This window comes from Ylistrum balloti, unplaced genomic scaffold (genome assembly GCF_031769215.1).
Source record: "Ylistrum balloti isolate Yb309-2 unplaced genomic scaffold, AGI_CSIRO_Ybal_v1 Utg369954, whole genome shotgun sequence".
Lineage (NCBI taxonomy): Eukaryota > Metazoa > Mollusca > Bivalvia > Pectinida > Pectinidae > Ylistrum > Ylistrum balloti.
The window spans coordinates 876,586-934,772 of NW_026782055.1; the positions used below are offsets into that span (position 1 = coordinate 876,586).

General features: G+C 36.3%; 3 protein-coding genes across 3 annotated transcripts; 1 reads left to right on the plus strand and 2 right to left on the minus strand.

Moving 5' to 3' along the window:
* Positions 1-318: 318 nt before the first annotated feature.
* Positions 319-24,486, minus strand: LOC132547443 (uncharacterized). Its single transcript, XM_060211198.1, has 9 exons — positions 24,450-24,486; positions 20,336-20,473; positions 19,753-19,801; positions 18,538-18,807; positions 12,520-12,747; positions 10,789-11,350; positions 3,941-4,070; positions 1,272-1,437; positions 319-581 (listed from the first exon to the last, which is right to left on the minus strand). The coding sequence occupies exons 2-9, from the start codon at positions 20,420-20,422 to the stop codon at positions 328-330; spliced, it is 1,746 nt and encodes a 581-aa protein (XP_060067181.1). The 5' UTR covers positions 20,423-20,473; positions 24,450-24,486; the 3' UTR covers positions 319-327.
* Positions 24,487-24,780: 294 nt separating this feature from the next.
* On the plus strand, positions 24,781-39,940 carry LOC132547398 (retinoid-inducible serine carboxypeptidase-like). The gene is made up of 12 exons (XM_060211157.1): positions 24,781-24,853; positions 29,800-29,927; positions 30,246-30,335; positions 31,224-31,388; positions 32,397-32,471; positions 33,170-33,280; positions 33,693-33,909; positions 34,238-34,351; positions 35,810-35,872; positions 36,236-36,313; positions 37,957-38,111; positions 39,511-39,940. Exons 1-12 carry the CDS (start codon positions 24,787-24,789, stop codon positions 39,646-39,648), a joined length of 1,401 nt encoding a protein of 466 aa, XP_060067140.1. The 5' UTR covers positions 24,781-24,786; the 3' UTR covers positions 39,649-39,940.
* Positions 39,941-45,787: 5,847 nt separating this feature from the next.
* LOC132547385 (BUB3-interacting and GLEBS motif-containing protein ZNF207-like) lies at positions 45,788-54,499 on the minus strand. The gene is made up of 9 exons (XM_060211143.1): positions 54,434-54,499; positions 53,316-53,442; positions 52,795-52,921; positions 51,886-52,116; positions 51,542-51,560; positions 50,909-51,035; positions 50,309-50,521; positions 49,673-49,724; positions 45,788-49,122 (listed from the first exon to the last, which is right to left on the minus strand). The coding sequence occupies exons 1-9, from the start codon at positions 54,472-54,474 to the stop codon at positions 49,031-49,033; spliced, it is 1,029 nt and encodes a 342-aa protein (XP_060067126.1). The 5' UTR covers positions 54,475-54,499; the 3' UTR covers positions 45,788-49,030.
* Between the last annotated feature and the right edge of the window lie 3,688 nt (positions 54,500-58,187).

Here is a 58,187-nt window from a genome sequence, read left to right on the forward strand (position 1 = left end):
CAAAGTGATCCCTAAGTGTCCGCCAGCTCTGCAGGCCACACAAAAACAATGGTCTATTTCCAGTTCATTTACATGGTACCTGCTGCTTGGATCCAACATTGCGCTTTTACTTTCGACATCATTAGGTAATGATTGTGCTATATTTAGATTGGTCTAATTTCAATTGGCCTGGGGTATTTCCTTCCAATTTGTTTATGCAAACTGACTACTGGAAAATATTGTGATGTTGATATTACATTAAAATGCCATTAAGTTCATAATGGGGATAGAACAGTCAGAAATATACCACTTTGTCTACAATGTCCTGTAAACGATAAGTATCACATCCTACAGGTGTGTGCTTTCCTGTTCCTGTGCCACTTGAATGTGTTCGTTCACATTTCTGGTGGTAAGGATTTTCAATAAATCATGTCGACCAAGTCTTTGTAATATCTTTTTGAGCTCGATGTGACGACATGATGGCAATGTCTCGCGGCGCTTTCTTGACAGCATCATCCAATAGGACAAAATAATGAACATGGGCCACTCATGGTATGTGTAACAGAAATGCTGGATGATTTCTATATCTCGTATTGGCAGCCCTGAGAATAAAAAAAGAGTAGAAAATAGAGACAACAGAACAGTTTTGTTTTTCTTCATCGTGGCCCTCATGCCTTTGTAGCAAGGCTACCATCCGATAAAGATTCCAATAAATCATTTTCAGGAAAAAAAAAAAAAAAAAAACACCCCAAAAATACAATGATGTGTGATTGTCTTCAATGATTTAATGATAATAAATTTCACTCAATCTTAATTCGGAAATAGAATTCTGGAGTGATTTTCAAAATTTTGATTTTGAAAAAGTCAGCTAAGGTGAGCTTTACAAGAGTTACAATTTAAGCACTGATACTTTAAACTTTTTATCTATTAACAGTAGAAGGATGAAAATGTCACAGGAACAAAATGAAATGAAACAATATTTAAAGAAGCAGCTTTAATTAATTTTATCACATCAATAACAAATTTTTCTGGCAATTATGTGGAACTTAATATACACTCAGTGACATTTGATTTGTCAATTTTGAAATAAAATGATAATGGTTGTTACGAGATGTACACTGATTTGGCCTCTGATGAACCCAAAAACTTTACAGCATTCTGTATGAAGTCATATGAGATTAAATATCGTAAAAATATTAAGCAGAAAGTGAAATTTTAGACAGCTGTACACCCAGTATACCATGATACAATATGTCTAGAGAGAACATCAAAATGGAATCACATAAAGTTACCTAGGATATCTGCAAAGTCCTTCCAGTCCTTGGCTTTAACATGGAGTGTCCTGACATCAAGGTGAATAAAGAGAGCCACTAGTTGTTCCCATGTCACATCCAAGGCTTCCATAAGTTCGGACTTCCTAAGCTTAGACTCGAACACTTGCTGAATACATAGACATAACTGAAAATACAATGTATCTTTTGAGTATTTTTAAACATGGCTGCAGAAAACTTGCCACCAATACTGTTACTTTACTGTTTTGAACATGTAACACTTATTCAGTATAATACACATGTGCAGTACCTCTGTGAAGTAGGTGACACCTGATAAGTATAGAACACATGTGTAGTACTTTACCTCTGTAAAGTAGGTGACACCTGTTCAGTATAGGACACATGTGCAGTACTTTACCTCTGTAAAGTAGGTGACACCTGTTCAGTATAATACATATGTGCAGTACTTTACCTCTGTAAAGTAGGTGACACCTGTTCAGTATAGGACACATGTGCAGTACTTTACCTCTGTAAAGTAGGTGACACCTGATAAGTATAGAACACATGTGTAGTACTTTACCTCTGTAAAGTAGGTGACACCTGTTCAGTATAGGACACATGTGCAGTACTTTACCTCTGTAAAGTAGGTGACACCTGTTCAGTATAATACATATGTGCAGTACTTTACCTCTGTAAAGTAGGTGACACCTGTTCAGTATAATACACATGTGTAGTACTTTACCTCTGTAAAGTAGGTGACACCTGTTCAGTATAGGACACATGTGCAGTACTTTACCTCTGTAAAGTAGGTGACACCTGTTCAGTATAATACATATGTGCAGTACTTTACCTCTGTAAAGTAGGTGACACCTGTTCAGTATAGGACACATGTGTAGTACTTTACCTCTGTAAAGTAGGTGACACCTGTTCAGTATAGGACACATGTGCAGTACTTTACCTCTGTAAAGTAGGTGACACCTGTTCAGTATAATACACATGTGTAGTACTTTACCTCTGTAAAGTAGGTGACACCTGTTCAGTATAGGACACATGTGTAGTACTTTACCTCTGTAAAGTAGGCGACACCTGTTCAGTATAGGACACATGTGCAGTACTTTACCTCTGTAAAGTAGGTGACACCTGTTCAGTATAATACATATGTGCAGTACTTTACCTCTATAAAGTAGGTGACACCTGTTCAGTATAGGACACATGTGTAGTACTTTACCTCTGTAAAGTAGGTGACACTTGTTCAGTATAATACATATGTGCAGTACTTTACCTCTGTAAAGTAGGTGACACCTGTTCAGTATAGGACACATGTGTAGTACTTTACCTCTGTAAAGTAGGTGACACCTTCACATGAATATTGTATTCACAAAGTTCCATGGTCCTAGTTTTAATGCAAGCAAAGTTATGTTCTGGATGTGATATTTTAACAAAGGGCAATAACTCTGTATTGAGGAGTCATGGGTCCTGGCTTTGCTACAGTGCACATTGCTTTTGTATGACTGATGTATACATCGCATTTCAATAGTTTAGTTTAATGCAAGTAAAGTGATGCTCCATACAAGACAGCAACAGTATGCTCCAGGTAGCATAAAAACAAATTACCCACAAAAATTAACGACATAGCAGCATGCAGTATGAGACATCTGAACACACCTGTGCAGTATGTGACACCTGAACACACCTGTACAGTATGTGACACCTGAACACACCTGTGCAGTATGTGACACCTGAACACACCTGTGCAGTATGTGACACCTGAACACACCTGTGCAGTATGTGACACCTGAACACACCTGTGCAGTATGAGACATCTGAACACACCTGTACAGTATGTGACACCTGAACACACCTGTACAGTATGTGACACCTGAACACACCTGTGCAGTATGTGACACCTGAACACACCTGTGCAGTATGTGACACCTGAACACACCTGTACAGTATGTGACACCTGAACACACCTGTGCAGTATGTGACACCTGAACACACCTGTACAGCATGTGACACCTGAACACACCTGTGCAGTATGTGACACCTGAACACACCTGTGCAGTATGTGACACCTGAACACACCTGTACAGTATGTGACACCTGAACACACCTGTACAGTATGTGACACCTGAACACACCTAGGTAGTATGTGACACCTGAACACACCTGTACAGCATGTGACACCTGAACACACCTGTACAGTATGTGACACCTGAACACACCTGTGCAGTATGTGACACCTGAACACACCTGTACAGTATGTGACACCTGAACACACCTGTACAGCATGTGACACCTGAACACACCTGTACAGTATGTGACACCTGAACACACCTGTGCAGTATGTGACACCTGAACACACCTGTGCAGTATGTGACACCTGAACACACCTGTGCAGTATGTGACACCTGAACACACCTGTACAGTATGTGACACCTGAACACACCTGTACAGCATGTGACACCTGAACACACCTGTGCAGCATGTGACACCTGAACACACCTGTGCAGTATGTGACACCTGAACACACCTGTACAGTATGTGACACCTGAACACACCTGTACAGTATGTGACACCTGTTCAGTATTTAACATCTGTAGAGTTTGTGACACCTATAGAGTATGTGACACTTTTGCTTTACTTTACACCTGTACAGTATGTTACAATTGTATAAGACATTGACTTACATCAGTGTTCCAGTATACATCATCTTCCATTCCACAGGCAGTTGGATTGACAGCAGGTATTGGGATATTTAGAGAACAGTCAGTATTAGGGTTCCAGACTTCTTTTAGATTTGTTGAATTCTCATCCAGTCTAGTTATAAGTAAGAGATCATTGTAAACAAAGAAGATATATATCACTGTCAACATGGTTATTATATTAAACTATAATGATATAGGTTTACTGGCTCCGTCTGATGATACAATGATATGTACCTATCATTATACAGGTTTACTGGCCCCGTTGATACAATGATATGTACCTATTATACAGGTTTACTGGCCCCATCTGATGATACAATGATGTGTACCTATTATTATACAAGTTTACTGGCCCCGTTTGATGATACAATGATATGTACCTATTATTATACAGGTTTACTGGCCCCGTTTGATGATACAATGATATGTACCTATTATTATACAGGTTTACTGGCCCCATTTGATGATACAATGATATGTACCTATTATCATACAAGTTTACTGGCCCCGTCTGATGATACAATGATATGTACCTATTATACAGGTTTACTGGCCCCGTTTGATGATACAATGATATGTACCTATTATTATACAGGTTTACTGGCCCCATTTGATGATACAATGATATGTACCTATTATTATACAGGTTTACTGGCCCCATTTGATGATACAATGATATGTACCTATTATTATACCGGTTTACTGGCCCCGTTTGATGATACAATGATATGTACCTATTATTATACAGGTTTACTGGCCCCATTTGATGATACAATGATATGTACCTATTATTATACCGGTTTACTGGCCCCGTTTGATGATACAATGATATGTACCTATTATTATACAGGTTTACTGGCCCCGTTTGATGATACAATGATATGTACCTATTATTATACCGGTTTACTGGCCCCGTTTGATGATACAATGATATGTACCTATTATTATACAGGTTTACTGGCCCCATTTGATGATACAATGATATATACCTATTATTATACAGGTTTACTGGCCCCGTCTGATGATACAATGATATGTACTTATTATTATACAGGTTTACTGGCCCCGTCTGATGATACAATGATATGTACCTATTATTATACAGGTTTACTGGCCCCGTCTGATGATACAATGATATGTACCTATTATTATACAGGTTTACTGGCCCCGTCTGATGATACAATGATATGTACCTATTATTATACAGGTTTACTGGCCCCGTCTGATGATACAATGATATGTACCTATTATTATACAGGTTTACTGGCCCCGTTTGATGATACAATGATATGTACCTATTATTATACAGGTTTACTGGCCCCATTTGATGATACAATGATATATACCTATTATTATACAGGTTTACTGGCCCCGTTTGATGATACAATGATATGTACCCATTATTATACAGGTTTACTGGCCCCGTTTGATGATACAATGATATGTACCTATTATTATACAGGTTTACTGGCCCCGTTTGATGATACAATGATATGTACCCATTATTATACAGGTTTACTGGCCCCGTTTGATGATACAATGATATGTACCTATTATTATACAGGTTTACTGGCCCCGTTTGATGATACAATGATATGTACCTATTATACTGGTTTACTGGCCCCGTTTGATGATACAATGATATGTACCTATTATTATACAGGTTTACTGGCCCCGTTTGATGATACAATGATATGTACCTATTATACCGGTTTACTGGCCCCGTTTGATGATACAATGATATGTACCTATCATTATACTGGTTTACTGGCCCCGTTTGATGATACAATGATATGTACCTATTATTATACAGGTTTACTGGCCCCGTTTGATGATACAATGATATGTACCTATTATACCGGTTTACTGGCCCCGTTTGATGATACAATGATATGTACCTATTATTATACAGGTTTACTGGCCCCGTTTGATGATACAATGATATGTACCTATTATACCGGTTTACTGGCCCCGTTTGATGATACAATGATATGTACCTATCATTATACTGGTTTACTGGCCCCGTTTGATGATACAATGATATGTACCTATTATTATATAGGTTTACTGGCCCCGTTTGATGATACAATGATATGTACCTATTATTATACAGGTTTACTGGCCCCGTTTGATGATACAATGATATGTACCTATTATACTGGTTTACTGGCCCTGTTTGATGATACAATGATATGTACCTATTATACAAGTTTACTGGCCCCGTCTGATGATACAATGATATGTACCTATTATACTGGTTTACTGGCCCTGTTTGATGATACAATGATATGTACTTATTATTATACAGGTTTACTGGCCCCGTCTGATGATACAATGATATATACCTATTATTATACAGGTTTACTGGCTCCGTTTGATGATACAATGATATGTACTTATTATTATACAGGTTTACTGGCCCCGTCTGATGATACAATGATATATACCTATTATTATACAGGTTTACTGGCTCCGTTTGATGATACAATGATATATACCTATTATTATACAGGTTTACTGGCCCCGTATGATGATACAATGATATGTACCTATTATTATACAGGTTTACTGGCCCCGTTTGATGATACAATGATATGTACCTATTATACAGGTTTACTGGCCCCGTCTGATGATACAATGATATGTACCTATTATTATACAGGTTTACTGGCCCCGTCTGATGATACAATGATATGTACCTATTATACAGGTTTACTGGCCCCGTTTGATGATACAATGATATGTACCTATTATTATACAGGTTTACTGGCCCCGTTTGATGATACAATGATATGTACCTATTATACCGGTTTACTGGCCCCGTTTGATGATACAATGATATGTACCTATCATTATACTGGTTTACTGGCCCCCTTTGATGATACAATGATATGTACCTATTATTATACAGGTTTACTGGCCCCCTTTGATGATACAATGATATGTACCTATTATACAGGTTTACTGGCCCCATTTGATGATACAATGATATGTACCTATTATTATACAGGTTTACTGGCCCCATTTGATGATACAATGATATGTACCTATTATTATACCGGTTTACTGGCCCCGTTTGATGATACAATGATATGTACCTATTATTATACAGGTTTACTGGCCCCATTTGATGATACAATGATATGTACCTATTATTATACCGGTTTACTGGCCCCGTTTGATGATACAATGATATGTACCTATTATTATACAGGTTTACTGGCCCCGTTTGATGATACAATGATATGTACCTATTATTATACCGGTTTACTGGCCCCGTTTGATGATACAATGATATGTACCTATTATTATACAGGTTTACTGGCCCCATTTGATGATACAATGATATATACCTATTATTATACAGGTTTACTGGCCCCGTCTGATGATACAATGATATGTACTTATTATTATACAGGTTTACTGGCCCCGTCTGATGATACAATGATATGTACCTATTATTATACAGGTTTACTGGCCCCGTCTGATGATACAATGATATGTACCTATTATTATACAGGTTTACTGGCCCCGTCTGATGATACAATGATATGTACCTATTATTATACCGGTTTACTGGCCCCGTTTGATGATACAATGATATGTACCTATTATTATACAGGTTTACTGGCCCCATTTGATGATACAATGATATATACCTATTATTATACAGGTTTACTGGCCCCGTTTGATGATACAATGATATGTACCCATTATTATACAGGTTTACTGGCCCCGTTTGATGATACAATGATATGTACCTATTATTATACAGGTTTACTGGCCCCGTTTGATGATACAATGATATGTACCCATTATTATACAGGTTTACTGGCCCCGTTTGATGATACAATGATATGTACCTATTATTATACAGGTTTACTGGCCCCGTTTGATGATACAATGATATGTACCTATTATACTGGTTTACTGGCCCCGTTTGATGATACAATGATATGTACCTATTATTATACAGGTTTACTGGCCCCGTTTGATGATACAATGATATGTACCTATTATACCGGTTTACTGGCCCCGTTTGATGATACAATGATATGTACCTATCATTATACTGGTTTACTGGCCCCGTTTGATGATACAATGATATGTACCTATTATTATACAGGTTTACTGGCCCCGTTTGATGATACAATGATATGTACCTATTATACCGGTTTACTGGCCCCGTTTGATGATACAATGATATGTACCTATTATTATACAGGTTTACTGGCCCCGTTTGATGATACAATGATATGTACCTATTATACCGGTTTACTGGCCCCGTTTGATGATACAATGATATGTACCTATCATTATACTGGTTTACTGGCCCCGTTTGATGATACAATGATATGTACCTATTATTATATAGGTTTACTGGCCCCGTTTGATGATACAATGATATGTACCTATTATACTGGTTTACTGGCCCTGTTTGATGATACAATGATATGTACCTATTATACAAGTTTACTGGCCCCGTCTGATGATACAATGATATGTACCTATTATACTGGTTTACTGGCCCTGTTTGATGATACAATGATATGTACTTATTATTATACAGGTTTACTGGCCCCGTCTGATGATACAATGATATATACCTATTATTATACAGGTTTACTGGCCCCGTCTGATGATACAATGATATATACCTATTATTATACAGGTTTACTGGCTCCGTTTGATGATACAATGATATGTACCTATTATACAGGTTTACTGGCCCCGTCTGATGATACAATGATATGTACCTATTATTATACAGGTTTACTGGCCCCGTCTGATGATACAATGATATGTACCTATTATACAGGTTTACTGGCCCCGTTTGATGATACAATGATATGTACCTATTATTATACAGGTTTACTGGCCCCGTTTGATGATACAATGATATGTACCTATTATACCGGTTTACTGGCCCCGTTTGATGATACAATGATATGTACCTATCATTATACTGGTTTACTGGCCCCCTTTGATGATACAATGATATGTACCTATTATTATACAGGTTTACTGGCCCCCTTTGATGATACAATGATATGTTCCTATTATTATACAGGTTTACTGGCCCCGTTTGATGATACAATGATATGTACCTATCATTATACAGGTTTACTGGCCCCATTTGATGATACAATGATATGTACCCATTATTATACAGGTTTACTGGCCCCGTCTGATGATACAATGATATGTACCTATTATTATACTGGTTTACTGGCCCCGTTTGATGATACAATGATATGTACCTATTATACTGGTTTACTGGCCCCGTTTGATGATACAATGATATGTACCCATTATTATACAGGTTTACTGGCCCCGTTTGATGATACAATGATATGTACCTATTATACAGGTTTACTGGCCCCGTCTGATGATACAATGATATGTACCTATTATTATACAGGTTTACTGGCTCCGTCTGATGATACAATGATATGTACCCATTATTATACAGGTTTACTGGCCCCGTTTGATGATACAATGATATGTACCTATTATTATACAGGTTTACTGGCCCCGTTTGATGATACAATGATATGTACCCATTATTATACAGGTTTACTGGCCCCGTTTGATGATACAATGATATGTACCTATTATTATACAGGTTTACTGGCCCCGTCTGATGATACAATGATATGTACCTATTATTATATAGGTTTACTGGCTCCGTCTGATGATACAATGATATGTACCTATTATTATACAGGTTTACTGGCCCCGTTGATACAATGATATATACCTATTATTATACAGGTTTACTGGCCCCCTTTGATGATACAATGATATGTACCTATCATTATACAGGTTTACTGGCCCCGTTTGATGATACAATGATATGTACCTATTATTATACAGGTTTACTGGCCCCGTTTGATGATACAATGATATGTACCTATTATTATACAGGTTTACTGGCCCCATTTGATGATACAATGATATGTACCTATTATACCGGTTTACTGGCCCCGTTTGATGATACAATGATATGTACCTATTATACCGGTTTACTGGCCCCGTTTGATGATACAATGATATGTACCTATTATTATATAGGTTTACTGGCCCTATTTGATGATACAATGATATGTACCTATTATTATACAGGTTTACTGGCACTCTTGGATGATACAATGGTATACAATGACCTTTTTCTGATTGGCTGATTGTAAACAATCCCACATTGCTCAAGCATTCTATCAACCCTTAATCAATCTAACAATACTTGTTCGTACCCAATTATGGAAACGAGGAACATTCTGTGATGTCATATTAGCATTCTGGATGGATAAAAAATACAGCAACAAAGGTATGTACCTCAATATAGTAACAAGGGACTTTCCATGACATCAGAAATGCACAATCCATAGTTGTTTGTTGAAAAGATAACAGACAGCAGAAGATTTGTCAATATAAATGAGGATTAATTTTAAAGACTGTTGGAAGAAAAAGACTCGAATACACCAAAAAGGCAATGGGTATAGTAGTGAAGATTTTTCATTTATTTCATGAAAAAATCAAGCCAGCTGACTGCTAAAACTTTGGTGAATTGGATGAAGCTGTAGATTGTTGGTGAAATTATAATGGAATTGTGTTGCACATCATCATTTACATGTGGTTCCTATCACTGTAGGCGACTAAAGTCGACATGCAGACAGGCCGCCATATATTTTTATAATATTTGGCGCTGAGCTGTACATTGTGAAAGATATTTTGCGCTGACCTGTACATTGTGAGAGATATTTGGCGCCGAAAAGGTTAACATGTAACAATTGTAAATGTACAGTTTGACTGATAAGAATCTGACCAACCTTGAGTAAATTTTGTCGATGCTTCGTCTTTTGAAACTCACATCAAACCAGTATTCATGTTTCCTCATGGCTGTAATGTTGACATCACCAAACTCAGAGCTAAGCCGATTGTGTCGGTCATCCCTGAAAGGACAAGTGTAACTGCCATCCTCGTGTGCACGCCTCGAGTGAGATTTACAGAATTCCTCATTTTGATACACATGATTTACACATTTGCCGTTCATGCTCTGTGTTCGGAATAACCCTGGATTTCTCGGCAGGGGCGAGACCAGTTCAGGAATGAAGTCTGACTGGGCACTGTCATCATTTTCTACAGGTGATTTTTGACCATGCTGACATGGAGGTGGTAGGGTGATATGCATTTGAAAATGTGGTGTTGGGGGAGAAATTTCTTCTACATCTTCAAAGTCTTCAATAACACTACGCACTTCTAAATTGTCAAATCTCCAATTTCGGATATGTCCTGTTGGTGGCAGACTTCCCATCAAAATAGTTTCCACCTTGCTCTTGATTTCCTCCCCAAGTCCTGTCAGCACCCGTATACATTTCATACTCTGGAAATCTGTAAAAAAAAAAAGGGCTTCATTTTTATCTTGATTGGGTACAGGAAATTAAAGATGACAGCTCACTTCCTGGACAATTTTGAGCAGATAAGATATATAGAATTCTCAGTTAAACCTGGTTAGAGGGTACATTTACAATACAGGATTCTCAGTTATACCTGGTTAGAGGGTATATTTACAATACAGAATTGTCAGTAAAACCTGGTTAGAGGGTATATTTACAATATAGAATTCTCAGTAAAACCTCGTTAGAGGGTACATTAACAATACAGAATTCTCAGTTAAACCTGGTTAGAGGGTATATTAACAATACAGAATTTTCAGTTAAACCTGGTTAGAGGGTATATTAACAATTCAGAATTCTCAGTTAAACCTGGTTAGAGGGTATATTTACAATATAGAATTCTCAGTTAAACCTGGTTAGAGGGTATATTTACAATATAGAATTTTCAGTTAAACCTGGTTAGAGGGTATATTGACAATACAGAATTTCAGTTAAACCTGGTTAGAGGGTATATTAACAATTCAGAATTCTCAGTTAAACCTGGTTAGAGGGTATATTTACAATACAGAATTCTCAGTTATACCTGGTTAGAGGGTATATTTACAATATAAAATTCTCAGTAAAACATGGTTAGAGGGTATATTTATAATGTAGAATTGTCAGTAAAACCTGGTTAGAGGGTATATTTATAATATAGAATTCTCAGTTAAACCTGGTTAGAGGGTATATTTACAATATAGAATTCTCAGTTAAACCTGGTTAGAGGGTATATTAACAATACAGAATTTCAGTTAAACATGGTTAGAGGGTATATTAACAATTCAGAATTCTCAGTTAAACCTGGTTAGAGGGTATATTTACAATACAGAATTCTCAGTTATACCTGGTTAGAGGGTATATTTACAATATAAAATTCTCAGTAAAACCTGGTTAGAGGGTATATTTATAATGTAGAATTGTCAGTAAAACCTGGTTAGAGGGTTATATTTATAATACAGAATTGTCAGTAAAACCTGGTTAGAGGGTATATTTATAATACAGAATTGTCAGTAAAACCTGGTTAGAGGGTATATTTACAATATGTATGATGTTAGGTTAGTTATGTATGTAACATAGGAATGAACCACTACAATCTTGTATTCAGTACTGAGTGTTGATACTTACTGGGAGAACATGGGCATATTTCCTTGAAGTTCATTTCTAGCACATTTCTATTGTTGTCGTAACTGATAGTAATATTAGGGTTGTCTTTATCTAGTTGATGGAAGTAGAGAAGCTGCATTTTATGGTCCAATAAACACAGGTTTTGTGATGTGATCAAAAGTCTTAACTTTATTGAAGGTCCATACCCTACATCTTCCACAGTGTCCACAAACCAAGAAAAACATGGTCCTAGAAACAAGAAATATTACAACAATATAACAAAGATGTCTTACAGGATAGCGTGACAGAAATTATCAACAAGAATGCTATCTTCAGCTGATCTCACTTTAAATCAGTGAGATGAATCAAGGATTTAAAATAACACTGTTCCTGGGAGATGTTTACAAAATGGTTAGAACATGTGATTCAGAACAGAACCTTCTTCCTAAATCCACCAAATATCATGTTTTCACCTAAGATAATTGAAATATCAATGTGTACACTAAATTGAGTTGTACTTTACAGATTTAATTAGAGATGTATACAAATGCACTTCATTTGTTGCTGCAGGACTCCTACATTCTGGTTCAATAATCCAAAATGAGACCCATAGGTCCTGTATCGCTCAACTGGTTTTGTTTGGCAGATATTGCTTTGTATAAACTAAATGAAAAGGATGCTTATCAATAAAAGGCAGCCCAATAAGTCTGCATCGCTCACCTGATATTCTTCAATGTTCATAAGAAATACAATTCATCACAAATACATTAAAACATGCACCGCTGGCATTCAAACTGGACACATGTAATTAACTTTAACTAATTTCCATATCAAACATTAGCTTTTAATATTGTTCTAAATAGAGGCAGTTATGACCTAGATTAACGGTTATGTCATTTCTTTTCTCTTCCTTTTTTCCTTGAAATTTGTTGAGCTTTGACCAAGAAACATCTTTTCACCAGATATTTCCTTTCAGTCAGAGTGTGGACTTATTATTTATACACAGCTGTGGGGTTTATAGAGAGTGTGGACTTATTATTTATACACAGCTGTGGGGTTTATAGAGAGTGGACTTATTATTTATACACAGCTGTGGGGTTTATAGAGAGTGGACTTATTATTTATACACAGCTGTGGGGTTTATAGAGAGTGTGGACTTATTATTTATACACAGCTGTGGGGTTTATAGAGAGTGTGGACTTATTTATACACAGCTGTGGGGTTTATAGAGAGTGTGGACTTATTATTTATACACAGCTGTGGGGTTTATAGAGAGTGTGGACTTATTATTTATACACAGCTGTGGGGTTTATAGAGAGTGTGGACTTATTATTTATACACAGCTGTGGGGTTTATAGAGAGTGTGGACTTATTTATACACAGCTGTAGGGTTTATAGAGAGTGTGGACTTATTATTTATACACAGCTGTGGGGTTTATAGAGAGTGTGGACTTATTTATACACAGCTGTGGGGTTTATAGAGAGTGTGGACTTATTTATACACAGCTGTGGGGTTTATAGAGAGAGTGGACTTATTATTTATACACAGCTGTGGGGTTTATAGAGAGTGTGGACTTATTTATACACAGCTGTGGGGTTTATAGAGAGTGTGGACTTATTTATACACAGCTGTGGGGTTTATAGAGAGTGTGGACTTATTTATACACAGCTGTGGGGTTTATAGAGAGTGTGGACTTATTATTTATACACAGCTGTGGGGTTTATAGAGAGTGTGGACTTATTATTTATACATAGCTGTGGGGTTTATAGAGAGTGTGGACTTATTTATACACAGCTGTGGGGTTTATAGAGAGTGTGGACTTATTATTTATACACAGCTGTGGGGTTTATAGAGAGTGTGGACTTATTATTTATACACAGCTGTGGGGTTTATAGAGAGTGTGGACTTATTATTTATACACAGCTGTGGGGTTTATAGAGAGTGTGGACTTATTATTTATACACAGCTGTGGGGTTTATAGAGAGTGTGGACTTATTTATACACAGCTGTGGGGTTTATAGAGAGTGTGGACTTATTATTTATACACAGCTGTGGGGTTTATAGAGAGTGTGGACTTATTTATACATAGCTGTGGGGTTTATAGAGAGTGGACTTATTATTTATACACAGCTGTGGGGTTTATAGAGAGTGTGGACTTATTTATACACAGCTGTGGGGTTTATAGAGAGTGTGGACTTATTATTTATACACAGCTGTGGGGTTTATAGAGAGTGGACTTATTATTTATACACAGCTGTGGGGTTTATAGAGAGTGTGGACTTATTATTTATACACAGCTGTGGGGTTTATAGAGAGTGTGGACTTATTATTTATACACAGCTGTGGGGTTTATAGAGAGTGTGGACTTATTATTTATACACAGCTGTAGGGTTTATAGAGAGTGTGGACTTATTTATACACAGCTGTGGGGTTTATAGAGAGTGTGGACTTATTGATACACAGCTGTAGGGTTTATAGAGAGTGTGGACTTATTATTTATACACAGCTGTGGGGTTTATAGAGAGTGTGGACTTATTATTTATACACAGCTGTGGGGTTTATAGAGAGTGTGGACTTATTATTTATACACAGCTGTGGGGTTTATAGAGAGTGTGGACTTATTATTTATACACAGCTGTGGGGTTTATAGAGAGTGTGGACTTATTATTTATACACAGCTGTGGGGTTTATAGAGAGTGTGGACTTATTTATACACAGCTGTGGGGTTTATAGAGAGTGTGGACTTATTATTTATACACAGCTGTGGGGTTTATAGAGAGTGTGGACTTATTTATACACAGCTGTGGGGTTTATAGAGAGTGTGGACGTATTTATACACAGCTGTGGGGTTTATAGAGAGTGTGGACTATTATACACAGCTGTGGGGTTTATAGAGAGTGTGGACTTATTTATACACAGCTGTGGGGTTTATAGAGAGTGTGGACTTATTTATACACAGCTGTGGGGTTTATAGAGAGTGTGGACTTATTATTTATACACAGCTGTGGGGTTTATAGAGAGTGTGGACTTATTATTTATACACAGCTGTGGGGTTTATAGAGAGTGTGGACTTATTTATACACAGCTGTGGGGTTTATAGAGAGTGTGGACTTATTATTTATACACAGCTGTGGGGTTTATAGAGAGAGTGGACTTATTATTTATACACAGCTGTGGGGTTTATAGAGAGTGTGGACTTATTATTTATACACAGCTGTGGGGTTTATAGAGAGTGTGGACTTATTTATACACAGCTGTGGGGTTTATAGAGAGTGTGGACTTATTTATACACAGCTGTGGGGTTTATAGAGAGTGTGGACTTATTATTTATACACAGCTGTGGGGTTTATAGAGAGTGTGGACTTATTATTTATACATAGCTGTGGGGTTTATAGAGAGTGTGGACTTATTTATACACAGCTGTGGGGTTTATAGAGAGTGTGGACTTATTATTTATACACAGCTGTGGGGTTTATATAGAGAGTGGACTTATTTATACACAGCTGTGGGGTTTATGAGAGTGTGGACTTGGACTTATTTATACACAGCTGTGGGGTTTATATAGAGTGGACTTATTTATACACAGCTGTGTGGTTTATAGAGAGTGTGGACTTATTATTTATACACAGCTGTGGGGTTTATAGAGAGTGTGGACTTATTTATACACAGCTGTGGGGTTTATAGAGAGTGTGGACTTATTATTTATACACAGCTGTGGGGTTTATAGAGAGTGTGGACTTATTATTGACATACAGCTGTGGGGTTTATAGAGAGTGTGGACTTATTTATACACAGCTGTGGGGTTTATAGAGAGTGTGGACTTATTATTTATACACAGCTGTGGGGTTTATAGAGAGTGTGGAGCTGTGGGGTTTATAGAGATTTATACACAGCTGTGGGGTTTATAGAGAGTGTGGACTTATTTATACACAGCTGTGGGGTTTATAGAGAGTGTGGACTTATTATTTATACACAGCTGTGGGGTTTATAGAGAGTGTGGACTTATTATTTATACACAGCTGTGGGGTTTATAGAGAGTGTGGACTTATTATTTATACACAGCTGTGGGGTTTATAGAGAGTGTGGACTTATTTATACACAGCTGTGGGGTTTATAGAGAGTGTGGACTTATTATTTATACATAGCTGTGGGGTTTATAGAGAGTGTGGACTTATTTATACACAGCTGTGGGGTTTATAGAGAGTGTGGACTTATTTATACACAGCTGTGGGGTTTATAGAGAGTGTGGACTTATTTATACACAGCTGTGGGGTTTATAGAGAGTGTGGACTTATTTATACACAGCTGTGGGGTTTATAGAGAGTGTGGACTTATTTATACACAGCTGTGGGGTTTATAGAGAGTGTGGACTTATTTATACACAGCTGTGGGGTTTATAGAGAGTGTGGACTTATTATTTATACACAGCTGTGGGGTTTATAGAGAGTGTGGACTTATTTATACACAGCTGTGGGGTTTATAGAGAGTGTGGACTTATTATTTATACATAGCTGTGGGGTTTATAGAGAGTGTGGACTTATTGATACACAGCTGTGGGGTTTATAGAGAGAGTGGACTTATTATTTATACACAGCTGTAGGGTTTATAGAGAGTGTGGACTTATTATTTATACACAGCTGTGGGGTTTATAGAGAGTGTGGACTTATTTATACACAGCTGTGGGGTTTATAGAGAGTGTGGACTTATTTATACACAGCTGTGGGGTTTATAGAGAGTGTGGACTTATTTATACACAGCTGTGGGGTTTATAGAGAGTGTGGACTTATTTATACACAGCTGTGGGGTTTATAGAGAGTGTGGACTTATTTATACACAGCTGTGGGGTTTATAGAGAGTGTGGACTTATTATTTATACACAGCTGTGGGGTTTATAGAGAGTGTGGACTTATTATTTATACACAGCTGTGGGGTTTATAGAGAGTGTGGACTTATTATTTATACACAGCTGTGGGGTTTATAGAGAGTGTGGACTTATTTATACACAGCTGTGGGGTTTATAGAGAGTGTGGACTTATTTATACACAGCTGTGGGGTTTATAGAGAGTGTGGACTTATTATTTATACACAGCTGTGGGGTTTATAGAGAGTGTGGACTTATTATTTATACACAGCTGTGGGGTTTATAGAGAGTGTGGACTTATTTATACACAGCTGTGGGGTTTATAGAGAGTGGACTTATTTATACACAGCTGTGGGGTTTATAGAGAGTGTGGACTTATTATTTATACACAGCTGTAGGGTTTATAGAGAGTGTGGACTTATTATTTATACACAGCTGTAGGGTTTATAGAGAGTGTGGACTTATTATTTATACACAGCTGTGGGGTTTATAGAGAGTGTGGACTTATTTATACACAGCTGTGGGGTTTATAGAGAGTGTGGACTTATTATTTATACACAGCTGTGGGGTTTATAGAGAGTGTGGACTTATTATTTATACATAGCTGTGGGGTTTATAGAGAGTGTGGACTTATTTATACACAGCTGTAGGGTTTATAGAGAGTGTGGACTTATTATTTATACACAGCTGTGGGGTTTATAGAGAGTGTGGACTTATTTATACACAGCTGTGGGGTTTATAGAGAGTGTGGACTTATTTATACACAGCTGTGGGGTTTATAGAGAGTGTGGACTTATTTATACACAGCTGTAGGGTTTATAGAGAGTGTGGACTTATTATTTATACACAGCTGTGGGGTTTATAGAGAGTGTGGACTTATTATTTATACACAGCTGTGGGGTTTATAGAGAGTGGACTTATTATTTATACACAGCTGTGGGGTTTATAGAGAGTGTGGACTTATTTATACACAGCTGTGGGGTTTATAGAGAGTGTGGACTTATTTATACACAGCTGTGGGGTTTATAGAGAGTGTGGACTTATTTATACACAGCTGTGGGGTTTATAGAGAGTGTGGACTTATTGATACACAGCTGTAGGTTTATTAAACACTTACAGGTGTATCATCCTTATATCTACCCTATTTTGTTAATTGTAATTAATCATTTTCTCATACCTAAAATTGAATCTAATCTTCTTTTCAGTGTTGCTATCTTCTTGATGCAAATTTCACCACTGTTAGATTCTTCATAAAACCTTTGAAGGCTTGAGGTTTTTTTCTGAATATCATATGTCAAAACACAAAGGGTATGGAAACGCTTGCGTTGAAATTGTTTCTTTGCAGTACCACAAAGGTGCTGGACAGGGCCTGGAACTTTATACTCCAGTTCATCCCTCTCAAGAAAACATAACTCCTCTTGTTGAAACTGTACATCAGCAAGCTTGACTGTAAATTGTAAACATACAACACAATTGTCAAACACTATATGTCTATAAATCAAAAACAACAGTATCAGTGAATCTAATGAAAACAGCTCCATTAGAAATAAAATTTTCACAAAGGGCAATAATTCTGTAATCAAGAGGTTGCACACACTGGCTTTAACATGATGCACATTGCCTTAGCATGACCTATGTATAAACCACATGAGTGGTCGGGTGGTGCAGTGGTAATGCACTTTCTTTCACCTAGCCTGCAAGGGTTAGAATCCTTTGAATAGACATGTAAATGTATGGAGTCACCTGCCTGACTACATATGTTTTCATCGCATACTCCAGTTTCCACGGTGATATCCACCATACGCTTCAATCGGGGCCAACAAGAATGATTAATAGAAGTTGATAGCTTTTTTCACAATTGTTGTAAAATAAATAAAGTTTATATTTATTCAAATTTATATTTCTGTAAACCAGTTTTTATTGTCCTAGTTTAAATGCAAGCAATTCATAGTTATGCTCTGAACATTAAACTTTTAACAAAGGGCAATAACTTTGTACACTGGATATTGTCTTAGTATGATCATTGTATACACCAAGTTTAATTATTCTAATTTAACTGCAAGTGAAGATATGCCCCAACCATGGAATTTAAACAAAGAGCAATAACTTTAAGGGGTTGTGGGTCCTAAATATGATACACTACACATCATCTTTATAAGACTAATGCATACACCAGGTTTCATGATTGCAACTTAACTAGGGGCAAAGTTACATTCCCGACATGAAAGGATGGATTGAAAACCGACAGAGCGGCAACTATATACTCTCCAGAAAATTATTTACAGAGTTATGAAGCACTTTTTGAAGTGTAGTTTTTTGTTTTGTAGGTACAGATGTATAATGATAGAGGTTTCATGTTGTAAAATTTTTATTCAGTATCATCAATACTTACAAAAAGAAAACTCCTCTCCAATTTTCTTCTCCTTCAAAATAACTTTCTTCTAAAAAATAAAGACATACTATAACTATTATAAATATAATTAGAACAAAAAGTTAAATACAAAATATGACAATAACTTTCAGTAACATATTTCCACATAGATACCACAACACTACCTGGAAGTGCCTCAAGTCATTACTTCCTCTCCCCAATCAACACTAACTGGTTGTCCCATTATCCATTTACCAATAATTGCTTGTTGCCCCCAATCAACATCACCCTGTTAATTGAATGTCTAACGATCCAGTCACCACTAATTACTTAGATGTCCCATTTTCTAATTGTGTTACCACTGTAATTTGATGTCCCACTATCTTGTCACCACTGATTACCTGGTTGTCCCATCATTACCATTATTTTTCCTGCAACTCTGTCACATTTTCATCAGATGTCCAATAATGTTAAGTGACAGTTCTACTACCAAGTCAGTGATTTGGGGATAACTTTTACTCTCCTGCCCGTGCTACATTTCCAGAGTTTGGATAAATGAGACTTGATATCATGTGAAGCAAAGCCATGGACAAGTTAGTTGTACCTTTTTAAGGACAGTTGCTTGACCTTTCGTGTAGTAAAGATGCTCGTTGTACAACAGTTGCAGACTGGCTTCTCTTCCCATATTCATATTGATGGCATCAAGTTGAGTTTAAATTTCTCAAGCAGGAAAATCATCCTTCTGAAAAAGAAACCAATTTAAACTAAAAAAAACTGCTTTTGTGCATGACAACATAATCATCATACACCCCTTACTACATTTGACAAGAACAGCTGCTCATTACAAAATATCAATAAACAACTTGATAATGAAATTTGGCCCATGATCTTGACCTATGGTATCAATTATCTTTGACTAACAGATAGAAAATTTAATCTGGATCTTGACCTCTGACCTTGGATCATGTACTTACTCATTTCATTCAGATCAGCTTTTCTTTATCATATCAAACAAAATTTTCATCTGACCTTTATTCTCAACACAATGACCTTAACTTTCATTCAAGTGTCTTGACCCAGGCTGTTAGTCTAATGATTGTTTAGCCCTTTTTTGTTAAAGCTGCTTGGCATTGTAACAAAATACCTACAAAATCTGTAAATTTTGACCCCAACTTCTAATCTGATGACCTTGACATTTCAGTTACTTTTTGATCTGTGAGCTTGTTGCTAGTCCTTCATTTCAGTAACTTTCCATTTTTCTGTCAAAATTTATTCTATTTTCCATTTGCCCCCCTTTTTCCTTACATATATTGACCAGGTAAGTGATATGAAAGCAGATCCGAAGATTAAATTAATTTTAATTTCAGATCTTTAATTTCCCATTTCGAGTTCAATCACATATTTAAAAATAGATCTAGCATAAACCAACCTTCTTTCATGGCTACTAACTTTAGTGATTTCAGTATTACAACATGTTTGCAGTAATTTACTTTTGTGAATTCTGAGTCACCATCATAGAAATTCAAAGTGCAAGGTGAGCTAACCTTAACATGTATGAGGGATACAGTCAGTAGTGACCTGTTAATAGCCTGGTGTGACACCTTATTAATGGTAAAACATCCAGAGGGATAAACCAGTGGAATAAACTTTAAAATTGATAAGGTGTCACATGTTTTTATTAGATAACAATGGAAAGGTTGATCATAGTTATGTAAAAGCCTCTGTGGCTTTGTATTAAAGGTAACCTATTGATGAGTTTAAAACATACTACAGATCTCCACTGTTTCATTTACCTAACAAACATATATCCCCAGAATCTAACTTTTAAGGGAATGAATTGTTCTTGAAACTTAGTTTAACCATGGATTTAATGAGTCATTATTATAACAAACCATGGATTTAATGAGTCATTATTATAACAAACCATGGATTTAATGAGTCATTATTATAACAAACCATGGATTTAATGAGTCATTATTATAACAAACCATGGATTTAATGAGTCATTATTATAACAAACCATGGATTTAATGAGTCATTATTATAACAAACCATGGATTTAATGAGTCATTATTATAACAAACCATGGATTTAATGAGTCATTATTATAACAAACCATGGATTTAATGAGTCATTATTATAACAAACCATGGATTTAATGAGTCATTATTATAACAAACCATGGATTTAATGAGTCATTATTATAACAAACCATGGATTTAATGAGTCATTATTATAACAAACCATGGATTTAATGAGTCATTATTATAACAAACCATGGATTTAATGAGTCATTATTATAACAAACCATGGATTTAATGAGTCATTATTATAACAAACCATGGATTTAATGAGTCATTATTATAACAAACCAAACATTTACCATACAAATCTGTGTTCATTATCCATTTATTGATTTATAGCAATAATGTTTTGCAATTTTGCTTTGATTGGGAAATTGGTAAAAGTATATTGTGCACAAAAGCTGCTTTATAGTAAAAGAACAATCTCTCCTTGAGTGCTAATTGCATAGAATTCAAAACTAACCTCTATTTTACTGTCACTTTAGTTTCTAAAATAGGAGAGTTCCATAATGATCACCTAAATCTGGAGACAAAAATGAGCAAAAATCTATCAAAGTGTCTTTTGGAATAAATGTATGCTACTGCCAATGATTTGAATCCCTCTCAATATAATAGATTTATATAATAAACATATTTCAAAAAGTTCTGGATAGAACACACAGAACTATGGACTTACATTACCGATAAACTGCGCCCAAGTGGCAGATGCGATTCAATGCAGACAAGTGTAAGGTCATATGGGTCACCAGGAAGAGAACCCAAATGACAAATGTATGCTTAATCCACAGAAACAATCTACAGACATTCCCATCAGCTAAGTATCATGGGATACACATACTGAACAAATTTTCTTGGGACAAGCATATAGATACCAGTTGTAAAAAGCTTATCGATGTCTTTGTCCCTATAAAGTATGTCCAGTTAATGTGAAGACTAACTTCTACACCACCTGTGTCTGTGTATGGAAAATGGATCCATTATATGGAACACTCGTACCCAGAACAACATCCATTATCTGGAGAAGGTTCAACGAAAGGCAGCTCAGTATGCTTTGGACAACTACAGCCAGTATAGCAGTGTCATGAGTACACCTCAGAAACTAAGTCGGAGCTACCACCTGGAGTGCAGATTTAAGGCCCAGCAGATTGATGCCGTGTCCTCAATGACATCAGAATGGAGGCCTACATTCAACCAGCAACAACATCAGCTAGGACTAGAGTGCATGACCTGCAACAACATCAGCTAGGACTAAAGGGCGTGACCTGCAACAACATCAGCTAGGACTAGAGGGCGTGACCTGCAGCAACATCAATTAGGACTAGAGGGTGTGACCTGCAACAACATCAGCTAGAACAAGAGGGTGTGACCTGCAACAACATCAGCTAGGACAAGAGGGCGTGACCTGCAACAACATCAGCTAGGACAAGAGGGTGTGACCTGCAACAACATCAGCTAGGACAAGAGGGCGTGACCTGCAACAACATCAGCTAGGACAAGAGGGCATGACCTGCAACAACATCAGCTAGGACTAGAGGGCGTGACCTGCAACAACATCAGCTAGGACAAGAGGGCGTGACCTGCAACAACATCAGCTAGGACTAGAGGGCGTGACCTGCAACAACATCAGCTAGGACAAGAGGGCGTGACCTGCAACAACATCAGCTAGGACTAGAGGGCGTGACCTGCAACAACATCAGCTAGGACTAGAGGGCGTGACCTGCAACAACATCAGCTAGGACTAGAGGGCGTGACCTGCAACAACATCAATTAGGACTAGAGGGTGTGACCTGCAACAACATCAGCCAGGACAAGAGGGTGTGACCTGCAACAACATCAGCTAGGACTAGAGGGCATGACCATCAATACACCAATACCAACACTCCTATTTAATCTACTGTGTGGACATGGAACCTACTACCGACCTCAGTTAATTGTGTCATTACCATCCGCTGATGTTGAAGTTATTCCACTTACAGCATCAGTAAGGTCCGTTTGAAAGCCATCCTCCCATAGCTACCATTTAAAATTTAACCTGTTATAACTATACTTTAGACTATCATTGATATGCTTATAGGTTAGGAAAACCACAACAACGGAATGTCTCTACCATATTTTGGGCCGATATAGAAATTCTACAACAAAAAATTGACATAAGATGCCAAAGATTTTAATCATGACTCTCCTTTGTGTGTGAACATTTAATATTTAGGCTAGCTTTCAGAACCAGCTAAGTACAGGAGATCTGAGACTCAAATTTCTATGTTTGAAAGTTGGCAGAAATGATCAAGTTGTCATGTATGTCAATGAAACATTTGCGTCCAAATTACGAGATCAACAAGGTAACAAGTTTATAGTCTGACATGTAATTTGTGTTGTAAACTTAAGAACCTTATTACCATTTTCAGTACAACAAGACAATCTCACATGGTTAGGTTCTTGACTGAGAGATTGTAACATATAACTGGCATTGTGTTCACCGTCACACGTGACAGTAATATTTCGTTTTATTTTCGAACTCTATTCCGAAATGTGCTTATAAGCTTCAGGTTTATGGAGGAAATGACGATATATATCAATAAGGAGAAGAAAAACGACATCAGCATTAAAAATAATGTTAATTACTGCAAAACTTACCCCGTATCGTAACAGCACTAATTAGAGAGAAGTTAAATGCGTGTTACCTGAAGGCAGGCACTACAGTTAACCACCCAAAACTTTATCCTCGGCCCATGTCTGCTTGAAATTAACGTCAGCGTCCATATAATGACTTGGGTTCTTGAAGTGTGTTGTCAAACGCACAATATACGCGTATATCCTTTCCAACAGGTCTCATGAACATTGATATTGACAAATATCATTGGTATGACAAAAAGATTAATGGATCAAGCAATTTGATTGGCCAAGATATTTTTACCTCTTAACTTGTGTTGAAAAACGGAAGTCTTCCATTGATGACATACAAACACAGAATATGTCAACTTTATCGAATTATGAGGGATTGTTCAAGTGGTTGACGTGTGTCTGCATCCTTCTGTCTGGTAATGTTGAATACGCGATGTTTTTTTTATAGTGTCATAACTTTTTCCTAGTATACGGGTTATAACCAGCTAAAGTGAAAGTACAAGTATGGCTGTACGAATCTGTCTTCCTGTTGCTGATCATTTTTCGTTTCATATTGAAATTAAGATTTGGGGTTCAATAATAAATAGCTTCTTATGGTTTCTCTGATTTTATCGTCCGCAGTCTGGTTAAAAAATGGATACATAGAGTTCATACTGTACCACATTTTTGCTTGGATTATGTAGAAACGAATCATGGTATTTTATGCCCTCATTTCAGTCCGTTTGTTCGTCCGTCCCGTCCATCATAATTTTGTCCAGAGCATACCACAAACAAAAAATATAAGAGGTATCAACATCAACCTTCATAAGTAGATATATCTTGATAACGAGAAGCGCTGTGTACAAGAACCACAACCCTCTTTGTGTAATGTAGGAGTTATTGCCCTTCGTTATTTTTCATACTTCAATCTTATTAAAATAAGCCCCTTTGGAACTTGTACTTTTTCAGGTAGCACCCATACAACTGTGATTGGGCATAGACAGACATAGATAATCACTTTGAGTTATCACATAGTTGTTGATCTCATTTGTGGGCCATGGTAGTGACTTTGATAAGCCTGAGTTACATATGAATCCTTACATAGGCCTATATACCAAGTATACTCTCATTTTTTCAGTTGCATTGTTCTCTGTAGAAAATGGGGTATTGTTCGTCGATGTTATAGTTAGTGATTTAGGAGGAATAAGTTGACACATGCAGCATGTAACTGACCAGGAGAACACTTTGGATCCAGTATGCATAATAGCTTGCAAAATTATTTGTGAAAATTAAAAGGGAGAAAACAAAAAGCAAATTACTGCAAGAGCAAGAGGTAGCAAGAAATGACTTCCCAACTGGAACATCTAGGAACAGTTGACATTCAAGGATGTACGTGTCTCCTAGATATGTTCCAGGGAAGCAAGTTGAAGTGTGATTGATGTAACTGTTCCTGCATCAGATTCTAGGATTATGTTTTTAAAAAATAGGAAATTCTATCAAAATGACATTATCATTTTGTTCTGTGCCCCATGCAAAGTGACAGTCTAAAAGACAGAAAGAAAGAAGATCTATAGACTTCACTAGGTAGGTACCAGTGTTAGGGGTCTATAGACTTCACTAGGTAGGTACCAGTGTTAGGGGTCTATAGACTTCACTAGGTAGGTACCAGTGTTAGGGGTCTATAGACTTCACTAGGTAGGTACCAGTGTGAGGGGTCTATAGACTTCACTAGGTAGGTACCAGTGTTAGGGGTCTATAGACTTCACTAGGTAGGTATCAGTGTTAGGGGTCTATAGACTTCACTAGGTAGGTACCAGTGTTGGGGGTCTATAGACTTCACCAGCTAGGTATCAGTGTTAGGGGTCTATAGACATCATCAGCTAGGTACCAGTGTTAGGGGTCTATAGATTTCAGTAGGTAGGTACCAGTGTGAGGGGTCTATAGACTTCACTAGGTAGGTACCAGTGTTAAGGGTCTATAGACTTCACTAGGTAGGTACCAGTGTTAGGGATCTATAGACTTCACCAGCTAGGTACCAGTGTGAGGGGTCTATAGACTTCACCAGCTAGGTATCAGTGTTAGGGGTCTATAGACATCACCAGCTAGGTACCAGTGTTAGGGGTCTATAGATTTCAGTAGGTAGGTACCAGTGTGAGGGGTCTATAGACTTCACTAGGTAGGTACCAGTGTTAAGGGTCTATAGACTTCACTAGGTAGGTACCAGTGTTAGGGATCTATAGACTTCACCAGCTAGGTACCAGTGTGAGGGGTCTATAGACTTCACTAGGTAGGTATCAGTGTTAGGGATCTATAGATTTCACTAGCTAGGTACCAGTGTTAGATATCTGTAGACTTCACCAGATAGTACCTGTGTTAGGGATCTGTAGATTTCACCAGCTAGGTACCGGTGTTACGGATCTGTAGATTTCACTAGCTAGGTACCAGTGTTAGGGATCTGTAGACTTCACCAGCTAGGTACCGGTGTTAGGCATCTATAGACTTCACCAGCGAGGTACCAGTGTTAGGGATCTATAGACTTCACCAGCTAGGTACCAGTGTTAGGGGTCTATAGACTTCACCAGCTAGGTACCAGTGTTAGGGGTCTATAGACCTCACCAGCTAGGTATCAGTGTTAGGGATCGATAGACCTCACCAGCTAGGTACCAGTATTAGGGGTCTATATACTTTACCAGCTAGGTATCAGTGTAAGGGGTCTGTAGACTTCACCAGCTAGGTATCAGTGTTAAGGGTCTATAGACTTCACCAGCTAGGTACCAGTGTTAGGGGTCTGTAGACTTCACTAGCTAGGTATCAGTGTTAAGGGTCCTTGTCTTTTATCTAGCAAAGTTTTGTTGAATTAACCTTTTTTGTGTGTATTCTTACCACCTAATGTACATGTGGAAGATCACTCATTCAGATTGTGTTCACTATTATCACTGTTTTGTCACACTTCTTTCCTCCTTTGTGTATGTCAGTTTATATTACAGGCAAAAATGTCTGTGATTTAGCTCACTTGAAGGGCCAAGTGAGCTAATTGTGTACCATGGTCATCTGTTATCTGTCTCGTCAACTTTTTCTACAAATTACTACTAGTCATGAACAACTGACAAGATTTTGACCAAATTTGGTTAGAAGCCTCCAATGGGGAAAGGTAGTCAATTCTGTATAAATGGTAAGCCATGGTCTGCAGGGGCCTGAGGGACAGAACCAAAAGGAGAAATTTTACAAGTTCTTTAAAAACCTACTCCTGTTAGAATAATTGGATTTTGTTCAAATATTATTAGAAGCATTTTTTAGAGAAGGGAAAGTGTATAAAGGATGGGTCTTGGCTATCTGCAGCAGGAGGGTCAACTCCCAATATGAGCAAATTGAGCAAATTCTTTAAAATCCTGCTTCTTCTGAAGGAATGATTGGATTTTTTTCCAGATTTGGTCTGAAACATTCTTGGGTGAAGGGGAATCAGTTTTGTATTAATGGTGGGTCTCAGTCTCCTGAGGCAGGAGAGGCGGGGCACAATACGAGAAAGGAGCAAATTCTTTAAAATCCAACTCCTTCAAATGAAATTATTAGATATTGCCCAAATTTGGTCTGAAGCATACTTTGGTGAAGGGGAATCAGTTTTGTATTAATGATGGGTCTCAGCCCCTTGGGGAGGAGAGATAGGGGCCAATAGAGGAAACGAGCAAATTCTATAAAATCCTTCTTCTTCTGTAGGAATGTCAAGATTCTGTCCAGATTAGATGTAAATGATTCTTGGGTGAAGAGGAATGAATTTTGTGTAGGGGAAATTCTTATTCTTTATCAATGATTTAGTTGATAAAGCAATTTCAGTGGACTAAACCAGATGAGAGATACATGCCCTATGTGCCTCTTGTAATAACATATCATGCACTGTATACCTTGGTGCATATAGTCTTTAGGCTGGTCATTTGTCTGGTAAAGGTGACAGGGTAGGGATCAAAGTGTCACACCTAATGTTCCTAACTGGTGGTGATCTCAGAACATCAATATATCCTGTTGACTTGAAGAAATAGTAACTACTGCTGTATTTACATCAATTCAGATAATAGTCAGGAAGTCATGCAAGTCATGAAAGATCAAAACTCATGTCAGTTGTCCTAGTCATAACCATAATGTGGGAATATTGAGATGTGTTATGTTACATTTGTTATCTCCATGTTGACACAGTTGTTAGGTAGGGTGTACCTTGAAAATTGATGTTCCTGGTTGTACTACCATAAGCAACACTTCCTAGTGCAAGATGAGATCCTTGTTACAAGTGTTCATTCAGTGAGGTACAGTGAGTGTAACTAAACAAAGGCAGCCTTCTGACTTAGATAAGGTGGTTTATGTTGTGTAAACAGAATCTATACAGGATATTGAGACAAGCTGAGGAATTCCGTGAACTTTTATAAAAAAGTAAAACAAGACTATGAGAATCCTTGAATCCAACAGTAATTTGTTACCTGTCCAAGCTCAATGTGTAATGCCTAGAAAAGTACATGGCATATGGAACACAAAGTCCTTGATAAGGATTGATGTGGGAAGGGTTTAATATTTGTTGGTCTTTACGGGATTTAATAAAACATCAATGTGTAAATTACACAAATATTTCAAATGTTTCAATTATTTTATGTGTGAGTCATTTCCTTGCAAGCTGCATAATTATTCACTTATCATGTTAGTCCACAGGATTAGATGTTATTTTGGAGAGCTTGAGACTGTTTACCTGGAGGCTCTGGTGTCATCAAGTCCTGAGAGACTGACTTTAAAGGGAGATAATTTGTAGCTCACCTGGCCTGTCTGTCCGTCAACTTTTTCATACAATCACTACTAGTCATAAACAACTTACAGGATTTTTTTTACCAAATATGGTCAGAAGCATCCCCAGGGAAAGGGGAACAAATTTTATATAAATAATTGATTGCTGCTCCCAGTGAACTGTGGGGCGGGGCCTGAATGGAGAAATTTTCAAATTCTACTACTCCAGTAGCATTGCAGGCCTATTTCTTGTTTTGTGTAAATTTTGTTTCAGTTTATGAAACCAGCTGTGATATCTTTTTCCTTACATGAAAACATGGTCAGCATTGAAAAGTAATGTATTAAAATTTCAAAATTGTTTGAATTTTAACAGTATACTGTTGGTCCATTTCCAATTTCCTGGCTTGGGATTGGTTGAAAAAATTACCTGTGTTATCTGATTTTATTGTATAAGTTTTGAACATAATTTTTGGCAAAGTATTATTTATGATTGTGGACGTAGAATGGGGAACTGATGTAATGGGCTGCGTTACAATTATAATAGCATAGTTACCACTGCAGTTGCATGATGGTTATGGAACCAATGGGCATCTTGTTGATGTGTGATGACGTAAAATTTCAGTTTCCTTGAGTTGTGGACAGCAGACATCACAGTACTGGGCATATGTGGATGTACGGGAAAAGGCCCATATGTTTTACTGGTTGTATGAATCCCCAGCAACTGATGCACCATTGATTATGTGGCTACAGGTAAATTTATATAATGCATCAATGTTCTGTTTAACTGAGGTAGTTAATGTACATACAGAAGATCTGTCAAAGTCAAATGAAAAAATTATGTTTTACAAATCTCATAAGAAATTGAGACTCATTTAAGATTCTGTTATAAACTTTTTGTATGTTTGCAAACATTTGTGTAAACATCACTTTATTATATTGAAACAAAATATCTTGATCATGTCTTTGGTGATGTCACAACATGTATGACTTCATGAAGTTATGATGTCACATCAGTTTAATTAACAGATATATACTGGTATTTAACTTTAGATGATAAATCTTTTGAAGGGTGGACCAGGCGGGTCATCCACTGGATTTGGTAACTTTGAAGAGCTAGGTCCATTGGATATAGACCTGAAGCCCAGAAATACAACATGGGTAAGTCTACCCTTTAGTTTGTGTTGTAATATTAATAACTGTCTATTAACATAGGGAGAGTGTTATCTTGTTTGTGATGTTTTATATTGTGACTTTCCATCATAATATAGACATTCTCTATGTAGTGATGTTGTACAGTATTTTTACTGAGTTAAAATTATATCTATGATCTGTGTCAGAGTAATGATGATATATTGTGGGAATATTGTACAATATTTTAACTGAGGCGATGTTATATCTGTGTCAGAGTAATGATTGGGAATATTGTACAATATTTTAACTGAGGCGATGTTATATCTGTGTCAGAGTAATGATGATATATTGTGGGAATATTGTACAATATTTTAACTGAGGCAATGTTATATCTGTGTCAGAGTAATGATGATATATTGTGAGGATATTGTACAATATTTTAACTGAGGCGATGTTATATCTGTGTCAGAGTAATGATGATATATTGTGGGAATATTGTACAATATTTTAACTGAGGCAATGTTATATCTGTGTCAGAGTAATGATGATATATTGTGGGAATATTGTACAATATTTTAACTGAGGCAATGTTATATCTGTGTCAGAGTAATGATGATATATTGTGAGGATATTGTACAATATTTTATGTGAGGTGATATTTTATCCATGATCTGTGTCAGAGTTATGATATATTGTGAGGATATTGTACAATATTTTAACTGAGGCAATATATCTATGATTTTTGTCAGAGTAATGAAGATATATTGTGGGGATGTTGTACAATATTTTTTTTTGAGTTGATGTTATACCAGTAAGGAAATTTTATATTCCCACTATGTTATAATAACAGAAATTAAGTACATGTTTAGGATAGTAGATAGGACTGAGTAGTCTATAGAGTTTTTGTCTCCCCAGCTGTCAGCAGCTAGTCTTCTGTTTGTCGACAATCCTGTGGGCACTGGTTTCAGCTACGTGGACACACTTGATGCTCTAACAACAGACGTGAACATGATTGCAGACGACATGCTTGTCTTGCTGAAGTCTTTCTTCAAGGAATCAAAATGGGGTACAAAATATCAGGTATCGTCTCTGTTTCATTAGCTTTTTATGTGAGCTGACAAAAATTTTAACTCAGTTTTACTTCCAGATTGTATTTAAACATGAGCTAATGATGTGAGTGAGGTTGCTATTGTCTCACCCTTAACAGTTTTTTTTATTTTTAACCCCACATAGTCTCCTTAGTCTCTGTCTTTTATACAAAATGTACAATCATAAGATTAAGTAATGACTGAACTGTATAACCACCAGGTCTGGCTCATGTTTTGGGGGTTTATGCTGTTCTGTTGTTCTAGCTCTGAAATGACTTGCTCATTAATTAACAGTTGAAAAGTCACCTAATACATCATTTGTGGATTATAAAATACTGAACTACAAATCAGAACCATTTTCTACCATTTTTGTCTTGATGAACATTAACATTGGTTGTGTGATAGGAAATAACTGTGATGGAGGATGTATAGAAGTATATAAAGAAGGTAATTAAAAAGATAACGGAACATTGGACATTTTGTTCACATAGAGTGTATTGTTTAATTGTCACATCATAATGCATAATATAAAGCTGCTCGCAATTTTAGTACCTTGGCCAAGAAATTTTACAATACTGTGTCCTGATGAAGACAAGTTTTAGGGCAAATCCTGTAAATATAACAATAAATTACTAGAAACCACCTACAGCCTGTTGTGATTGATTCTTCGGATTTGAAAAAGTGGATATTTTTTAACTTTTTTTTTTTCTGCCTTCTGAATTTGTTTTGAAAATATGCTTGATAAATTAAATATATCTTAACTCTTGATGATTACATCACAATATTTTTACTGTAACAGCTTTTTGGAAACATGTAAGCATTTTGCTATGGCTTATTATGTCAGTGAGCTTCACAAACAAAGATTAAACTTGTCTCCAAATACCAAGAAAAAACTGTTTTAACCTGATCTAATTAAGATTGACACGAATAAGATTTAAGTTAATATTTCATTAGTGTTATATATGTTAACTTTTAATAAAATTTTGAATTGATTTTGTAGCACACTCCATTTTACATATTTTGTGAGTCTTATGGTGGAAAGATGACAGCTGCCATTAGTGAAGTCCTTTACAAAGTAAGCATTTTATTGGTGAAATCCTATATAAAGTAAGCTTTTTATTGGTGATGTTCTTTATACAGTAAGCTTTTAATTGGTGATGTCCTTTATAAAGTAAGTTTTATATTGGTGAAGCCCTTTATAAAGTGAGCTTTTTATAAGTGAAATCCTATATAAAGTAAGCTTTATATTGGTGAAGTCCTTTTATACGGTAAGCTTTTTATTGGTGATGTCCTTTATAAAGTAAGCTTTTTATTGGTGAAGTCCTTTATAAAGTAAGCTTTTTATTGGTGAAGTCCTATATAAAGTAAGCTTTTTATTGGTGAAGTCCTATATAAAGTAAGCTTATTATTGGTGAAGTCCTATATAAAGTAAGCTTATTATTGGTGAAGTCCTTTATAAAGTAAGCTTTTTATTGGTGAAGTCCTTTTATACAGTAAGCTTTTTATTAGTGAAGTCCTTTTATAAAGAAAGCCTTTTTTAGTGAAGTCCTTTATAAAGTAAGCTTTTTATTGGTGATGTCCTTTATGATGTAAGCTTTATATTGGTGAAGTCCTATATAAAATAGTCTGTTATTAGTGAATTCCTTTATAAAGTGAGCTTTTTATTGGTGAAGTCCAATGATAAAGTAAGCTGTTATTAGAAGTCCTTCTTAAAGTAAATAGTTGTAAGAGAAGTCATATTACTTACTGGTAATAATTTTTTTATTGTTATAGGCTATTGATAGAGAAGAACTTCATTGCAATTTCAAGGGTTTGGCACTTGGCGATTCCTGGATATCTCCAATAGACTCCATGTTAAGTTGGGGTCCCTATTTACATACAAATGTAAGTCTATTGTGTCTGTGTTATTACATACAAATGTAAGTCTGTTGTGTCTGTGTTATTACATACAAATGTAGGTCTGTTGTGTCTGTGTTATTACATACAAATGTAAGTCTGCTGTGTCTGTGTTATTACATACAAATGTAAGTCTGCTGTGTCTGTGCTATAACATACAAATGTACGTCTGTTATGTCTGTGTTACAAATATCACGGTAAGGGGAAGAATCAACACAAACACTAGTCTGAAATATTTCAGCAATGCATTCTAGGAGAATTTTCATTGCAAATACTTTGATCTGATTGGTAAAAAATAAGTGAAAATATTGCTTTTTATTGGAATCTTTATATATCACTGCAAATATGTTGTACATAGAGTAACAATACCTATGTACACAGATAAAGCTTTCGTTCACAGTCCATCGTGGATAAACAGGGTCTGACCAGGATCAACGCCTCAGCTAACAAAGCATTACGCTACATTCAATCTAGTCAGTGGACTACTGCGACTGATCAGTTCAATATATGTGAGGGGGTTGTTGAAGAAACTTCCAACGGAGTGAATTTCTATAATATTCTGAAGTGGGGTTCGGAAGAATCACAAGGAAGTAATGTGGGGAAACGCAGTAAAAAACGTAAGTTATCAAGACCATGTGACTTTCATGTCTGTGTTGTACAAGGCACCTTTGCTTACTGATGCTGTAATAAAGTGACCTCCATCGTAAAGTGATTATCAATTTAAGGTGACTTCTTTCCATAACAACTCTCTGTGTGCACTTTCAGGTAGTATCTGATTGCTCACAGGCTCCTGACTCGTAAAAATCAACTAGCTGTAGTTACTTTTATATTTACTGATGCCAAGCTATCAAGCAGACAATAAACCAGAGTGTCACACATGGTTTATACAGTATAATATCTGGTTATCACTGTTACTTTGATCAAATATTTTTATTCATGTTTCAGACATGCTAGAACCAAGAATACTGAATGTTTTGCAAGCGGACAAATTGACAGTTTTGATGAATGGACCAATCAGAGAGAAGCTTAAGATCATTCCATCACAGGTCCAGTGGGGAGGTATACAGTAACTACAATGTATCATCACAGGTCCAGTGGGGAGGTATACAGTGTGTAACTACAATGTATCATCACAGGTCCAGTGGGGAGGTATACAGTAACTACAATGTATCATCACAGGTCCAGTGGGGAGGTATGTAACTACAATGTATCATCACAGGTCCAGTGGGGAGGTATACAGTAACTACAATGTATCATCACAGGTCCAGTGGGGAGGTATACAGTAACTACAATGTATCATCACAGGTCCAGTGGGGAGGTATACAGTAACTACAATGTATCATCACAGGTCCAGTGGGGAGGTATACAGTAACTACAATGTATCATCACAGGTCCAGTGGGGAGGTATACAGTAACTACAATGTATCATCACAGGTCCAGTGGGGAGGTATACAGTAACTACAATGTATCATCACAGGTCCAGTGGGGAGGTATACAGTGTGTAACTACAATGTATCATCACAGGTCCAGTGGGGAGGTATACTGTGTGTGTAACTACAATGTATCATCACAGGTCCAGTGGGGAGGTATACAGTAACTACAATGTATCATCACAGGTCCAGTGGGGAGGGGTATCATCACAGGTCCAGTGGGGAGGTATACAGTGTGTAACTACAATGTATCATCACAGGTCCAGTGGGGAGGAGTAACTACAATGTATCACAGGTCCAGTGTCAGTAACTACAATGTATCATCACAGGTCCAGTGGGGAGGTATACAGTGTGTAACTACAATGTATCATCACAGGTCCAGTGGGGAGGTATACAGTGTGTAACTACAATGTATCATCACAGGTCCAGTGGGGAGGTATACAGTGTGTAACTACAATGTATCATCACAGGTCCAGTGGGGAGGTATACAGTGTCCAGTGGGGAGGTATACAGTGTGAACTACAATGTATCATCACAGGTCCAGTGGGGAGGTATACAGTGTGTAACTACAATGTATCATCACAGGTCCAGTGGGGAGGTATACAGTGTGTAACTACAATGTATCATCACAGGTCCAGTGGGGAGGTATACAGTGTGTAACTACAATGTATCATCACAGGTCCAGTGGGGAGGTATACAGTAACTACAATGTATCATCACAGGTCCAGTGGGGAGGTATACAGTAACTACAATGTATCATCACAGGTCCAGTGGGGAGGTATGCAGTAACTACAATGTATCATCACAGGTCCAGTGGGGAGGTATACAGTAACTACAATGTATCATCACAGGTCCAGTGGGGAGGTATACAGTGTGTAACTACAATGTATCATCACAGGTCCAGTGGGGAGGTATACAGTGTGTAACTACAATGTATCATCACAGGTCCTGTGGGGAGGAAGGTTTGGTATAACTAAACTCTCATATTCAGTTTGATATAAATCTTTGTTAAAAGAAATGCTAAACTGTTAATGTTTTGTCTCAGATCTTTTGGTTTTATTTCATTCCATGTCAATTTATTTTACAGGTCAGAGTGGGGAAGTGTTTCAGCACATGAAGGAGGACTTTATGAAACCTGTTGTGGATGTTGGTATGGTTCACATTTTATTACAAATACCATGACTTGATCATAATCAAACTATTAACTATAAACACCAGACTAAACTATAGACACGGTATGAATGTAATGTTGTGCTAGTAAGTGAAGGAATTTATAACAAAGAAATGTAGCCCACTGAGAAAACATCACATGACCTAGGTTCATCAGATCTTAACAATATACTATTATCTCCATTGAGTAAAAGTGAATATTGAAATAAAATCACTATTGCTGGAATGTAAAAGGTTTATCATTTATAGCAGACATTTTGTGTGCTCTATTAATAACCTTGATAATTAACATCCACATCACACCCTAATGGAAATTAACAGGATAACTCTGGTTTTCTTGTAGTCAACAGATTAATTGAGAAGACAAGCCTACAAGTAGTTGTTTATACCGGACAATTAGATCTGATCTGCTGTACTCCAGGTGAGGTTTAGAGAGAGGATACATGCTCTGGTTGTTTATACCAGACAGTTAGATCTGATCTGCTGTACTCCAGCTGAGATTTAGAGAGGATAAATGCTCTGGTTGTTTATACTGGACAGTTAGATCTGATCTGCTGTACTCCAGCTGAGGTTTAGAGAGAGGATACATGCTCTGGTTGTTTATACCAGACAGTTAGATCTGATCTGCTGTACTCCAGGTGAGGTTTAGAGAGAGGATACATGCTCTGGTTGTTTATACTGGACAGTTAGATCTGATCTGCTGTACTCCAGGTGAGGTTTAGAGAGAGGATAAATGCTCTGGTTGTTTATACTGGACAGTTAGATCTGATCTGCTGTACTCCAGGTGAGGTTAAGAGAGAAGATAAATGCTCTGGTTGTTTATACTGGACAGTTAGATCTGATCTGCTGTACTCCAGGTGAGGTTTAGAGAGAGGATAAATGCTCTGGTTGTTTGTACCAGACAGTTAGATCTGATCTGCTGTACTCCAGGTGAGGTTAAGAGAGAAGATAAATGCTCTGGTTGTTTATACTGGACAGTTAGATCTGATCTGCTGTACTCCAGGTGAGGTTTAGAGAGAGGATAAATGCTCTGGTTGTTTATACTGGACAGTTAGATCTGATCTGCTGTACTCCAGGTGAGGTTTAGAGAGAGGATACATGCTCTGGTTGTTTATACTGGACAGTTACATCTGATCTGCTGTACTCCAGGTGAGGTTTAGAGAGAGGATAAATGCTCTGGTTGTTTATACTGGACAGTTAGATCTGATCTGCTGTACTCCAGGTGAGGTTAAGAGAGAAGATAAATGCTCTGGTTGTTTATACTGGACAGTTAGATCTGATCTGCTGTACTCCAGGTGAGGTTTAGAGAGAGGATAAATGCTCTGGTTGTTTATACTGGACAGTTAGATCTGATCTGCTGTACTCCAGGTGAGGTTAAGAGAGAAGATAAATGCTCTGGTTGTTTATACTGGACAGTTAGATCTGATCTGCTGTACTCCAGGTGAAGTTTTGGGAGAGAGGATAAATGCTCTGGTTGTTTATACTGGACAGTTAGATCTGATCTGCTGTACTCCAGGTGAGGTTTAGAGAGAGGATACATGCTCTGGTTGTTTATACTGGACAGTTAGATCTGATCTGCTGTACTCCAGGTGAGGTTAAGAGAGAAGATAAATGCTCTGGTTGTTTATACTGGACAGTTAGATCTGATCTGCTGTACTGGACCAGGTGAGGTTTAGAGAGAGGATAAATGCTCTGGTTGTTTATACTGGACAGTTAGATCTGATCTGCTGTACTCCAGGTGAGGTTAAGAGAGAAGATAAATGCTCTGGTTGTTTATACTGGACAGTTAGATCTGATCTGCTGTACTCCAGGTGAGGTTTAGAGAGAGGATAAATGCTCTGGTTGTTTATATAAGACAGTTACATCTGATCTGCTGTACTCCAGGTGACGTTCTCTAAAACATAGTGTCCCCGAAATAGGAAACGAAGGGGACATTTTAATTGATTATTGAAATGAAAAAAAAAAGAAATATGCATAAGTTTCTATGCTAAAAGATTTTTTCTTTTATGAAATGAAGAACTCATTGAAAGAGTTGATTGCAAATAACATGTACTTTATCTTCAGGGACTGAGAAATGGGTGGAAAGTTTAGATATCTATCCTCACTTTCTTACATCGAAGAGAACAACCATTCCAGACCCTGTGACTGGTCTCACCTCAGGTTATGTGAAAACTTACAAGAACTTCTCCATGTACTGGATCCTGGGAGCTGGGCATATGGTAAAGTATACTGTGGTAGTCATTTGAGATGTAATAAAGAACATTCGATCAATTTATCATCTTACTTTTTGCATGAAAAGTTGTTTTTTTCCACAAATCATAGATAATGATACTGTGTTGAAAATCTGGGCAACTTAGTTTATATTTAAAGTTTTGTTGAAACTTTGTATCCTACCAACGCATTGTTCAATGTCCTCTGTTAGAAAAAAGCTTGCAGGGAGTTCCAACTTATGATGTTTTCCACCATTGATATCGCAATCACCTTTTGTCCATCACCATCTGCACATCTTCTCATAAACTCTTAAATCAATAATAATGAAAATTTGCAATGAAGCAAATTTGTGAATAATATGGACACCCTGCCCACCCCTTCTTTCCCAAGGGGCATGGGGAAGGGGCCAAACTCTAAAGACCCAGATATGGTAGAATAAATTATTTACATGGATAGAAGTGTCTTCAGGTGTTGTACTGTCAGGAGCATAACTTTGCCCAATATTAAGCAACCTTGATTGAAATTTTGTTTCATAAGCATAGGTTTGCTTGCATTAAAATCAGGATGATGAATCTTGGTGTATACATTGTCATACTAAGAAAATGTGCAGTATAGAAAATTCAGGACCTGCAACCCCTTTTTTACAGAATTATTGCCCTTTGTTAAAATTTTGTTGTTTTCAGCGAGCATTCATCAGTTTCACTACCACTATTGTTTCTGGGGAGGGGATAGAATTTACCAGTTGATATAAGAAAATTGCATTTTAGATCACCAAATTTGTTCAGATGAATGACCTTGACCTACTTTCAAGGTCACAGGGGTCAAATGTGTTAAAGTCATTTTAATGACTTCTTTGTGCTCAATAACCCAATGACCCAGGGTCATGATATTGGGCCAGTAGCATGCTGGGATGAAGGGCTATCCTGTTTGTTCTAATGAATGACCACAACCTTCTTTAAAAAAAGGTTACAGGGGTCAAATATGCTAAACACCACCAACAAGACAGTGTTATCAGTTGGGTTTAATTGAAAATGAAGCCTTCAAACTTCGAAATAACAAAAACTTTGTAAGAATGCATATACATATCAGTTGTGTTCTGTCTGCCTTAATCATCATGGACTGAAACTGCCCAAATACCTCGGGTGACCTTTAAGGCCAATAGGCCTCAAGCTAAGCATTATCTTTTTAATTTCCGTTGGAAATAGCTCAGACTTTATTAGAATTATCAACATGGAATTGTCCTTGATGTTAAATAACTTTTCGTATCTACATATCATAAGCAATGTTATCAAAACTATCTTACCTTTTTAACAAGATGGTTTCTGTGAATGTTATGACAGCTTGTAGAACTCAGGTAATTTTGTGGATTTGAATCACAGATAATACAAAGCTTTTTTTACTGTACAGGCTCCACAGGACAATGGACACACAGTGCTTGCTATGGTCAAGAGGGTGACATATGGTCATAATTCCAAATCTATGAATATGGATTCAAACTGGATGAACAAAGAGTGGAACAAGAATGTTTTTAAGGGGTCAAATTGAGGAACAAATTGAGGAACAAATTGAGGAATCATGCCGAAGTTTTCTTTAATTTCAATTGCAATTTTTGAAATATTTTACCGGTTTGGATGCTGGTCTGAAGGTTGAGGTATTTCTTTGCTCTCACTATTTTTTGGGAATAGGGAATTTGTTTTTACCATGTTCCATCCTGTCTTATTGTGTCACGTCCAAAATCATCACTCAATTTTCTTTCAACTGTGTTTTATGGAATTTTATTTATATAAAGGTCAACTTGAATAACTTGTTGAATTCATGATACATTTGATTGTAAATGGTTCAAATTGTCTTTGTTGTGTCTTATTCTTTATCATCCAAGTTCTGATATAGCAAGTGACCTTGACCTTGGAAATCTGAAATGCAAACTGAAGTATTGTAAAATGTTATATGGATTCTGGATAAAGTTCAATCAAAATCCCTCAAAAAATGAAAAAGTGAAGATGCTTCAGTAAAATTAATTCAGGATGGAATGAAAAGATCCAGACAGATATTAGAGACACTGTTTTCACACCCATAAAGGGCATTAGCATATTTTAAGAAAAAGCACTCTGTGGTCTTACCATAGGTTAAGCAGGGACAATGTATTACTACCTTAACACCATTTGTCCTTAGCTGTAGGTATTTCATATTGAGACTCATAAGAACAAAACGTGTGGGTGAGACTGGTCGAACATGTAAGTACTGAGTGCAAGTTGTTGATACTGTCAGAAGTGCAGTGCACCAGAAACATCATTCTCTTCTGCATAATTTAGGAGTCATTGCCCTTTGTTATTTTTCATACTGAAATTTTGTCCCATTCAGGTAGCATACCCTGTCTCCAACAGCCCTTGTTGCTATCTAGTGTAACTGTACACTGGTGAAGTTTAGATTAGCCTGTCTATTACCAAAGTACCTTATGACTACCATACAGAACAAAATGCAGGAGGCCCATTACAAAGCAACTAGGTCAGTGCCTTGTTGAGGACATAACCACAAAAGCACATAAGTTATATTCTAAATTATTTCAACATTCCATTAACTTTCTTTGTATATGACAGTCTGGCATCAACTCCAGACCAATCTACAAAAGTTGTTAGAACATCAGAATTAGACTGTTAGTTTGATGGTTTTATCACCCTGTGATCAGTCACAGTAATTTTGTAGTACATGGTGACTGCCCAACTGAACAACACATTTGAGGCCCTTTACATGCTATTTACAGAATTAGAGTAAAGTGTCTTGTCAAAGACACAACCACATTGGCACTGACTGGTCCATTTTCTCTGCTTCCAGAGAAACAAACCAGCAAGGGTAGATTGATTTGGTTGTAGGCTTGATTTTCTCAAACACCACATTTTGAAGATGATACATTCATAGATTTTACATTCTCCGACTCTTTTATGTTAGATCTATACAGGAACAATATCAGGGATGATTCTCCGACTCTTTTATGTTAGATCTATACAGGAACAATATCAGGGATGATTCTCCGACTCTTTTATGTTAGATCTATACAGGAACAATATCAGGGATGATTCTCCGACTCTTTTATGTTAGATCTATACAGTAACAATATCAGGTTGATGATTCTCCGACTCTTTTATGTTAGATCTATACAGTAACAATATCAGGGATGATTCTCTGACTCTTTTATGTTAGATCTATACAGGAACAATATCAGGGATGATTCTCTGACTCTTTTATGTTAGATTTATACAGGAACAATATCAGGGATGATTCTCCGACTCTTTTATGTTAGATCTATACAGTAACAATATCAGGTTGATGATTCTCCGACTCTTTTATGTTAGATCTATACAGGAACAATATCAGGGATGATTCTCCGACTCTTTTATGTTAGATCTATACAGGAACAATATCAGGGATGATTCTCCTACTCTTTTATGTTAGATCTATACAGGAACAATATCAGGTTGATGATTCTCCAACTCTTTTATGTTAGATCTATACAGGAACAATATCAGGGATGATTCTCCGGCTCTTTTATGTTAGATCTATACAGGAACAATATCAGGGATGATTCTCCGACTCTTTTATGTTAGATCTATACAGGAACAATATCAGGGATGATTCTCCGACTCTTTTATGTTAGATCTATACAGTAACAATATCAGGGATGATTCTCTGACTCTTTTATGTTAGATCTATACAGTAACAATATCAGGGATGATTCTCTGACTCTTTTATGTTAGATTTATACAGAAACAATATCAGGGATGATTCTCCGGCTCTTTTATGTTAGATCTATACAGGAACAATATCAGGGATGATTCTCCGGCTCTTTTATGTTAGATCTATACAGTAACAACCTCAGGTTGATGATTCTCCGACTCTTTTATGTTAGATCTATACAGTAACAACCTCAGGTTGATGATTCTCCGACTTTTTTATGTTAGATCTATACAGGAACAATATCAGGGATGATTCTCCGACTCTTTTATGTTAGATCTATACAGAAACAATATCAGGGATGATTCTCCGGCTCTTTTATGTTAGATCTATACAGGAACAATATCAGGGATGATTCTCCGACTCTTTTATGTTAGATCTATACAGGAACAATATCAGGGATGATTCTCCGACTCTTTTATATTAGATCTATACAGGAACATTATCAGGTTGATGACTCTCCGACTCTTTTATGTTAGATCTATACAGGAACAATATCAGGTTGATGATTCTCCGACTTTTTTATGTCAGATCTATACAGTAACAATATCAGGGATGATTCTCCTACTCTTTTATGTTAGATCTATACAGTAACAACCTCAGGTTGATGATTCTCCGACTCTTTTATGTTAGATCTATACAGGAACAATATCAGGGATGATTCTCCGACTCTTTTATGTTAGATCTATACAGGAACAATATCAGGGATGATTCTCCGACTCTTTTATGTTAGATCTATACAGTAACAACCTCAGGTTGATGATTCTCCGACTCTTTCATGTTAGATCTATACAGAACAATCTCAGGTTGATGATTCTCCGACTCTTTTATGTTAGATCTATAGAGTAACAATATCAGGGATGATTCTCCGACTCTTTTATGTTAGATCTATAGAGTAACAATATCAGGAATGATTCTCCGACTCTTTTATGTTAGATCTATAGAGTAACAATATCAGGGATGATTCTCCGACTCTTTCATGTTAGATCTATAGAGTAACAATATCAGGGATGATTCTCCGACTCTTTCATGTTAGATCTATAGAGTAACAATATCAGGGATGATTCTCCGACTCTTTCATGTTAGATCTATAGAGTAACAATATCAGGGATGATTCTCCGACTCTTTCATGTTAGATCTATACAGAACAATCTCAGGTTGATGATTCTCCGACTCTTTTATGTTAGATCTATACATTTACATAGTATTTTAAGTAGCTGTCTATCCAAATTTTGAATTTTCCATAAAAGAACTAATTAGTATTTCTAACATGTGCTAATCTGTTTAAGACTGTATAATAACCAATTCTTACTTTCGAAATTGATGTATTCTAAGGGAGAGGGCTTGTATAGGCATTGCCTGTTGCCCACTTTGTGTTAAATCTTTGATTTAATAAATATTTTGAAATGAAGTTCTTTCACCAGGGAAGCAGTTTGAGGAGTAAATGACTCAAAGCAACTGAAGAACGGTTGTGGTGTTGACCCTCCTCAACATCATGGCTGTATAAAGCAGACAGAAACATGGACAAAAGTATCACCAAACTGTTCTAGTAGTGTTGTATAAATGATGTCAATATGGTGACATTCAAGTACTTGTATATGCCTATTGTATTAGTACTGCAAACATCTCGTTATCAATAATCTATTTTTGTGTAAATGTTTTCTTTTATTATATTTTCCATGTCTTGAATACCAACAAAATTCCATATGAATATTTTAATATTTTCATTTTCAATGTCTTTAATAACACCATATTAGGGATTATTACAAGGGAAAAATTCTTTCACTATCAAAGAAAATATTCATATCTGTAGCATTTAAAATATCAATGAAAAATTTTGAATTCCTCTACATGTAAATTGTATAGCACCCGAGAAGGCAGAATTTTCTTACCATACAAAGTCAATATAAACCACCTTAACAATACCAACTTAATGTAGCTATTGTAACATATGTATTTGAACACACTGTTTATAAAATTTATACATGCTAATAAATTTTGAATATTTTCATTTTCTCTCATCTCTCGTGTTATTTTTGACATTTCAAACCTGAAGTAGCGATGAAAGATCCTTTTTTTAGGTCATCTGACCTGAAGGGTCGGGATGACATAACTATTGTGTTTCCTATGCCATCTTCCATGCGTAAACTTTCCATTCAAATGACTTCTTCTCTATAACCCAAAGGCCCAGAGTGCTTATAATGGGATTGTAACATGCTGGCATAGAGAGCTTCCTAGTTTGTTCATATTTTTTTTACCTTGACCCACTTTCAAAGGTTGCAGGTTTCAAATAAGTTTAAATGATCTCTTTTAAATTTACAAACAACACAGGATGCTGATATGGAGTTAGTATCATCATGGAATAAAGTGCATCTTTCAGGGTCACAGGTTTCAAATATGTTGAACTCTTTAAATGACTTCTCCTTGATCATGCTGGGATGAAGGGTTTTCTCTTTTAAAAGGTCACAGGGGTCAAATGTGTTAAAATCTTCAATTGGCTTCTTAATAATGAAATTGTCAAGGCTGTTGATATTGGTTCTTTAATAAAAGTGGATGGAGGCCTACCAAATTTTTTCAAATATTTGACTTTGACTTGGGTCAAATGAGTTGCGATCTTAAATGATTTTTTTTTCAACATGTAATAGGTTCCGAGTAATGACATTTGTGAATGTCAAGGATATGAGTTTGCAAAGACTTTAAAAACCAACATTGTCTTCTATGGAAGCTGTAGATTAGTTGAGGTTAGGTCTTTAAAGTCAGATGACCATTAAAGCCCGTGGGCCTCTTGTTTTCTTCAATGGAGGGTTGGGGGTGCATGTTTCTTATCAACTTAACATTTCTGTCTGGAATGTCAACCTTTTCATGAATGCGTTTGTTTTCAAAATTTTGAATATTCTCAGTTGTCATTGTAACAACCTACCAAATAAGCAGATCTTGGCAGATGTTTTGATTTGCTGGGAAAATCAATGTATCATTTCATTGTTGAGCAATGCTAAAAAAATGAGCCTTAAAGTGATAGTGTACTGCTATTGCTTTTTCATTTATTTAAAATCCCTTTAAAATTATAAAATAGCTACAGCAAGAAGGAACTCTGAAAAATAAATATAGATATTTAACGTTGTTTGAAAAACACACCTGTACGGATTGAGTGTTGACCCCGTTTTGAGTACACGCAGATCTGTGATGTCACAGAAACCCTCATACTTTGATATTTCAACCAAATCTGATTTTCTTTGGGTCCTAAATTCCTAGAGAGGTCATTCAGATGATTTCTTCATTTATGTTTATCAAATAGAACTTGATAGTAAATCTCTCAGTTTGATGTTTCATCTTCATATTTTAATACAGTTTAATCCAGCTCCCCCTTCCATCCTCCATGTTTTTACTGAATTGATAATCAATTCCTTTTCTATACTAAAAAGTAAGAAATGTTCTGGAGGTTACTAAAACATCTACAAAAAGCATCAGGACCTGTATCAGTCTCTGAATTGAAATTTATACCTAGTCAAAGTATGGAATTTTTATGTTTGAAATCTGAAATGTTTTCAAATAACATTACAAAATGATGCAAGTTCTACATCGAACATTAAGCCATTTTAAACATAGAACTTGTCTCTGGGACACTAAATGGACACAGATCCTGGTACTTGTACTTTATTTTTAAGCTTTAATCAGAATGAATTAAAAGCAAAAGTCTGAAGGACATCTTGGCAAATTGCAAAGTAAATCCAATTTACTGTTAAGGATATGTTTTCACTGGAGTATTTTTTTCAGGTGTCCATAGCTGTTGAAATTTTGTGATAGATAACATTTGTAAACGCTGTTAATGCTCTTCCAAATCAGTAGAATTATAGACCCTGAAAAATAATATCCAGTTTGAAAATCCTCTACAGTGAACTGTTTTCACTTCAGATTGCAGTATTGAAATGGAAGAAAGAACAAAAAAAAAACCATCAAAATTTCATAAAAATTTATTCATATGTACAAATACCCTTTAAAAAGATCAATATTGATTTACAATCTATTTTAAAATGCCCTGCTAAAATAATTTGCTCAATTGTATTTTATCATTTCATTTGGAAATTAACAGCTACATCACCAGTTTCAGCTATATTATTTATCTATTAGTGCTGAGAAGTACATCAGGTATGGATCCCATAACGAAAACCTGTTGTAAACTTAAACATATAAAAACATTCACTATGAATGTTTCGGCAAAATATGCATTTTTCTTCAATGTCTGTACCACATTTACAGCATGTAAATATAATCTCCAATAGCACATGAACCCTTCACATCAGTTGTCTCCTCCAAACAGTCTTTTTTCTGTCTTACTGACATTCCAAGATTACCAAAAAGTCCAGGGTCTTCTTGATAAGATGCAACAGTTTTTTCCCCATAAAATATGCAATGGTTAAGTATATCTCAAATACATAGCAAAGCAACATGATGTCAAATCTGTATAAACTTTTACGTCTATGTACTTGTGGAGCCCTTACCTTCTAATCTTGATTGATTGGAGATGATCAGTGTTCCAATTACTGAATGAATCTGGACAAAATTGGCACACCATCACTGTGTTGAGATGAAGTTAAAATTCTCAATAGAAAATTAGTCCTTGTGGTAGGTTTTGGGTTATCTATATCAGGTTCTCTATATATCTTGCATATTCTACTACAATCTGGAGCCTCAAAAAAGCCAACAGGAAACTACAAGTGTCTTAAATATCAATATCATTGAATTTCCAAAATAAACTGAAAATTAGAATGAGTAGCATTTGTTTTTCTCTATAATCTTATCTGTATTGATATCTTAAGATGAATACTGAGTATAGAAGCACGACAGTTAATAAAACACACATTTGCATTCTGTTGAAATTGCTAGTATTTTTTGCTTTCCCTGTGATACTGCTCTACAATCTGCTTATTTCTCCTTCAGAAACAGTTGCAAAACTCCGTAAATATCCTGATTCAAGATATCTGACACTGCATCAAAGTAATAACATTTTGCAATTCTAGAACGAGACAAAAACTTGACCCAGTGAACAATGTGCTAGTTGGCAGTTTATGGTGTACCTACCGGTGAAGAGCTCACCAGTCCGGATAAACACCCTAGACCTTGTCTGCTTCTTGGCTGCACAGAGAAAATAATGACATTATCATATAGCAATGCACAAGACAGTAATGCAGATCTCCATTGCTCATATCTTCCATTAACATTTTAAAGGTTTTCTTACAAAATAATATGCTAATGAAATACTTTTTCAAAAGTCTTACTCAAATCAGAAAAAAGAATGATCTATCCCACATCTGGTTATAATCAAAGTTAAACGTTAATACCACCAATGCCTGTAAAACTGGAGTCATGAAATATTCACGCAAGCACAATTTTACAGAAGCCATGCAACAGTGAAAAACAAAACCATTTTGTCAACAATCTAGTCACCAACATTGTTGGGGGCACAAAACCCAACAGCAAGTCTACTTGCTGTGACCAATAAACAACACATGTAAAGAATATAAATAACTGAAAGCAGTCACCAACACCATGTTGGGGGCCTTAGCCCAACAGCTTGTCTCGCTGTGACCACTAATAACTAATCGCGAGCTTTCAGTCACCAACAGGTTAAGTTGGGGGTACTCGGACCCAACAGCAAGCTTAGTTGCTGTGACCACTTGCCTTGATCATTGTTCCCTGCAACCCGAGTCTAATGACCTTCATATTCAAAAGCTTACCCTGGACACAGATTTTTGGTAAACAAATAAGTTCATTCATAATCACTGTAAAACAGTGTATCCCACATTTTCTGGATTCTGTACATGTTTGTTTTAATCTTCAGTGGTTGTGTCCAGAGTACTCCGACAAAAACACAGGTAGTCACCAACAGAATGTTGGGGGCAACTAGGCCCAACAACAAGAATACTTGCTGTGACAACTTGCCTTGATCACGGTCACATCCGACCTATCGTCATAGAACCCGAAACAAAAGTAAGAAATATCGCCAACTGAAGTTGGGGGCTGGACTGCCCAACAGTGAAGATTATCTCTTGCACTGTGACATTATTCACTTGCCTGCTGGAGTTGATGGTATGTATGTGGTTAACCAGCTTTGTAACACTGACAATGGTATAAACAGTAATTCAAAGTAAATTATCAATGAGTTTTACATCACTTGCCTTGCTTTCTGGTACACCAAATAAAGTCAGCTCAACTGTACCAATCTTACAGAAAACATCCTAATTTTTTGCTTATCATTTTCACAAAACATAATATTGATCAAATATAAAAGGAGATCCAGCTGCTTGCATGAACATTATTTTACTTCAATCGTATTTTCAGTCATCAGTGTAATAGTTTCATAGAGAACAGGCAATCAAGTTCAACTGACTTCATCCATGCATTAATGTCCACAAGCCTTTTTATAAAAATTCAGACGGCTCAGTTCTTGGCTGTTAATCAAGGCACTGACGTCTCAGCTATACAAGGATATTGACAATTCTTTCTAATACATAAAAGTAAACAGCTCTGATTGTGACTTTAACAATGCAAATATTGCATCAAGACCTTATACTAAAATAATTGTTTTAAGCATGAACAAATTCACCTACAATCATGAACATATTTATCTGAAATAATATCCTGATTTAATGAAATACAAACAAGGTCCACCAAAAACATAAATAAGAAATTCATGAATATTGTGTGTTGTACAATGACTTGATAGTTTTATTGATAAAAATTACAATTCTTCATGCTATCTGACAACATTTCTTAAGATCAATTATCCACAAGCTATACAACTTATTTCAGAAATTAATTCATATACAAACTGATCATAACACTTACCAGCATCTGGTCAACCCCAAAGTGTTCTATGATCCTTCATTTTTATTCAAATTTAAAACAGTTCTGTATTAACCTGGCTAAGTCTTACCTTCCACTTAAAGCACACAAGACCAGCCATACACCCAAAGGGCTCTTTATCTACAAAATATTGTTCAACAGAAAACACATCTCATAATTTAACTTTAAATTTAACAGATGTGAATGTTAAGATCATGCATTCCTGTCCACATAATGACTTCTGATTAACTTAACTGAACAGCTGCCATCTGGACAGAACTGAAAGTGGGTTGAAGCACACAGCTATGATGGAGGATGAGAGTGATCTAAGTGGCACTGTAGTATGTAGGCAATCTCAGTAGTGACTTCCCTGTTGTATCTGTGGTCTAAATCCTCCCCACTGGTTCTCGTTCATGCCTCCCATTCCAGCAGATCCTCCCCTCATACCTTCAATATCAATAAATGCACAAACATTAGTCATTCACACAAATGAAAGATCAGAAGTAATTTACCTCCCGATCTTTTGTAAAAACACAGCATAATAACTGTCCATCCCTTATCACAAAATACAAAATGATACTAACAGGCCTATAGAACCTGTCTGACTATCGGGCTCTCTATCTATCACACAATACAAAATGATACTAACAGGCCCATAGAACCTGTCTAACTGTCGGGCTCTCTATCTATCACACAATACAAAATGATACTAACAGGCCTATAGAACCTGTCTAACTGTCGGGCTCTCTATCTATCACACAATACAAAATGATACTAACAGGCCTATAGAACCTGTCTAACTGTCGGGCTCTCTATCTATCACACAATACAAAATGATACTAACAGGACTATAGAACCTGTCTAACTGTCGGGCTCTCTATCTATCACACAATACAAAATGATACAAACTTGAAATTATTCAAATTGGAATCATGTACTTAAAACATTTCACTGCTCTTCAAGTTAACAATATAATTTTAAAACCTTTCAAGCTTACCTCCAGCTGATAGCATTTGCTTGTATTTTGGTAATGTGGCTCTCCTTTCCTCCTGTTGTACACATTAAAAAAAATTGATTATTGATACTAGTACCATTCATCTGCATAAAAAAATATAGATAGAACATGCCTATAGATTTCAAAATTCATTTTGTAATTGAAAACTTTACATTGCAGTAGTTCTGCTTAGATATGTTATTTTCATCGAAGTTTGAAAACTTTGACAGAGAGCATACTCGTATCCTCTGCCTCTCCTATCCTTTACAATAACACAATGAAATGTTATTCTGTTATGTAACTAGTTTTTAATGTTTCTCAATCAATCATATAAAACCACATAAGGGACAAATAAACTTAGTTTCAGTTATTTCCACTAAGCCATCATGTTGGGCAGAAGGACTAACGTCCAACACCCAACATGTATGAAATATCTGTATCTACTTTCTAGCAGTTCAAATCCATACCTTTAAGATTTCGCAGAAAATGAACACAACCTTTTTTCAAATCCATACCTTTTAAAAATTTTACAGGAAAAAAATACAAAGTGATTAAATTGGTGCAAAAACATAAGTAAATATCATTACTCCTACCTTTCAATGTTGATTATGTCATCATCATTATCAAATAAGGACTTACCAAGGAGATATCCTCATCAGGGTGCATGAGTTTAGAGGTCAAACCTGAGCTAGACTCTGGTTTCTTTATCTGTGGCGCACCAGTAATTGTTGCCCTTGATGGAGAAGAAGAGGTGGTGTTTGTAGCTGCTGCGGCGGGGAATGTTGGCTTCGCTTGACTGTTGATTGCTGATGACTTGTAGGACTGGCCCGATGATGATGAGGCTATAGATGACTGCAATTCCACAATATCAACATCTTTACATTTCAATCATACAAGGTACATCAAATATTAATGATAATTTTCTTTCACATTTCAAAAACATTTCAACAAAGTTTTGGCACTTAACTGGTATGTATACACATAATACTTTCATTCAAAATATTCATTCTTATACCTGAAAAACATTTCAGGGTATCCACGATTTTTCATAACATCAGGAATCGTTGTAAACAGGGACTGGTATCATCAATATTTTGGATTTCATTGTATTTGTAAAGCTGACTTCAAGGTCAATGAAAATCCGGATGACAACACATAATACAAACTTTTTTGTCATTATTCAATGTTGATTTCATGGTCAGGCACATGTACTAAAAGTTTACAGAAGACCATGCTCACCTGAGCTGCAGCAGGAAATAAAGGCTTTGAAGGTGCAGATGATGACATAGGTGGCTGCATGGGTGGTGGCGGGCCATTACCCGGCATGAAATTCCTGGGGGGCATTGGTGGCATCCCTGGGGGCATCCTACAATATTCCAATGTAAAGTTCTAGAAATCTTAACAACTGACAAGGCACATTTGAATTTCATTTCATACTCATGGGTGTACCAAACTTCCATGAAGATAGATATTATGTCTGAACTAGAGATGTTTTTTAACAATCAATATGGAAATATGGGTTGAATTAATAGAGTTTCCAATAATCTGTTTGGTTGAATTTTAGCTCTAGTTTTGATTACTGACCTTAACAGCAGACTTCTGGGACAAAAGCTCTAATCAGGTAAATTGTGCAGCTTTAACATGGTGAACAATTCAAGAGATGCATTACTGACAGTACAAATTACTGGTGGTAAGCTTTTACACCTTTAACCTTAAAACTGCCCTAATATATCACTTTAATTAGAAATGAAAGATGTAAACTTTACTGATATTAAGAATTTTAAGTGGAAACTTTTATTAGATATGCTTCTGTCAAGTTATTATATTTTACAGTATTTATTTTGCAACCTAAGAAATATCAAATCAGCTTACCCCATTGGACCCATAGGACCTGTAAACAAATTATTATAGATAATGAGTAAATATTACAACAGTTAGAACATCATTAATTCAAAATGTCATTACATTACAACCTACTCCAATAACATCACTAAAATCAGAAACTATGAAAATTTCACATACGTGATAATTTTTATTTTGATGGTTTGATATGACAATAACAGACATAGAAAAAGAGTTAAATCTTAATAGACATTAATCAGACATAACAAATTAGGTGGGTTCTTAAAATTATCAGCCAGAGTAATTTCACCCAGATATACCAAAAATTATTACAATAAATGGCATTCCATTTTTTTATACCTAAATAAACTTACCCATTGGTGGCATGGGTCCCATAGGCCCCATAGGACCCATTGGTCCCATTGGACCCATTGGTCCTGGTGGCATAGGTGGCATACCAGGTGGCATGCCAAATGGAGGCATGCCTGGCCCCATTGGGGGAGGCATACCATAATTGTTATATTGATTATTATTTCCTTGATTGCTGTCATCTTCATCGTCATCATCATCCTCATTGTCCTCTCTCATTCTTTTACTGGGTGGTTCTACAACAGCAATTCACATTTTAAAGTTGACTCAGAATATCTAAGCAGGAGTTTACATATGAATATGAAAGAGTCAACCCAAGAAACATCACTCAGTAGAAGGTTAGCACATTCTTTTCTTCATCCAACAACAAAATTGTAGGCCAGAATGTATTCATCACAGTGATACCATGTGTGTTTATTCTGCTCCCATCTCCCACTGCTATCAAATTGTACGTACCAGGGAAGCTATTTTTTGACTGTAGAACATCTCTTTCTGTTTTAATATATTTTAGTTTAGTACTTATTTCAATATTAGATTGTTTCCAAATGTCTTGACATTGAACCCATGAAGTAAAAATTGAAACAATTTCATCAGCCTGTACATACATGTTAAGTCTCCTAACCATGACCTGTCAATACTAACATTAGTTTATCCAAGCAAACCTAGCAAGGCTGAGAATTATTGTATACATAAAATTTAGTATCTTAACATCTTCACAATCCAAACTTGAGTGGATGATTCATAATTATAAACAGGATGCTACTCTAAATGAACAAATTACTTCAAACTTTTAAAGCTGAAGTACAACAAAACCCATGACATCAGTACTTGGAATTATGACCATTTATGAAATTGGCTGTACATAAACTTTTGTAAAAATACATTCAAAGAAAGCCACTTGAATTGTGCATTACCCTGTTTTTGTTTCTCATGGTCCTTAATATCTCCATCCGGAATACCTTCCATGCCATATATTTCAATTTCAACATTATTTCTTCCTGGTAAAGCATTTGGTATCTTGTCAATTTTGTCCTTGTGAACCTGGAAATAAGAATGTATTAAAAATCCTTGTCTATTAATTGTTGCATAACACATCTTCACAAATTCCAGTTTTCTTATCAATATATCAAAACCATTTGTGGACCAAACAAAACTTCTTTGCAACACTCTTTATCCCACATTTAAGCCATAATTTTTCAACTTTCTGTTTACAGGATTTAGGAACAATCAGTTTATGACAGCTATGGCTGCCATTTTGAATTTTAGTATGATGTAGGGGTACTGTTTGTTATATCAATTGGCACATAATTAGTTAAGTCTTGTTTACTTACAACTTCCTATTCATCAGAAGTAGCAATAACAATTTTTTTCAAGATGCCTGATACATATACACTCAGTATTAGAATTTTGTCAGAACTGCACCCCACTCACTTACCTGCATACAATGTATAGACAAACCAGGTCCAGTGTACAATTTCTTGTGACATATGTGACATTTGAAGTGTTTTGCTTTCTGATGCTGAATCAGGATCTTTTCATCATCAAACTCCCTGTTGCAGTACCTAAAATTCTTGTTAAGAAAATAAAATACTCACAACTTTCAAACTTTGGTATCCTCACTCAAAATGACATTAGTCTAAGTCATATTTACAGATTCTTCATGAACTTGTTGACATCATCTTAATCTAAACACATATTTAATCGTAAGTTCACAGTGGCATGGTTAGGACACATGTAATAAGCATACTTTGAGAACAACAAGATGACACGGGATACAGTAGACTCTCGCAGATGAGTTGGAATATTCTTAGTGCTCATGGGAATTGGTGGAGCTTTATTATCATCAATGATCAGTTATTACCAGTATATTGTAATTGGCTGTGGAAAACAGAATAAGTTCCAATAATTACTTGATTATTCATATAATTAACTAGTTTTGTGACCAATTACATTCCATCAATTCAATGTTTATTTGAACACTGCACAATTTAGTTTCCTAAATAGTCATTCTCACACTTAATATCACATAATTTTTTGCTCACGATGGTTCACTACCAGAACTGTCGCTGATCTTGATATCATTACTGATCTTTATTAGCACATCTACTGCATGACAAAATCTACGCACTGCTTTGTCTCATATTTAGCTAGTTTCTTGACCCCATTTGATTTACATAAAAATAAATCTTTCATGCTCTCGGTCATTTCTTGTCCATGATTACAAACGACGATAGAGCACACATTAATCTAGGAACAGATCCAGAACGAAACTAAAAACCGATTGATCGCTTGTGTTAGTTTTTTAACACTCTTTAAAATCTATAATAAATACTACATGGGAACCCCTATTCACATTACACCAGGAAGTATGGTGTATATAGCAAGTCTCAACAGAGTTATATCTATGACACGTTCAACACAATATTTAAGACAATACGTCAGTCGACATTTTGTTTTCTTTGTCAAATAATCTGAGTTTGGTTTCCAAATAAACTACTTAGAACTAAATCATATATGTTTTATCGTGGCGATCACGCCAATTTTGAAGGATACCAACACCAGGGCTTCAACTGCTTCTTCTTTTTCCTTCCCATTTTGTTTCGGAAAATACACACAGGAAATGGCGTCTCAACGAGTGGAAAATACCCGGATGTACTCCCAAAGGGAATGTATTATGATGTATTGAAAACCGTTATATTTCTGAGTATATCGCCCATATATAGTCAAAAGAAATTTTCTTTAATATAAAATTCCTTTTTTATTTGGGATATAATAGTCAAAAGTCAATCTGATGATCGTTCACTTTAACTTTGTTAACTATTTTCATTTTACAACGATGTCTCCCTACATGGAGGCTCCCAAAGGGAGAAAAACCTGTATGTAAGATAATATGAAGTTATGTTTCTATATACAAATGTCTGAAGGGCTTCTTTGCGTCCACGTTTGTATGGTCTTTGTGGTTACTCTTTGTAATATATTAGCATTAGCGACCGTCTTGCGATCAAAGACTCGTTAGTTGGAACCTGAGCTGGGGCAGGGAGGTTTTCTTTCTACCGTAAAAGTAGTCTACAGAGAAATAGTTTATTGTTTGCACATCACTACTTTTACTCCTCCCTATAACCAGAGACGTATATAACACATATATACGTCTCTGCTATAACAGGGACTTCGATCTTTGTCAGCACAAAAATTGATAAGGCACTGTTGGTAATATTGGTGTGGATCTGTTACACTGTTGGTGACATTGGTGTGGATCTGTTACACTTGATAATATTGGTGTGGATCTTTTACACTGTTGGTAATATTGGTGTGGGTCTGTTACACTGTTGGTGACATTGGTGTGGATCTTTTACACTGTTGGTAATATTGGTGTGAACAGGACCTACATAAGATATTACAGAAACTGCAATTATCAAAATGTAATATGGCTGCTTGTTGATGACATTGGTGTGGATCTGTTACACTGTTGGTAATATTGGTGTGAATCTGTTACACTGTTGGTAATATTGGTGTGGATCTGTTACACTGTTGGTGACATTGGTGTGGATCTGTTACACTTGATAATATTGGTGTGGATCTGTTACACTGTTGGTAATATTGGTGTGGGTCTGTTACACTGTTGGTGACATTGGTGTGGATCTTTTACACTGTTGGTAATATTGGTGTGAATCTGTTAGACTGTTAAATTGATAAGGCACAATATACGGGACCAACAGGACCTACATAAGATATTACAGAAACTGCAATTATCAAAATGTAATATGGCTGCTTGTTGATGACATTGGTGTGGATCTGTTACACTGTTGGTGACATTGGTGTGGATCTGTTACACTGTTGGTAATATTGGTGTGGGTCTGTTACACTGTTGGTGACATTGGTATGAATCTGCTACACTATTGGTAATATTGGTGTGGGTCTGTTACACTATTGGTAATATTGGTGTGGATCTGTTACACTGTTGGTGACATTGGTGTGGATCTGCTACACTATTGGTAATATTGGTGTGGATCTGCTACACTATTGGTAATATTGGTGTGAATCTGTTACTTTGTTGGTGACATTGGTGTGGATCTGCTACACTGTTGGTGACATTGGTGTGGATCTGCTACACTGTTGGTAATATTGGTGTGGATCTGTTACACTTTTGGTAACATTGGTGTGGATCAGTTACACTTTTGGTAATATTGGCGTGGATCTGTTACACTGTTGGTAATATTGGTGTGGATCTGTTACACTGTTGGTAATATTTGGTGTGGATTGGTTACACCGTTTGTAATATTGGTTTGGATCTGTTTAAACTGTTGGTAATATTGGTGTGGATATGTAACACTGTTGGTAACGTTATTATGGATTTGAAGATTGATATTAATGATAAGGATGTGGACCTCCTTTGTTTATATTTGGTTCTTAAACTTCACAAGAATTCATATAAACAGCATTTCAATACTGGCTTGTCTGGCTTTTCAACTAAATTTTTGTCCAACCATCTTCATGGACAAACTCGTAACACAGGGTTTCGAAAGATGCAGGCTGATAAAAATTACAGAGAAGTTTACGGTGGCCATAGTGATCTCATAGAGGAATATTCTATTTCTTTGTGCGATATGAAGTTGGACGTGTTTGATGCTAATTTTGCCTGTTGATTTTGTTTTTGTATACCTTGATTTCCATGGTGGGTGCCGTCAGTAAAGCAGAAAACGCTTAGTCTTCCAGATTACTGTTTTATTATCCTTTTCCTGGAATCTCTGTGTAAATCTTCATTGAGGCTGATTGTGATTTGAGTTTGGATTATGTTCACATGTTGGTCATACTTTGTTGTTTCTGTACTTCGTATGACTTTTGAGAAAGATAAAGTACAATAGGGCACTTCCATCCATGAAGAGTATTTGGTTCTACATTATCTGGGTACTGAGAAAAAGACTTTTGAAACTTCAGGCAATTTGACCTTTATTTTTTGTCCTGTTCCTCAGCCCCGCAGGTTCAGGTGAGGTCAATATGTGCATCTTGTGCTAGTGGTGGATCTTGTGGTTCAGCAGGAGCTGAAGTAATGTTTGGGAACCAGACTGTCAGAGACCCTGCTGCTTTAGCATTGCACTGGGTGGGGGGTATTTCTCTGGTATTTACTCCCACTATACTTTGACAATAACTTTCCATCTGTCAAATCCCAGTTGGCAGAATTCCTATGTCATGATGCTCCAGCAACAAGCTCTTCCAAAATAACTTTTACAGTGGATGAAGTTGACCTTACCTGTAAAAGTCTTCCTCTTGGAAAAGCTACTGGCATTGACTCTATTGTATATGAACACCTAAAGTATGCTTGCAATTCACTTTATGTATGTCTTTGTACATTATTTAATGCTTTCATAAGGTTTGAATATGTACCTGTGTCACTCAAACATGGTTTGATTTGCACATTATATAACGGTCATAATAAGCCAAAGAATGACCCAAATAACTTCAGAGCGATTTCTCTTCTACCCGGTATTCTAAAAGTGTATGAAAAACTACTCTTGAAAAGATTAGAGTCTATGAACCTTTTTCATGTAAATCCATTACAGCATGGTTTTCAAAAACAAGCTAGTAGCTCTATGACTTCATATATCATGCAAGAAACAATCGCGTACACTTCTGAACATGATAGTAAATTGTTCACTTGTTTTTTAGACGTGTCTGAAGCCTTTGATTGTGTCTGGCTCGACAGTCTGTTTTTTAAACTATCACGTTCGGGTTTTGACAGAAAAAATTGTTAGTATGATTATGTCTTTACACAAGGATATGTATAGTGTTGTTATATATCAAAACTTTGTGTCTGAAGTGTTCGAGATAAGCCAGGGAACACATCAGGGCAGTATTATCTCCCCTTGGCTCTACTCTGTTTATATCAACGATTTGTTGAATGATCTTAGTAGTTCTGTATACTCGCTAACTATATCTGATGTTAATGTCATGTGCCCTACGCAAGCAGATGATATTTGTCTTCTTTCACTTACCAAACACAATTTAGATATGCTTATAGATATTTGCTACAAGTATAGTTGTAAATGGAGATTTAAATATAATGCCTCCAAATCAGTAGTTATTGTCTTTGACGAAAGTAGTAATGTTTGCTCACAATCGTATCACACTTGGTATCTAGGTGACAATGTTGTTAATGAAAGCACAAATGTTAAACACGTGGGTATTAATTTGAATAAATTTAAACCAGGTCGGCCTGATGTTGACGATGTTGTCCACATACTGCTAGGTCAGTGTTTTGCTCTACTAAATTGTAATTTATTTGGTCCCAGTATCAATCCTATGACTGGAT

Bases quoted from the DNA above. Each gene is read 5' to 3' on its own strand.
- LOC132547443 (XM_060211198.1), bottom strand. From the start codon at position 20,422: ATGAATATGGGAAGAGAAGCCAGTCTGCAACTGTTGTACAACGAGCAT. The intron at 18,808-19,752 runs GTAAGTATTGAT...TACAATTTACAG, and splicing joins TGGAGAGGAGTTTTCTTTTT to TCAAGCTTGCTGATGTACAG. The intron at 4,071-10,788 runs GTTGGTCAGATT...ACTTATAACTAG, and splicing joins ATCGACAAAATTTACTCAAG to ACTGGATGAGAATTCAACAA.
- LOC132547398 (XM_060211157.1), top strand. From the start codon at position 24,787: ATGTCAACTTTATCGAATTATGAGGGATTGTTCAAGTGGTTGACGTGT. The intron at 33,281-33,692 runs GTAAGTCTATTG...TTTCGTTCACAG, and splicing joins GTCCCTATTTACATACAAAT to TCCATCGTGGATAAACAGGG. The intron at 34,352-35,809 runs GTATACAGTAAC...TTTATTTTACAG, and splicing joins ATCACAGGTCCAGTGGGGAG to GTCAGAGTGGGGAAGTGTTT.
- LOC132547385 (XM_060211143.1), bottom strand. From the start codon at position 54,474: ATGGGAAGGAAAAAGAAGAAGCAGTTGAAGCCCTGGTGTTG. The intron at 53,443-54,433 runs GTATCCTTCAAA...CAAGAATTTTAG, and splicing joins CAGTTGAAGCCCTGGTGTTG to GTACTGCAACAGGGAGTTTG. The intron at 52,117-52,794 runs GTAATGCACAAT...TTGCTGTTGTAG, and splicing joins CCATGAGAAACAAAAACAGG to AACCACCCAGTAAAAGAATG.